This window comes from Papaver somniferum, chromosome 9 (assembly GCF_003573695.1).
Source record: "Papaver somniferum cultivar HN1 chromosome 9, ASM357369v1, whole genome shotgun sequence".
Classification (NCBI taxonomy): domain Eukaryota; kingdom Viridiplantae; phylum Streptophyta; class Magnoliopsida; order Ranunculales; family Papaveraceae; genus Papaver; species Papaver somniferum.
Window position 1 is genome coordinate 15228179 of NC_039366.1, and position 72089 is coordinate 15300267.

A 72089-nucleotide genomic window follows, 5' to 3' on the forward strand; every position below is an offset into this window, starting at 1 on the left:
ACTGTCAAGGAATTAGATGATTTTGTGAACAGATTTCGTCCAGCTTGTGTTCTGCTACAGGATGAAGATTGTTATGATTTGAGACGCGGGTCGGATGTCTGTGCTCTAATTGTACAAGGTGATGAAGAACATAAGTTCTACAATGGCGTAATTGAATCGGTGAGTTGACTCATTTACCGATACATTGTAAGGGTTCGAGGTTTTTGTTTTTTTTCAGAGCTGTTCCTGAAATTTTTTTGCCCTGAACCAAAAAAAAATTTATGCCCCAAAAAAAAATTTCTCACACAAATCTAATAATATTAGATTGTTAAATAGATTTTAAACATAAATCTTACAAAGCTCGTTGAAATGCTTTCACTCTTCGCGTTTTCTTAGACGCAAACACTCTAATGATAGACTTATAATCCATTTTTTCAGCTATGGCTATTTCAATAGCTATCATAGCCAACCCATTCAATCTTTCTTGCAACATTGAGGACCGAAGATAAGATTTAATTAGTTTCAGTTTGGAGAAACTTCTTTCTGCGCTAGCCACGGTAACAGGGACGGTAAGCAAAATTCTATAAGAAACCCAAGCATTGGGATAACAAGCTTCCAAGTTTTGCAAATAATGTAATACCTCAATTGGTTTCTTTACATCGTCCGGCAGCGTCCTTTTCATGATCTTTAACTCAGTGTAGAGGTCTCTCCCGTCAATGTCAGAAAGTGTACCACAACTTAGAAAATCTTCAAGTTTAGTACATGATGCCAACAAACTATCATCACTCATGGATTTTAATTTCTCCAAATCGAATAAGAAACCATATATGTTCTCGAACTCCTTAAATTGCTGAAATCTATTTTTAAATGAACGCAGAGCGCAATCCACTATGTATAGAAAATATTTTTTTCTAAAAGATTCCTCACCTGACGATTGAATTGTCTCCTTGTTAGAATCCTCATCGAAATGCTTCTTCCGCTTTCTAACACGTGGTTCCTGAAATTTAGGACTAATTTCCATGTCAACAGCAATTCTTTTAGCTTCAACTAGTGCATCTTGGAAGCCGTTGTCTCTGTAATTTTTGAAATACGAAACAAGCATTTCTATATGTTTGATAGCATCTCCCATATGCATATCTTTTCCTTGTAGTGCTTTGCTAACAGAGTTGACGACCGATAAAAGATCATACCAAATAACCATGCCAAGAAAAAATTCAAAATTCTTCATGTGATTCTTGAGTATACCTTGAGCAATAGACTTTTCTTCATTATTTTTGGATGTCTTTATCAACTGATTCAAAGCTTTTCGTATTTTCGGTGCTTGGAATTTTATTGCTTTAACACTTTCCACACGACATTCCCACCTAGTGTCAGATAATGGTTTGAGAGTTAGACCTTTAGGTCCCACCTTCTTCTTAAAATCCTGCCATCGCTTTGTAGAAGCAGCAAACAGTTTATAGATACATTGTATGGTCCCAAAAAAAGAATCTGCCTTCTCATAAGATTTAACCATATCGTAAAGCATGCGATTAAAACTATGACAACCACATGGTGTGTAAAAACCCCTAGGATTAATCTCGAGTAACCTGTTTTGGACACCTTTTTCTTTTCCTTTCATGTTTGAACCATTATCATAGTCTTGCCCTCTTATATCATCAATGTTAAGATTGAGTTTTTCCAATGCATCTTCAAGTTCGGAGAAAAGACCCTCACCTATTGAATCATCCAATTTTAAAAATCCAAGAAAAAATTCTTCAACTTTTGCTGGAATCTGGGAAACGTCAACACATCTTACCACAATAGACATTTGGTCCTGATGAGTTATATCTGGAGTACAATAAAGAATAATAGAATAATACTTAGCTCTGTGAATCTTCTTGACAATCGAACTCTTAATTTTATCAGCAACCATGGATATCAGCTCATTTTGAATCTTATGACTAAGATAATGATAATGAGTTTCCTTCTTAACAATACGTTGTAGATGCATATTTAACACCGGGTCATGTTTCACAATCACCTCCATCAAACTCAGAAAATTACCATTTTTCTTGTGAAGATCTTATCACTCTCGCCACGAAATGCTAAACAATTTTTTGCAAGATACATCACAACATCCATTACACTATCCATTATTTCTATAAAACGTTGTTTCTCTTTGTTGATTTGTTCTTCCACCTGTTTGTCAATGGTTTCATTCTTTTTCAGTCTTAATTCTAGATGAATCCACTTTCTCATACACTCTTCATGTTCAGAACAAGTTTCATGTTTCTTAAGTCTTCCACTAAGATTATTCCAATCATCAAATCCAATGTCAGCAAATTGTATTGAATCATCTCTTTTGAACAACTTGCAGCAGAAGCAAAATACTTTGTTTAAAGAAGTTGAATATACAAGCCATATCCTGTCTTGCCTCTCCCAGTTTGTCATTTTACGGGTATAATGCTTTCTAGAAAAACGTTTACGAAATTTATCATAAGGAAAGACATAATCTTCAACCCTTCTTGGACCGTTCTCAATTAAGAAATCAATCATTTTTTGATCAATTTTACCGCAATTTTTTGGATCAAACATATCTTGATTGGGTTCTTCCATGTTAAACTCAGTTGTATTATGACCATCCATGTCATTTACCTGTTCATTAATATTCACATTATTATGATTCTCATTTGCTTCGTGTACATCTCCCCCATCTGCCAGGCCCACGGTATCCACATTTTCGGCAACATTTTCGGCAAGTGTATGGTTAACATTTTCCACTGTATCTGTAATTACAACATTCACATTATCCACCACCGCGGCTGCACTTGTTTTAACAACATATTTTTCAAGAGATCCAGCAAGAGATTTTTTGAACTCTTCTATCTTCTTAGACCTTTTTCTATTTTGACATCCTGATAATTGCTTTCGTTTGAGAGGAGGCATACCTGCAATACACAAGAACCAACAAATTTTCTTATAAATGAAATAATACAACTTGGTTGTTCTTTCAATTTGAATACAACAACAGGTGATGGATACTGAATACGGTGCAACAACCATGAGAAAAAATGTAAATTGACAGTAAAAATATTAAATCAATCCTAGAAAAAGGGAAATTCTAATTGCTTTAACACTTTCTGAAAATGTAAAAATATCTTCTCACAACTGACAACAACAAACAAAGGCATAGTTTCTTAGCCTAATCCAAATGTTCAGTAAATTGAACACCCCAAAATATGTTAAAATACTTAAAAGAATCTAGCCTAATCATGGTGCAGACTCTAATTCGAACAACCCAAAGTTAATCAATCATCAAATTAAATTACAATTATACCAAAAACCCCAAAACCTTAAGACCCTAAATTCTAATAAAAAAAATAAAAAAAAAATCAACGAATTGAACACACTTAATAGGCTAAGCCCTAAACAATTATTGAATTAATTATGCGAACATAATTAGATTGATCAAAAAGACCCAGCATCTTCTAACCAAAATATAAACCCTAACTACTAAGTGAAATATTTAGAAATAGAAAAAGGGGACATGAAATGAAATCATATTATTGAGGTCATATGATTCAATATCAATGATTAAGACTCATATAAAGTAAGAAGACATAGATTCGCCTTTCTCCTATCGTTTTACTTTTAGGCTTCAAAAGAAAAGGGAAAAGGGAAAAGTACTCGCCTGTTAAAAACTCCAAAACAATTTGACGAGTTTAAAGTTTAAGCAAGAGTTATGAGTCCCCAAATAATTATGCTAATTGAAACGTCTGCCCGAAAAATTTATATTGTTTCTTCAATAAGTCCCTAATTATTTTCTTTTTTTATGAATAGCCCCAGTGTCAAACTAGCTTTTGCTGCCCCTGGGCCTTGCTGCCCTAAACTGGGCCTTTCCCTGATTCCCCTATGGGCCCGGCCCTGCCTTGTCTCTCCCGTAAAGAAGTAAAAAAAAAGAAAAAAATCAAAAATCACATCTTCTCACACTTAATCAACAGCTCCAAAATCTATTATTAAAAGAAATAACACAAGTTGTAGTAGTACTTACAGCCATTTTGCTTAGATAAACCCAAGTTATTCTGTAAATCAGAAAGAAATTTAATTTTAGTTATGTTTAAATGGAAAATAGAAGAAGACAGAGATGGAGAAGATGAAGAAGAAGTTAATAATCTCTGAGAAAATAGATGAAGAAGAACACACCTTCTGTTAATCTATGCATCTGAAGATTGAGAAAAACTGCTGTATCTATCTAATGGAGAAGTTTAGAAAGGAAAATGGAGGAAAGATGCTCCTGCTTTGCTCAGAACCAGTGCTAGTGCATTTGTTGGATTTTAATGAAGGCATCTTGTTTTCAAATTCAGGGTTTCTTCTTCTGTTAACACTTTTCTGAAAAACCACATTCATTCTAACTTGTTGTCACTTTAACTTTTCGTTTTACTCAGAATTCATATTACTTTCCCGTCACATTTATGAAATCTAATGCGCAATATTTCTATTTTGGTACAAGGTTTGGCTTATTGTGGCAAGCAACGGCGAACCCAGAGCAATAATCTTATGGATAGAAATGTAATAGGGAAAAATAGAAATGGAAATGTAATAGAGCAATAATCTTAGCATTTTCTTCTTGAAGACCATAAATAGACATGTAATAGTGAAAAATCCCAGAAATGGATAGAAGAGTAGATTAAATTTTTCAAAGTTCATACATACCAAAGTACCCTACAATACATTGTCAAACAAAATAAAAGTCCAAATGATACTTGCTGAAATTGAATAAAAGTAAAGAATGAAGATCCTGGTGAAGATGAACCAAGAGTTTTTGTTACAACAAACAAACTTAAAAAAGATGACGAAATCTAAAAAATAATCATGGTCTTTTTCTGTTAAAAGGGATTGAAAATATGCTACAAACCCTTGATTACAGGCAGGTGTTTGTTAGAAAAAGATGAATGAATTTAAGATTAGAACATTCGGTAAAGGAAAGGATCGCCAACAAAGCTAGAATAGCTCAGCTGGTTAGAGTGTTTGGCCCTTAACCACAAGGTCACAGGTTCAATCCCTTGTTTCTAGGGATTTCTTTTTCCAAAAATAAACTAATTTTTTCTCAAAATTCGTTTATTCTTTTGCAAGCCCAACTGTTTTTCTCAATATTTCTAGCTATTCTCTTTTACTTAATTTGGTTAGTGATTTAATAGAATTGCTGTTAAATTCATCATGAATTCTTCAGTTATGATTAAAGGTAATGTTTAGATTTGAATGCGACTGCATTAAAAACAGAACTAAGTTGTATTAAAATTTTAAAGCTTCTTAAAATATCGAATGCCAAGAAAGAAGGAGAAAAAAAACTATGGAGATGCAGGGTATCGAACCCCGTACCTCTCGCATGCAAAGCGAGCGCTCTACCATGTGAGCTACATCCCCTTTGTGATGAAGGCAGCAAAGTGACTGATATCTACTAACAAGATTTGCATCGAAACCCAAACACGTACTACGCGGCCTTCCGGTTTAACACAACGACATTATTCCAAATCTAGCGATTTTTATTGTGAAGTTATACCTTTTTAGTCATTTAAAATCTTGATAATATATATGTATGGGTTGTCTAGTTTTGGATACAATGTAGGTGAGTAAATGAGTGACATAGCATAGAAGGAAGCTCGTTCATTTGATTTTTACTTCTTTTTATGCAATGTCATTTGGGTTTCTTGTTATGCCATGGATGATCATGCTTGGCACCTTGGGTTTGAACTGGTTTAGCTAGAATCAGCTTGAGGTATTGTGTTGGTCTTATAACTTCTTTAGATAACTCAAAAATTGTTGGAAAGCCTTTGCAGAATCTTTGTATTAAGTGTCTAGTTCTGAGTACAATTTGGATGAGTAACTGAGTAAGATGGTATAAAAGGAACCAAGTTCATTAATTTGTCGAGTAGGTGGATAAACGACTCGTGTAGCATAAAAGGGAGCTAGTGCATTTGTTAAGCACCTCAAACGGGTAGTGGAACTCTGGGCTGAGATTATAAGTATGTAGATGTGTGGGGCAATTAGGTCCCGCAGTTCACGGACCACGGTTAGGGTATGTTGTTGTACGTATTCTGGTCCTATTTAGAGTCCTTGTATCATTTTTCCAGTTCTTTTTATGAGAGGAGTTGATATTGGCTCATATTTATGTAGGTTCTTTTACTGCAAATCCTTTTATCTCCTAGAATGTGTTTAAATTCAGGGTTTAAGGTTTTGGTGGTTGTCTCCTGGTTTGTGATGACATAGAAAACATTTTCTACATTGTACCTAGGAAATGCTATATGTCGATTTTATTAAATGTTATTTGATTTTGTCGTTTGCTATTTGATTTTGTTGACTTGATATTAAATGGTTGTTATTAACAGATAGACCGTGAGCCTCACACACAAAAAGGAGGAGAAGAGAGTTGTTGTTGTGCATTTGTGGTTGGTTGGCTAGAAGGTCCAAATGCAAATGGTACTGAACACATGGGAATTGAAAGTATGTGTAAGCTTCAACCAGGATCACCATTATTTGATCAAGCTCTGGTATGTTTCGTGAAGATGTCACGAACACACAGCTTGATTTGGATTCAAATGATATTCAATTGCCAGCCAAAAAGGTAAAGGTAAATTTGCCGTATTTTGAATTTGCTAGTAGTGCCGATTGTGAAAGACATATGAGTGCATTGTTTGGACTATTTTATTTTAACATGGTCTTATCATAGTACCCAATGAAAATATTAATGGGTGTGAAATTTGTTTACTAATTCTTAGAACTAAATGAAATTATTGTGTGAGGTGAAGTATTTTCGCACTTCCCTAGCTGGATAATCACTACGATTATCTCTTGTTTCCCGTATGTTTTCAGCAGGGGCTCTCTCAGGTTCAGAGACGAAGCCGCAGTTTGTCTTTTATATCATCCATCGCAAAGTCTGATTCTACTTCGGAAAACTCTATTAGACAAAGCTGCAGGGTTCTTAGAAACAGCAAAGAAGCTACTTCAGTAAAATTTCAGGTAAAATATGAAACATGGGGTGTTCATCTGTCTATTACATTAATTGCTCTTTTGTTGAAGGTTTTGTTTACTGATTCTTATAATTTAATAAAGTTATTGGGTAAAGTATTTTCGTACTTTCATAGCTGGATAATCATAACAATTTTCTTTCATTTACTGTATGATTCCAGGAGGTGCTCTCTTGAGATCAGAGACGAAGATTAATAGGCTGCAGTTTTCCTGTTAAATCATCCGTTGCAAAGTCTGATTCTACTCCGGAAAAATCTTATGGGCGAAGCTGCGGGGTTCATACAAACAGCAAAGAACCTACTATGGTAGAAAAGATGTTTCAGGTAAGATATGAAGCTTGTGGTGTTCATCAGTATATTACATTGCTCTTCTATGGACACTTTTGATTTGCTTATGTATGTTTTGTTTGAAACAGGGAATCAGTGTAATGGATACAGAAGTTGCTGGGAAGGATACAGGCTTAGGAGGGATGTCATCCTGAGGTTCTTAACAAAGTAGACGGTCCCTATCACATATTGATCGAGAATCTGGAAAAAGATTTAGAACCTCTGATGATTATGACCTTCTTATTTAACTATGCCTGTATCAATTGCCGAGCATTTGTTTTCCCAAGCTTGTCATCTGATCCAAGTACAAGGGGAATCATTGTTGCAGACACGAAAGAGAAGATTAATGAGTTATTGAGCTATCTGCATAATCCTGATCATTTAATTGTCTCCTCCAGAGGAAGGTAAATATGATTTCTTCACATTTACAGATGTTTAGCCGTAATTTAGGAAGTAAGAGCTTGGTCTGATTATTCATGATTGTTTATATATGTATTTAGTCCGTTTTATTGCATTGTTATCACTATTGATTCTTTGATCTATGATATGTGCATTTAGGACCAGATTGTGCAGTATATTTTGATTAGTGTGCTCATTACGTTGGCCATGGCAAAAGTTATATATACTAGTTCACTTTGCGTTTTGATTATATTAGTTGCATAGGATTCGTCCCTACCCGTTACTTCGTGAAGTATAGCAGGCAAAACTCAATGGAAAAGTGACATATTTTGAAAAGAACAAAAATATTCTCATTACATATTTAGCATACGCTTATTCTTGACAGGCCATGGGTAACTTCTGATGCCGAACCAAGGGAGGGAGCCTTTGGGAATTTATGGGCGGGGGATGAGGTAAGATTTATAGAATTCTTTATCTTTGATTTATGCTTATGCTATTATTGCGTCAATACTATTTAGCCCAACTATCTTTCTGACCCACTTATAGGTTGTACGAGGTCCTGAGCTAAGAGCTGTGAGGAGGGGAACAGATGAATTCACAATGGCGAAGCAATTAGTGGAGATATTTAAAAACTCTGCCAAACGTCTACAATGTGTTCACGAAAGTGTAGCTTCAGAGATGGAAAAGGTATTACTTCAGTACAGCACAAGGAGTAGAAAGAAGCTAAAAGCGGCCTCCGAACACAAGTGAATGAATTCCTAGTAAGAATTGTACTTCAAAGAGTTGTTTTTGTGTAGAGGAATAGTTAGGGTAAACTTTGAAAGGTTTGACTATCGCCTAGGTCAAATTCACTAGAACATAGTTGTGAATTAAGAGATTAGTTTTCTGTTTCGAGGGACGTGACTGATTTATGTACAAAGTAATTTTGGAAGTCCCCCCTTTTGTAAAGATGAATTACACCCATCTTTAGGGTACAGAGAAATCTTACCCATGTTTAGGGTCTGTGAAGAAGGTTCATAACTTATTTTGTAAAGGTTGAAAGAACCTGGTATGTACTCATGATCAATAGGTTAGAATGTTGAATACAAAATCTTGAAGAATCTAACTTTTTTGAACTTCGATAACTCTTGTGCATTTACTACTGATTGCTGTTGATGATGTTCAGTTTAAACCTACCCCCATGAATGCCCAACAATTTGAGTCACAGAGAGATTTGGGGTTATAATGCTGATATGTTATGGGATACAGGTTTTTGTTACTAACAAATTTGGTGTAGAAATCAGATTGTCATACAGTGGCAAACTTTGGGGCATATTCATATTACAATAGCAAATTTTGAGTCACCCAGGGTGGATGTAGGAGGAGGGAGTTTTTGCATCACACGGCATAATTTCGGGCCATATGAATTATCTTGGATCTACTTTTGGGCGTCGTGATGGATTTAATGGTACAGTAGCATATTTAGATTTAAAGGCACATAGGGTAGATTGATTAAACTGATTCTCAAAAATTGGAGGATCATTTGTTGTTACAAGGTTGTTACAAGATTAATACAGTTTGTGATATAAAGATACTGCAAAATAGCGAACGAATCATCATTGAGGATCATTTGCTGTTACAGGATTAATACAGTTTCTGATATAAAGATTATGCAAAATAGCGAATGAACCATCATTTTTCCAAGTGTTTCTGATGAGAATCCTATTACAAAAGAATGCGCAATTGGATATGATAATACGATAAAATAGGGATTTAAATAGTAAACCAGAGCTACCCTACCCATATATTTTAACTAAATTCTAATCTACCCCTTACTAATCATGTTTGGTGTTTATTCATAATTAGCTAAGTTAATAGATTAGTTTGATAATGATTAGTATAAATCATAATCACTTCACTTGGTTGAGATTAGAATCAAAAAATTTTAGGTAATAGGAATTTGGTTAAAATGATTGTTGATAGTGAACAAAGAGATGTCTTTAAGTCTTCTGAACAAGGGTTGTACGTTGAATCTTCAGCTGATCTTGCATTCACCATTGTCACACCTGAAAAACAGAGTGCCAACGTAGATGAAGTTTGAATACTATGCTGGTAACCTTCTTATCGGCAGGGTCTTCATAGTTTTAGCCATGCCGACAAATGTTACAAAATGTACAGAAAATGGGTACTCCTAACTTACCGTCCCGACACTGTAAGTTATTTATCGAGCACGTCGGTAACATTTTCCGGTACTGAATACTTGTCAACTAATTATGACGGCACAATTTTCCGGGATGGTCTTCATTACTTCTGGCATGGTTTTCATCACTAATACAATGTCGGCGATGTAAAAAAAAATACCAAAAAATACTCTCACTTTCCGCATGGTCTTTATCACTAATACAATATCGTCGATGTAAAAATAAATTGTTTTCAAAGTGAAGAGCCGGCAGAAAAGGGGAAGAGAATTTGAAAGGGAGTGGTGAATATTTATATTTGATTTAGTTTTTATTTGTTTCAAAGGGTTTTTAGCATTTCTGCCCTTAAAAAACACCCCTTAGCATAAACTATTGGCTTGGGATATTAATTCGTATCCCCCAATTAATTTTCATATCCCAATTGCGCGTTCATACAAAAGGCTACCATGTTTGCTGCTTTTACGATATTAAATCTAGAAGTTAAGATTAACCTAGTAGCTTTGAAAGGTAATAATATCAATTTCGTTTCCGTAGTCCACACTTACAGTGTATCTATATTCTCGTGTTGTTGCATATCCGCATCAACAATTGCAGAGCCCGGCTAGAGTCACTTTGGAAAATGACGTTATGACCACTCCATTCAGTTGCCCATTGGCAGGTCACATTTGCTTCTTCCTCTACTTTTTCTCTTCCAGTACAATCCGCATGTGATTCCCACGCTTTAGTTGTTCTTCATGTATAGTGAATTAAAGTTAGGACAATTCCAAAGTTATTAATAAGATTGTTCATTGATAACACAATATATATTCTCAAGCTTGATTATGTAAGATGAAATGTCTCCCTGGTTCTCTTTTAATAATGTTTTAGAGATCTATCCAGCATTAGATAATAATATAGAGTTTGCATAATGCTATATTCTTGGCCACTTAGTAGTTTTTCAGTCATGAAGTACACTTTCGAGTAGAATGGGTAAATTTAAGGTTACAATTATGTTTTTTTCTTCTTCTATAGGGTTATGTAAAAGATTTTGATTGCGGGGAAAAGAAAGATATTGTAAATTTATAAAGTTTTTACTAGAATGATGAATTTAAAAGGCTTTGTTTTATTGAAAAAATTAAGAAAATAAAAATTAATTAAACTTATTTTTTTATTGTCTGATAAAAAGAAAAATATATGAAAGAAATAAAGATACAAGTGGAACATTATAAAAAGATACAAAAATGACCCCCAACCAAAGAAACAAACAGAAACCTTACAAGAAAATAGGAAGCCTGCCAAATGCTAAACTGACATTTGTAATGAAGTGATATTTCCGGAAATAAAAATACATTAACGAATTATCTGACTTGTATCCTAAAAACAAATACAAATACTTAGAATGAAGATGAGTTATTAGAACTGGTATAATCATTTGCCGTTTGTGGTCTATCCTTTAACTACAACTACCCTTCTACCTACTTCATAATAGTTTATATCCCATTAAACCCCCTCTCAAGTGTTCGAATCCACTTTCAGTTTAAATATCTACCATGTCTTAAAACTTTTTTTTTCCCCGTAAAATTGAACATTCCAACATTTAATTATTCGTCTTCCACTAGCGTATAGATATACTCTAAGTAGGGAAAAGGGGAGAAAAAATAAAAGTTGTAAACACCATCAATTGTGTGTCTTATACTCATCATATATTATGAAACTTCACGAGGATTTCATCAATATTAATGACTAATGTAAATATGATTCAAATGAACTCGGTTTATCAGGGCTAATTTGAAAGTAGGTTACAGTTTTAACTAACGTTAAAAGGAAGAAGAAAGAAACCTGGATTGTTGACCACACTTATTGTTCTGTGTCATCCAAACATAATTTTTTTAAAGATTTTTTTTGATGAATAAATAGAAATTTTAATCAGCTTGGAAGTGAACTTGGCACTATGCATATGGAATAACTACCCCTCAAGCAGACAATAAAGATGCCTTAATAATGTTTGACCTGCAAGTTCTGACCGCCCCAGTTGATTCTTGTAACCCAATAACTAGCTTGACCATTCAGACCCAAATCTATTGGTTGACGTCAACTTAATGCGACATATCGTAAACATATAGGGCACGTATTTTATTATGATGCGCCACTAACCAGAGTGATGCGTCATTAGAACTTGGTGGTGCAAAAATATCATGCATTCTTGATGCATCACTAGAAGGAATACATTTTAGCCACCCAATGTTTCTTACCTGTGGATGCATTATGATGCGAACACATCATATGCTATGTTGCATGCTCAAGGATGCATCATTTAGACTTTCTAATGCTTACTTGGGGGTTGTTTGTTTTATTTTCCTTAACTCAACCGAGTCGTCGTTTGGATGGATGGATTTGACTCATTAATTTGAATCTGACTTATAATTTGACTCTTTATATCTGATTTAAAAATTTACGAATTTTTGATTCAAGTCAAGTATGTGTCCACCGAGTCAGATACATAATTATATTTGACTCACATAACTCTAGTTCAGATGAATGATCCAAGTCAGACTCAGATCGCAAGTCAGATACAAACATACATGGTATTGGTCTAATGTTGCATTTAAAGAAGGTGGGAGGTAGTGAGTCTCAACTCCCCCCGAAGATGCATTATCATGCTATGTCGCAAACTCAAATATCCTTCATCAGAGCCTTGTGAAACATAATTACTTGGTATGATGTTGCATTTAAAAAAAGTGGGGAGTGTCAAAATCCTCCTGGATTTACATTTGTAGACATGTTAGTAAGAATTACACAAAGACAAATTGTTGGACAAAAGTGCATCATGGAAGAAGTGCATCATTCTTTCTACATTGCTAATGTGAGTGCATCATTTCTTCGTGTTGCTTACCCGAATATACATCACGGTGCGTATGTATGCTTATCGGTGGCTACCTAGAACTCTCTTAAGGCATATTCCTATGCACAAGGTTAAAAAAAACCTGTTTGACATACCATGTGGCATGACAAATAATGAGTTGCGCCATTATGGAAAAACAACTAAGCGATAGAGTTAGTACCGAAAGTTATTAACTATAACGCTCGCGATAATATGAATATCGTTTGCGTCACTGTCTCCATCACTCGATCCATGCTATATCATTCAACGACTATTTTGTAACGACCATTTCCACCCTGCTTAGTTCATATATATGCGCCCATGTACTTCTTCAAATTACTCATACCTACTTCTACATATATTTTACCAATTTCTTTATATGTATTCTCAATTTTCAATTTCATAATCATCAATGCGAGATCCAATGAAGAGGGGAATGTTATTAATAATCGGTTTAGATTACAACAAGAAATGCAAAGGTTGTAACAACTTGATGATGAGGAAGATGAAGATAAACAACCAATCTACAGTATGACGCTCGTACATTTGGGCCAAATATCTAGAGTTCCAGATCCAAAAGAAGTATTTCCAAGAAGATATACGTATCGAGGGATGGAATTTTACCACCACAAGCTGATGCATGATTATATTCTTCCCAATTGTGTCTACTCTGATCAAGATTTCCAACATCAATTCAGCATGCCTCAGCACCTGGTAGAAAAGATTATTGATGAGTTTTATCGAGTAGAACCTCAATTAAATTATCAGTTTGATGCACAAAATATCAGAGGTCATAGTCCTAAACAAAAAGTTACTTCGTCTCTAAGGATTCTAGGTTATGGCAAACCAGCGGATGCGACTTCATTCACTTATCTTTCATTGTTTTGGGAGTCATTACCCGAAACCAAATGTTATCCTTGAAGCCGCTGTTTCTTATGATTGTTGGATCTGACACGCTTTTTTTGGTCTTCCGGGTTCACAAAATGATATTAATGTTTTGCACAAGTCGCCTCTGTTTGAAAAATTATAGTATAGAGTTTGTACCGAAGTTCATTTCATAATCAATGGCAATCAGTACACTCATGGGTATTATCTTATAGATGATATCTATCCAAAATGGTCAACCTTGATCTTATGTTACCATCACCCCCTGCCGGCGCATTGGGTAATTCATATCGGAGTTTTAACGAACGCTAAATGGCGGGGGTGCACTTGAGCCCCTGCCTAGCTGGCTCCAAAGCTTATTTTATGTTCAGTTAGACAATTTTTTTATATATATAAAACAAGGTTGAATTGGGGGCCCTGGAAAATTAATTGGGGACCCCTAGCTACAGAACAAAAAAGGTCATGAAATAGTAGTTGGGAGTTATCCCTTATTCCTAATTTTATTAAATGGCTAAACTGCCCCCAAATCATTAGTGGTAATTAGTAATTAAGTTAAGTTAATTAATTGGTAATTAATTTAGTTAGATTGAAATCAGATTTAAGGATTAAATTTTGATAATAGAAAAATTGTGTTTTTGTATTGGAGAGAGGAAGAAAGTGAGTTTCGGGGGAAAATTTAGGGTTATTTGATGAAGACATGTTAATACAGGAAGCCTTGAATAATGGTGGAAATGAAGATACTTTTGCTCAAAATGAAGGAACCAATACTCAAAATGAAGAAAAAAGTGATCGATTCATGGTCGATATGGAACTACTCAGAGTGAGGGTCGTTAGGTCGGGAGTCTAATAAACTAACGACCCTTGAGAGTCGTCACTGAATTGGTACAAAAATAAACGACTCCAATCTTTAGTTATGAAAAATCGTCAGTCAAGCTTAAAAACATTGACGACTCCAATCTGCAGTTATGAAAAATCGTTAATCAAGCTTGAAAACATTGACGACTCCATCTTTTAGGTCATCTAGAGTAATGCAAAGACAAGAGTGACGACTCTAAATATTTTTTTGGCTTCTACTAACGACTATTTAAATTCCATCGACGACTCTTAATTTTTGAAGCTTTTTATTGACGACTCTTTGGTTTCCTATATGTATAATATAAATTAATTGGTTTAATAAATTGGTCGTTAGTTTGAAATTGTTAATGGTTATCATGTTACTTAACGATTCTTGGAATTTACCAAGCAGAGAGGTGGTTTTGCAAACGGAAGAGTCGTTGATGAATATAAATGGTCGTTGAGAGAATCGGTAAGGGTTGTTATTTTAGAAATACACCCTTAACGACTCTAACATTCATTTTTAAAGAATGAAGTGTGCGACTCTCACTTCACATTAACATATTTTCCAGCAGGAATCGTTTTCTCCGCCACCCTAATGGTTGACGATTTCTCCAAAGTCCAACATGCATATGAGAAATCGTTAACCAAACATGAAAAATCGTTAAGCAAAGATAAAGAATCGTTAGAAACCAAGCTTAGTGATTAACGACTAAAATTCCGATAATCCAATTTCCTCCAATTCACACCCTAATTTTCAGTAGAACATCAAATTAAACTGAAACCCAAGTTAGTGTTGGGGGTTATAATGGGCATACCTTCTAATTAGAGCCATTTCTTTCTCCGGCGGTTTTGATTTCTTCCTTGATTTCTTCCACGGTCGTTAATGGAGGATGAGGAACTGATAAAAGAAAGGTTTTGTGTTAGATTGAAATGGGGGCCTGGCTTAAGTCTTAATAGGACTTTAGGGTTATTTTTCCGAGAAGGGTAAAATGGTACTTTCACCATCATTTTGGAAGCCCCTTATATTTTCTGGTGTGGGTATAAATTTGATGAGGCCCCCAATTATTTTCCGGGGCCTCCAATTCAGCGCTGATATATAAGCCTATTTTTATTTTTTGCACCCTTAATTTATTTTTGCACCCAATAACAAATTTTGCACCCCACCTCATAATTCTTGGCTCCTCCCATGGAGATGATGAAGGATGTTGAACGGGGTTTTGGAATTTTGAAGAAGAAGTTCGCTATCATTTGTGAACCATATCATGGTTTAAGTGTTCGTGAAATGAACACGACTATGCTCACTTGCATATATAATTCTACATAACATGGTAATTCAGGTAATTTGTCGTTATAAGGAGTGAACTAACTATAAAGATGAATGTTTGAGGGATGCGATTCAACCAGAAAAGATCTGAGAGTGAATCTTTGGGAAGAGTATGAAAGAGCCGGTGGACGTGACTATTAAGTTTTGTTTTATGTATCAGTTTAAACATTTAATTTGTTAATTTGATTGTGGTTTGTGAAAATGTGGGGGTACCCGTACAAAGATACACCACCAAATTTTTCTTAGTCAACGTGTATGGACTAAACTCGAATATAATTCCGAGAGTTCAACTTAATGAATCTCAATAAAGGAATTATGTGAAGAGATTATATCTCTTTCTCCCATAATTATAAAGTTTGCAAAACCAAATATGTGAACCTGATTATGTGTGAGAGTACTTGGACGATCTCAAAAATCAATATCCAAGAATCAGTCAAGACGTATCCAACAAACAAGGATGGATGTATCTACTTTGATTGTTTTACGTACAATATTATATATGACATTTTAATTATAAAGATAAATAATATAATGCGAAAATAGAAATTACACATACACCAGAAATTTTGTTAACGACGAAACCACAAATGTAGAAAAACCATAGGACGTAGTCCAGACTTGAACACCAAACTGTATTAAACTGTTATACACACTAGCCTACTACCAATTAACTTCAGACTGGAATGTAGTTGACCAAATTAAACCGTCACGAAAATTCAGTTACAGTCGCGCTCCTTACTCCTCTTGAATCCCCGTAGGGCTCTGCGCAAATGATTCTCTTGGCTAACGTCCTTTACATACTTAGAGTTTCTTCAACTCAATTGAAGACTTTAAACCAATCTTCCTCCCACATATAAGACTATATGTGATTTCCTTCCTGATCGATAGATCAAGGTGAAACTGGAAATCGATATTAATATATAGACAAAGTATAGAAAATCAAAATCCAGAATTATGCTTCATGAAGAGCAGCCTAGATTATCATTCATGTCAAAAGTATTAAAACTGTGGAATCACAAAGTCTGAGACGAAGAGAAATTTGTGATTTCAATCTATCTTGTTTGAGTGAGAAGCTCAACAATCAAACAAGATCAGGATACGCTCAAACTATCAAGATAAAAGATAGTTGAACCTGGCTTCACGAATCCCTAGTTGAAGTATTTACAGTCACTAAAACTTAGAAGGGTTTGAGGGAGAGGATGACTCTAGTTTACAACTAGGACACACACAAAATAGTGTCAGGGATTCAAAAATCCATGTTACTTGAGGTTCTCCCTTATAAAGACTTTCAAAGTATAGGTTGCTTTAGATTTAAGATAATATAAATAATATCCACCGTTAGATGAATCTTTAAAATGAGATTAACATAACAAGATATACACTCTGGTTAGGATGAACCATAACCGAATCGTGTATAAAAACATTATTCATGGAAGGTTAGCTAAGACTAGCCGATTGAACCATAAGCTTAATCATTTTCATATAACACTTAAGACTTTAAGCTTGAGTCACAACCATATAAAGGTTATAATGTGATCAATCATGTCTATATAGTATTTTTAAAGATTTATTCAAATGTCAATTATCTCACAGAAATAACTTTTGTGCATATGAAAATATTCAACAGGGAAAATACGTGTACTCTACCTTGTTCGTGACTATTTTTTGTCATGGTACATGTATCGGGTATGTGTAACTTTATGAAAAAACGAGTTCAGAATTTGCGTACCGGGTATGGATACCATACCGGTTTCAAAACCAACAGTTCCTTTACGGTATGCATACTTGGTATGCGTACCATTTCTTGTTCACGAGCAACAAACTTTTTATGGTATGAATACTGGGTATGCGTACCAAAAAGTTGTTATCAACATATAGCTACGCCGATACGTATACTGGATACATGTATGCGGATCCGGACCTATAAAATTTTTCTCCATTATGTGCACTGGTATGCATACTGTCATATATCCATATTTACAGTAGTTCTATATTTCTCTCTAAATCAATTTGAAACATTCCTAAATAAAATCAATGACACATATCACTGTTTCAGGATATTTTCTAATGACAATATTGAATCCCGATTTAGACTATGAACAATAAATTGTTCTTAACTGAAATTCATCAAGTATGAGCTTAGTCATATATATTTCGAGAACTAATTACCAAGATAAACTAGACTCGAAATTCTTGATATGCTTGCAATAGTCTAATTAGTCATGCGACAACGTCTCATAGATAGAAGGATGGATATAACTTGAGAAATAGGTGGTTCAGTCTTCACTTACCTTTTGTTGAAGAAATTCTCCAAAAGCTTCGGTTGATCTTCGTCTTCAACCGGTAGAACACAGTGATGTATGATTCTCAACTACATTCTTCTATCCTAATCTTTTGTAGACTAGAAATCAAGACATAGTTTTGATCAACTAAATTTGACAACAAGCTTGATATAACAACACTTGTGAGTTCGACCGAGCGATGCTCAAACAGTTTGTTTATTCAATATTAAGTTAATGAGTTAAACTTATAATTCAGTAGATTGCAACAACATTTCAAATTAAGCAATTTTTTATTTCAAATTAATATTAATATTAAGTAGAATGCAACAACATTTCAAGTTAAAACTCAACATTTCAAATTAATACTAAAATTAATACATCAATTTTCTAGAGGTACTGCTGCATCGAACTCATCATCACCAGCTTGGTTGTTATTAAATCCAGTTTGTTGTTCAATCTGTGCTTGTATCTTGTCAAATTCGATTTACCACACATGTTTTTGCTGGGGGTTCATAATTGAAGTGTCGGTTTGAAGAATGTCATGCTCGTTATAGTTATTGACAATTTTTTCTTGAAAAAGCCGACTTTTTTTATCTCTCTGTTTTGAAATTTCTTGTCAACCGCTCTTTGCTTCTTGATGATCTTCTGATGTTCCATAAACTCTGTCATGTTAAAACCGTTAGAGCTTCCCCCTTCTTGAGATATTTTTCTAGCCAGTCTTGCTCAGTTTCTTCCTAGAAGTGATTAATTAGCATCATAAGTTGACATTTGGTTTTCTTGGGGTATCTGGTGAAGTGTTTGATGAACATTGTGAAATTGGTGAAGAATTTGGTATTGGGTTAGAAGAATTGTATGGTGAACTTTCAGGAATTTGTTGATTAGATGCTAACACGTCTGAATTATATTTGTTCAACACCTTCAAAATATGATAACAACTTTTTAATTGAATTTTTTTTCCTGTTTTGCACTGCCATTCTGTACGAACCTGTCTTTCAACATCACCACCACTCTCCTGGCATCTCTTGGCTTGCATTATCGCAACAACATAAGAGACGGCTTCCTTATTGATTACAATGAAGCTTTGTGACAGCCCACTTGCATCACGATCATTGATGTTCATGGTTTTCTCTTGATATATATATCTCAGAAAATATGTTATCCCACATGGTGTTACCATGCTTGTGTCCACCATCGATACAATCCTGGGTGAAATAAACATAATTACGACAAATGCATTCATCTTCTGTGATGTTAAATTTTGCACCCCGAACTTTGATCTTTTTGCCTCTGCCTTTGCCTTGAATTTGAGATTATGAATCTATATTACAAGGAATTAGGAAGTGTAGAGAATGTGTGATTGGTTAATCTTGTTTTAGATCAGAAGAATATTATGAAATAGAAAAATTCTAGAGAGATTTAGAAATTCTGGTGTGAGTTGAATTTGAACATGGGTTATAAAGGGGGAAATTATAGCCGTTGGATGAGAAACTGCTGAACGATGATCTAATTTACGAGCGATAGCAAGACTATCGCTGGCGCTATCCAGACCATCGAGCGATGTTATGATCATATATCGATGTATTTTCTATCTCTCGCTGGAAACTCCATCGTATATGCCTAAGTGGTATATTTGACAATTTAACGCATACATATTCCACTTTGTTATACCCATAATGGGTGCTAAATTGACAAAATTGGTTATTTGACATACTCATAGGAATAGGCCTAAGTGAGTCGAAAACTAATACTTAGATGATCCTTTTACCTCTGCCTTTGCCTTGAATTTGAGACTGTAAATACATATTGCAAGGAATTAACAAGTGTAGAGAATGTGTAATTGGTTAATTTTGTTTTATATCAGAAGAATATTGAGAGAGATAGAAAAATTCTAGAGATATCTAGAAATTCTGATGTGAGTTGAAATGAATTTGAACATGGGTTATAGAGGGGGAAATTGTAGCCGCTGGATGAGAAACTGCTGAGCGATGATCTAATCTACGAGCGATATCAAGACTATTGCTAGCGCTATCCAGACCATCGAGCGATGTTATGATCATATATCGATGTACTTTCTATCTCTCGCTGTAAACTCCATCGTATATGCCTAAGTGGTATATTTGACAATTTAACGCATACATATTCCACTTTGTTATACCCATAATGGGTGCTAAATTGACAAAATATGTTATTTGACATACCCATAGGAATAGGCCTAAGTGAGCCAAAAACTAATATTTAGATGATCTTTTTACCTCTGTCTTTGCCTTGAACTTGAGATTGTGAATCTATATCACAAGGAATTAAGAAGTGTAGAGAATGTGTGATTGGTTAATCTTGTGTTAGATCAGGAGAATATTGAGAGATAGAAAAATTCTAGAGAGATTTAGAAATTCTGACGTGAGTTGAAATGAATTTGAGCATGGGTTATAGAGAGGGAAATTGTAGCCGTTGGAAGAGAAACTGCTGAGCGATCATCTAATCTACGAGCGATAGCAAAACTACCGCTGGTGCTATGCAGACCATCGAGCGATGTTATGATCATATAGCGATATACTTTCTATCTCTCGCTGGAAACTCCATCGCATATGCCTAAATGGTATATTTGACAATTTAGCACATACATTTTATATCCATAATGGATGCTAAGTCGACAAAATAGGTTATTTGAGTACCCATAGGAATAGGCCTAAGTGAGTCAAAAAAAAACTAATATTTAGACTGAATCTATGTGCCAGTTGCAAAAACTAATATAAAACTGAATTTATGCGACCATTGGGGCCTTATAAGTGAGAATGCAATGTTTGCTCAAACTTTGACGCGATCAGTGAACCCGTAACTATGTGAGAATCCAATTTAGACTAATAAGTGAGAATCCAATTTAGACCGAATTTATGTGCCAGTTGGGGCCTAATAAGTTAGAATACAATGTTTGCTCAAACTTTGACACGATCAGCGTGGTAATTGAATACCTAACCTATAGGTAGGGACTACAACCTCTGGCCAACTTGGCTAATGCCAGTTGGTTAATGCTATGCTGCTCGCTATTATTCATCAAATCCAAGGCTTCCGCGATCTAGGCATACCGAACCGACACGTGCGCATCAACCCGTACAAAACGTGTAAGCTTTCCCTCCAGCCTCCAGGGTTTTGAGCCGGTTTTACAGAAACAAAAGCCAAACAATCAAACCTCCCCCTCTCTCTTTTTCCAGCCCTAAAAAAACCAAACAATCGGCTCCAACAAAAATCGATCAATCTCTTCTTCTCCTTCCACGGACAAATTACGGTATGTTTTCGTCAATCTCCTTCATCATGTAGCTCTAATTTTGTTCTTAATGTTGATATTCAGCGGATCAATCCGCTCAGTGTAGGTCTAAGTTGAGCTTAATTTGTATTCAGAAGTGAAAAATAGCTCTATTAAGCTAAATGTAGCTCTTATTGTTGTTAGATTAGGAGTATAACGAGTTCAATTGAGTCTGATTAACCTTCTGATCGGTGTTTTTGCTTGATATTGGATCATATCTTTCATTCAAAGATATAGAGATGGAGCCTACTACAGAGGTGAGTTTGTTGTTTAATCAATTCTGCAACAACAATTTTTCTCGATTTTTTTTTGTGTATGTTGTTATTAGCTTGAATTGTTACATTATAAGGTTTTCTTAAGTTTTTTTGTTTTTGTTATTTTTTGTGTTGTAGGGAGCAACAGAATCAGTTGAATCAGTAAGTTTTGGGTTTTATACTGCTGAAGAGGTTAGAAAGCAAAGTGTGAAGAGGATTACAAAAGCAGGGTGCATTGATCTTTTAGGTAAAGTTATACCTAATGGATTGTATGATCCTGCTATGGGTCCGTTAGAGGGCGGCGCCGGAATGTAAGTTCTCTCTATCTTTGTATAAAAGTTGTTAAACTATATTGCTTGTCATGAATGATAAACAGTTGAATAGTATATTTGGTAGATTGATAATATCGTAATCTCGCTTATTTTGGTAATTATTCTTTGTCTATTGGTTGGTATTTTGGGAACATTTCACTTGGTTTCTTAGTATCAGTTTTTGGCCTTTCTAAAATCGTATGCAATTGAAAAACGATACTGTACTAATTAGGTGCTCACCAGTGAGGGAATTGATAGAAAATTATTTTCATTGTATATTATTTATTCTTGTGACGTGATAATGTAGTTGATTGTTAATAAACAGCTTATTTTGTTTTCCTTGCAGTTGCCCATCATGTGGCGAGCGTTCACTTCTATGCCCTGGTCATTTGGTCATATCGAACTTCCATTATTCAAGTTTCTTTTTCAATTCCTAAAGGGGACTTGCATCTTCTGCCACCATTTTTTGGTAGAACAAGCAAAGGTATATTTTCTACGATGGACTTGTTTCTCTGTGTAAACGTTGCTAACTTAAATCCTTTTTAAGGAAACAAAGGTCATAAACACTGATGAAGACGATCTGACAAGTGAAACTTCTTATGGGTTATGTTTCTCGAACTTCTAATCTATTCACTCTTTTAACTTTAATTTATTCTCTTTTTTAGGTTCAAATGTGTGTTGACAAGCTGGAACTCATCAAAAAAGGTGATATTGCAGGGGCGAAAGCTCTAGGATTGGAAGAATGTTCATATGATGAGGAAAGTGATGTCGAGAGTATGGGAGGCACCACCAAGCTTCCCGAGGAGAAATTTTTGAATTTAGAGCTACCCAACTGGACGTGTCTGCAATATAAAGAGGCTATATCTGCATTGGATGTTTTATTTAAGGCTAAGACAAGCAGAAAATGCTCTAGGTGCGAAAAGAAAAACCCCAAAATCACCTGTCCCAATTTTGGTTGGTTTCGCTTGGTATGTTTGTTATTATCGTTCCATTATCTTAGAAATAGTCAGAAACCTGTCTTACTAAGAACTCTTTTATGCATATCGCCAATGTTGCTCTATAAAGTTGACCAATACATAGAACGTTGCATCGAGTTATTTTTGCATTTTGTCCCTTGGGTGATACTTATGTATTACTTTGTTATAAGTACTTTTGAGCTCTTTAGTATACCATACACCAGTTAGAAGATAATCAGATCTCACCTTTCATCTTGAGATATTTAAGTAAATGGCAGATCATTCCATTCGAGCAAATGTTATCATAGGAATTGAGCTGGACGCACCGTCCGATGATGAAGCATCACCTGAAGCTATGCATAATGGACCATCGAGTTCGGCTAAGGAATCAATTAGAAAGAAAAAGGGATCTGCAACTCCTGCTGAATATACTAAGCAAAAGAATCTCTGTAACAGAGACCTTTCACCAAAAAAGCTAGACCTTACCTAGTATTACGTTCTGGCCAGTAGGAATAGGCTGCTGATCTAGTAAATCCTCAACTTTGTAATCTACAAAATGCTATTCTTTCTGTTGCAATTTTTTTTGTATTGCATGTTAATGTTTCCTTGTGACATCATATGCTAACAGGTGAAGGATCATATGAAGAAAGTATGGAAAAATGAGAGTCGAATCTGCTCCCTAATTTGTGACATTCAGCAACAGGGATTATGTACGCCTGAGAAGAAAAATAGCTACTCGATGTTCTTCATAGATGCCCTTTTAGTTGCCCCGACCAAGTTTCGTCCTCCTGTTTGGGGGGGTAAAGTGAGTTGCCAATTGCTAAAGTGTACACCAACACTTTTTTTCTTCTTCTCATAATATACATCTTTTGGCTCTCTGTGCCCCCTTATTGTTTTTCCATTTACGTTAGGGATCTCAAATGCATATGTCAATGGTAGATAATATTGCTGCAGCAAACTTTGAACCTAGAGATGTTTTGTTGTCGTAGCCTTGGGACACCTTTATAGAGTTCTTAGCAGTATATGTACTCTATCTGTGAGTCACAAATCCATAAGTGGTTGGCTCAGTAATTTACATACGTATATGTAAGTACCATATAATAATATAGGTTTAAAAATATAATTGGATAATTTAGAAGCGTGGTTTTGATATGACACGCAAGACCGATCAACTGAATTTGCCTTTGAAAGCAGAATATTAGCTTTGCCAAAATTGGTAAACCAATCTTTGAACTCATACTGCTGTATTCATTTGCTTTCTTCTTTTTGACAAAGCAGATAAAGAAACTGAATAGCAAGAGAAAAAAAATACAAGACAGATAGCTAACCAGAAAAGGAGCTAGCAAGCAAACCCAAATATACCTTACATATTTTATTGCGTATTTACATTCTCCCAACTTTATAACACCTCCATGAAAGAAACAACCTGTAGTGCGTTTTCAGTTTCAGAACAGGGTCTCTTCGACCCTATCCACTACAATATTGCTGATATGTTTGTTTAGGGCTTACCTTCCTCTCTTGTTTTTTGAGTCCTATTTTCTCCCCCTTTTTGTGTATGTAATTCTAGTAGTTTATAATGTAGAGTAGATTCGTGCTCTATTGCATCGTTCTTAAAGAACATATTCTGCTGCATGTATTTGACACGTCATTAGTCAGTGATGCAGCTCGTCTAGCTACCTTTGTATATTCTCCGTCATTATGTCTACTCGAGTTGGTTGAATGCTATGTTTTTATTTTTAAACTTAATTGATGGCCAGTTGTTTATTCCTTATATCTTTTGTGGATTGATGTGGGGTATTACTTGCAAGCTGCAACTACATTGTCCGGCTTTAAATCTTTTAAATGCTTATGCTTTCATTACAGTGTAATGTGTTTACACATCTTGCTATGATTTCTTTCTTAGGGGTTGAACGAGCATCCTCAAACTGAATTATTAGCTCAAGTCATAGAATCCAGTAAACTTTTAAAAGCTAGTATAGATGAGGACAGTGGAGATGCTGCAGGAACCAACAAAAAACTACACAAAGAATTAGTTACAAAGCATTGGAAGGAACTTCAGAATCGTGTAAATGTCTTATTTGATAGCAAGACAGTCAAAGGTAAAGTTTCTTCTCTTGTACTCATCTTTGGTTTCTTTATACCTTGGCATCCCTTTTTCTTTGTATATTTTCAAGTATGATATTGTTTTTTGTCATTGCCCATTTGATAAATTCCCATTTCGCCGCGCACTAGGTTAACAGCAGCTTTTCAGACGAAATCATATCTTATTCTGGACTTCATTATCGTTCTGGTAATAAAATCTGAGGCAGTAGTGGTTTTCTGATTTACCGTCTATGTGAACTATTGGTGAACTACATATCATAGAGTTAAATGGTCGTAGATGTACTTTGTTATTTAATTCTTTGTATGTTATCCTTGTCAGATGAAACCATGCGGAAAAATTTCATCTTTTCTCGCACAGGAGAACTACGCCGATCTTGAGGGTCATAATGCTTCCTAGTGTCATTGTTTCTTGACTAGATCATTCTTGCTCTAAATTTCTTACTTTCTTAGAATTATTGTTGATATTTTCTATCTTTCCAGAGAATGTACAATGTTTTGATGGATGCATTAGAATTTGGTTCTCTTAGATTTTGTTGGTAGTCAATTGAAGCAATTAAGTCTCCCTTAGAACCCGAAATTGTCACCGACAAGGAGGTATGGTTTCTCCCATTCTCCTGAAACTGCTGTCTCGGTATCTTCTTCCTGGTCACTTACACCCTTCTCAATCGTCTGTCTCTTCATTTGACCATAGCAGAAGAGTATCTATACTTACGTGTTTCCTTTTAGCACATGGTTCTGCATCAAATGCTGTTTTACTCCCTGCTCTATTCATTGTTTACGCCAGTTGTAGATTTCTCCTCCATGCAGGTCTCATCTTGCTGGAATATCTTATATGCATTTTTTTTAAAAACATATTTGAGCATTGTGAACTTAGATTTTCCTGTTAATATAGGTTCAAAGAACAAGTCCGGTGTATGTCAGCTGCTAGAGAAGAAGGAAGGTATGGTTCGGCAACATATGATGGGAAAGAGGGTTGACTTTACATGTCGGTCAGTCATCTCTCCTGATCCTTATTTAGCAGTCAATGAAATTGGGATTCCTCGTTCCTTCGCAAAAGGGTTAACATATCCAGAGGTAAGGTTGAAGAGATTGGCCTTTCTACTTCCTTCCAATACTTATCCTAAACATCATCATTATCATCATATAATTGTATATATATATGCTTTTGTCTCAATACTGGAATTTAGATTCTCGAACATATTCTGGAATTATATATTTTGTCAGTTGACTCAATTCTCTCTTTAGCCTGTCTTTTGGCAAGAATCAATTCTCTCTTTACCCTGTCCTTTGGCAAGAAATTGGACATGATTAACTCAACTTGTGATATTACTTTTGTTATTAGGATTTCCTGCTTGAACTTGATGCATCTGTTTCTTCTTGATTTACAGAGGGTGACACCTTGGAATATGAACAAACTGAGAGATGCTATTCTTAACGGTAATGCTGCACACTACATGGAAAATGGCAAAGTTGTGAGATTGACTCCAAAAAATGTGAAAAGCCTTATTACCTGTGCGAGGAAGTTACCTTCCTCAAGAGGAATTGTTACTCAATCTGGGAGGAGTACTGACCAAGATTTTGAAGGAAAGGTGGTATATCGTCATTTGGAAGATGGAGATGTTGTGCTCGTTAATCGACAGGTACCACTAAATGCTGAAAAATCTTATCATTTGTTTCTCTTTCCTGTTCATGTGATTGATTTAATATAGTGCTTACCCTGGATAAATTAAACAAGTTTATACCCATTGTCGTCGCCGAGTTTTGGGTTCGAATTTCTAGGAGAAGAAAAAGATAAGAAAAGTCTCAACTTGTTAGATGGATTGTCTGTTGGATTCTCTTCCCATTGTTGGTTTGTGTACTTGCTTTTGGTTTTGTGCTGGAGTAGGATTCTCCTTTTTTTCTTTTGCATGCCATATTTTGTTTTGTTTTTACGGGTAGTTTATAGTATATATCAGGGTGATGCGAATGACATATGCTGCATCAGGTAACAAAATGGAGGGACGATTCAGTTTTTTATTAGAATCTATGCTTAAGTTTGTCTGTGGGAGGCTTCTTGACGAAATCCATATCTATTAACTTTTAATTCTAAGATTCTTATTTTCATCAACAGCCTTCGCTTCACAATCCAAGTATAATGGCTCATATTGTACGTGTCTTGGAAGGGGAGAAAACACTTTGAATGCATTACGCGAAATGCAGGTTTTTCTCACCTCTTTGTTCCTTATTAGTTGTGAGTTGTGACTTTGAAATTGCATTGCATAATGCCCAGTTACTAGACTAACACTGTACGTTTTTGTTTTTAGCGTTTACAATGCTGATTTTATGGGGATGAAATGAATGTTCACTTTCCACAAGACGAAATTTCACGAGCAGAAGCTTATAATATAGTGAATGCAAATAACCAATACATCGTTCCAACAGTGGTGAACCTAAAAGGGGTTTGATTCAGGTACAATAATTTCTAAAACGTTGGTTTCTTTAGTCAATTATAAATTGTTCTGCGTATTAGAGTACGAAAGCCTTTTTTTTTTTTTTTTTTAACTTTGTTGCTTGCAGGATCATATCGTAAGCGCTGTGCTTCTTATAAAGAAAGACACCTTTTAACCCGAGACGAGTTCTACTACCTTCTCTATGGTTCTGGTGTTTCTGCTGCTGTTCGAAGCTCAATTAATGGTAGACCTCGCAAGAAAATTTCGGTAATAAGCACTGAAGACGAAATACAAGATATTCCACCTGCTATTTGGAGACCAGAACCTCTATGGACAGGGAAACAGGTTAGGGCTAGATTACTAATTCAAGCCGTCTTGGACATATGTAGTGCCCTAATTTATTATTTTCTTCAGTATTATATGACACTGAAACTGTATAACTAATGATAGTTTGCAAATTTGTGCTTGTTTTGCAGGTTATAACATCAATTCTAAACCATATAACTCGAACCAGAGGACTCACTCCTCTGACTATTGAGGAGAGTAAAGAAGGAAATGGAAGTGAAAAAAGAAAGATAAGTGAAGAATTGAAGTTACGAATTCAGAAAAACGAGCTCGTGCATGGGGTGATTGACAAGAATCAGTTTGGTTCATACGGTTTGGTGCATATGGTCCAAGAGCTGTATGGTTCAGATGTAGCAGGCATTTTCCTTTCGGTTTTAAGTCGCTTATTTACTTTGTATTTGCAGGTAAGATTGGTTTATTCTTCTTCACCAATCTCCAGTTATGTTTTCACTTGTAATGAATGTTACTTTATAAGTTCTTCAGTTAATATAAATATGCTAATGCAATTTTTATGATCCAGATGCATGGCTTTACATGTGGGATTGATGACCTTCTTGTAACACCAAATGCGGACAAAGAAAGGATGGAAAAACTCGGAGAGAGTGAAACAAAGGGTGAAAAAGTACACTCTTTGTTTGTTGGTTCTGATGATGGAGATACAGGTTTGTCTTTATTTGGTGTCATAAGTAGTATCCATTCATCCTTCATAGCAGACACAGATAGCTTTTACTCACCTTCGCAGGTGTTTCACCAAAAACTTTGTTGTGAATACCCATGCTTCTTTTGTAGATCCGATGGTATTACAAGAGGAGATTGAGAAAACCATACGCACCAGTGGTGAAACTGCAACAACCCGCTTGGATAGAATGATGTCCAGTTCCCTTAACAGGATAACCTCTGAGGTGAACGACATGTTGTAAACCAATGGGTTACAGAAACCCTTTCCGAAGAATTGCCTTTCAGTGATGACTATTTCGGGAGCCAAAGGTAGTACGGTGAGTAGTTAACACACTTTCTCTTGGTCTAGATTTTTTCTTGCAGTATGATTGCCATTCTCAGAAAACTTCTTAGATATAATTCACATTTCTTTATTGTCGGCTTTATACATAATGGATGAGGTGGTGCTTTTATATGTGCTCGATGATATGCCTGATATAGAGCATATGTTGCACATAATTGGACACTTGGTTGTTCGTAAATATCAATCCTATTAAGGTGCTTTGGAGTTTGAAGAAGTATTTTGTTTTTGTCTCATGTCAAGGGCAACTCGGATTTATAGTAAGTTTGCTGAGCAACAGAGGCTGATCAAATAACATCGCATTCAAAATTAATTTTTATTTTTAGCATTTATTACTGTAGCTTTTTCATAAACACTACCCCAGCAATAGGTAAACCTTGACACGTACATGAGAAAAATAAGTTACCATTCAAAATAAATATGTTTTATTAATGCATTCACTTAAAACATAACACCTCGATCACCTACCAACACTGCTTTTGAGAAAAATTTTAGTTATTTTTAGAAATTCCAATTTATTTTTGGTCTAAGGTGTTGCATTTTTCGTTGGCTGACTTCATTTGTATTTGTCTAGGTCAACTTCTCGCAAATATCTTCTTTGTTAGGCCAGCAAGAGCTAGAAGGCAAGCGAGTTCCTAGAATGATCTCTGGGAAGACCTTACCTAGCTTTCACCCATGGGATCCTGCATCACGTGCTGGAGGCTTTATTGGCGACCGTTTTCTGACTGGTTTTCGCCCTCAGGAATATTACTTTCATTGTATGGCTGGTCATGAAGGGTAAATATAGCTCCTTTCAACCATCTGAATAAATAATTCTTTTTTTTTTATTTCGGAAGATAAAACTTCACTCACACGGAGCATAGTTTTGTATCTCTTTGGATTCTGCTGATTTCAAGAAAACACCCACATAATGAAATGTCATGTTTTTATTATATTCAGGGCTGTGTATACTGACAAACTTAAATTCTGGTGCCAGGTTGGTTGATACAGCAGTCAAAACATCTCGTAGTGGATACCTGCAGAGATGCCTTATAAAAAGTCTGGAGTCCCTGAAAGTCTGCTATGATCTCACCGTACGTGATGCAGATGGATCTGTTGTCCAATTTTGCTACGGTGAAGATGGTGTTGATACCCACAAGACTAGCTTCATTTCTGAATTTAACATAATTGCCGAAGTATTTTCTTTCCTTATTCTTATTCCTATGCTTTTTGTCTATGTTTTCTGATTATTTTTTTTCTGGGTTTTCTGTCTATTTAGAATCAGAAGGCTGTATTGGAAAACATTGGCGGTGAGTTTGAAGATTCACAACTAATGGAATGCGGTGACTATGTGAAGGACATGCCGATGGCACTTGAAGGGAAAACAAATGATTTTATATCTGATTTCAATAAAAGACAGCAGCGGGATTCTTCACAGCTTATGAAAAGAAAACAGTTTTTGAAGTTAATGAAGCTCAAATACCTCTCAAGTCTTGCTCAGCCCGGAGAACCTGTTGGTATCATTGCTGCTCAGTCTATTGGAGAGCCGTCAACCCAAATGACGTGAGTTACTTTTCTTTTCTTTTCTCATTTAATTAGAATTTTTTAGTCTTCACAGCTCTAGGAATAATACCAAGAGTACTAGTTATGTAGTATATTAGTATTCACGTGTGGACTTATACTGTGTAACTAACTAGCTTGCCAAATTGCAAGAGACAACTGGAATGAAAAACACAGTAAATGTGTAAAGTGGTTATGAAACTTGGTCAGTGATGGAAGAATCTAGGAAAGATGACCTATATTGTTCTAGGATGTCTCCATCTCTAGAGATTACCCATTTAGATGGAGGCCCTTCACCGCTCAGTACATACTTGTTCCAGTTGGCATCCATCCAATTACTGGTTGATTTGCCAGATGTATGGGAAACTTTTGTGGTGTGACTTGAAAGCTAACACTCTTCAAGGAATAAAAAATTACTTGAGAATCGAAGAAAAAAAGTTGTATTGTGTTGACTACTATGTCAATGGGTACTCATTTCAACGTTTTCCTTTTTCAGTCTTAATACTTTCCATCATGCTGGGCGAGGTGACATGAATGTCACACTAGGTGTCCCTCGGTTGCAAGAAATTTTGATGAGGGCTTCAGCGAAAATCTTGTCACCGGCTATGATCTGCCCCTTCCAAAAGGAAAAGACAGAGTAAGTTCACATTCTGTACTCTGTACTTCCATGGTGTATTATGGAGCCTGGGGTGGTGCTTTAAGAGTATGATTTCCTGGGGAGAAACTATAATGTTTTATGCTTATAGAATGTTTGAAACATGTTTCAGAAATATTACTCACCGGCTGGCAGCAGCGTCAAATGAGATTCCCTCTGTCGGGAACATTATAAACAGTGTGGAGGTCCAGAGCCTGGCTGCGAAGTTCAAAAAGGTTACCGTGGCGGATATAATAGCGAGCATGGAGGTCCACCTTCTTCCATGTTTTACTCACAATGGTCAAGTTTCAACTCTTTATAAGCTGAAGATTAAGGTCCATCAACCTGAAGATTTTCCTCCTTACATGGATATAAAGCTAGAAGACTGCATGCAGACCTTAGATGTTCTGTTTGTTAGAGAGTTGGAAGACATGATACAAAGTCATCTGAAGCTGTTATCCAGAATTAATGGCATTCATGAGATAGATGGCGGTGAATCTGGATTTGTTTCTGAAACACAGTTAAAGGAAGATGAGGATGAGTCAGGTAAGAAATCACAGCAAGTAGGGGAAGATAGCGATGACAATGGAGAGGATGATGATGATAATGAAGCAGAAGATCTCGATGGTGATGCACAGAAAAGAAAACAGCAAGCTACAGATGAGATTGATTATGATGAGGATGGCATGGAACCAGAGGCTTCAGTTGTTGAAAATCTAGACACTGATAGCGACAAAGGAGATGACCATATTTCCGATGGTGAAGCTCAGGCATCTGGTGCCGAAGATGAACAAAAGTCCATACCAATGCCGAAGAAGTCAAAAACAGAAGATGCCGAAGGTGAACGAAAGTCTATACCAATACCGAAGAAGTCAAAAACAGAAGAAAAAAAGACAGGACCAGATGGCAACCCCAAAAAGGTGACCAAAGCAAGGGGGGTACGAAAAGAATTTGATAGAAACATTTTCACCGAAACAATGGGATTGGATTTTGAGGTTCATTTGAAATTTTCTCCAAAATATCCTCATATTCTACTGTCTGAGGTAATATTCTTGATCTATCATGTTCTTGACTGGCATGTGATGTGTTTTTAGATGCGAATTGCATCTTACTGTGTTATTACTATTTATTATTGTTAACTTCCACGGATAAAAAGGAATCTTCACTTAACTGTTGCACTGAATGTTTGTACAGATTGCCAAGAAGGCAGCTAAGAATGTCTACATCAGGAGACCTGGAACCATACAGAAATGTTCTGCGTTTGAATACAAGGATCCTATCTATGCAAATGAAAAAGACTATCAAGGAGAACCTGCACTACAAACAGTTGGTGTGGATTTCAGTGCTTTCTGGAATTTAGTAGACAATCTTGATGTCAATCGCACTGTTTCAAAATGATATACAGGCAGTTCTTCGAACATATGGGGTGGAGGCCGCTAGGGCTACCCTCCTAAATGAAGTGAAAGGTGTATTTAAGGCGTACAGTATTGGTGTTGACATTCGACACCTATCTCTGATTGCTGATTACATGACTCACGAGGGGAGCATACGACCTTTTAGCAGGTATGGACTCGCAGGATCTATATCCCTATTTAGCAAAATGACTTTTGAGACTGCAGCGAAGTTCATAGTCGATGCCGCGTATCATGGTGAGGTGGATAGTTTAGAGTCGGCGTCAGCAAGGATATGCCTTGGTTTGCCTGTAAAAGAAGAAATGGGAACTGGCAGTTTTGATGTGTTGCAGCAAATATAATTTTGAATAACCAATATATTTATTTTTTCTCAAGCATATGATATCTGCAAATATCATGCTGAAGTTGTCGTTGAACGTTTCTAGTGTTTGGCAATAAAAACAATAAAAAGCTGTTCCTACTTGACTAATTCCTTAGTCTTATCTGCCCTGTTCATCACTGTCAAGATCCTAACTGATTCTCAACTTAGAGATAACAACTTCAAAAAAATAAATAATATAGTGGGATCTTTGTAATGTCATACGAAGTTAGATTAACTGTAGAAGTTTCTAAAAAGCTAAGAGATTCTTGGCCACTGAAACAGTGACATGAAATATGGTTGGGGCCGTGGGTGACATCAACAAATTTTTGTCAAAAAATACTTACACCTTGGATACACTTTCAAAACTAATTTCTCGACTTTTATGAATCGGTACCCGCCTACATAAGTAAAAAAAGTTTATTCTTATGAAACATTTGTTTTCTTCATTTTTTTTCTAATTTCCGACTTGTGAACTTGATTTTTGGTTATTGTCGTATCCAAATACCCTCTAAACAAACATTGATATTACCAACAATCAACTTTAAAAGTTAATTCTTATGAAACATCTGTTTCCTTTAAGGGTGCACAGGAACCGAGCCGGACCGACGGACCGTCCCGGTACCGGTGGAACCGTACCTGGTTTTGTACCGAACCGAGGAACGGGGTACAGGTACCGGTCCTAAAAATAGGAACCGAGGCTAGGGAGGTACAGGTACACGGTCCTGGCCTAGTCCCGTACCGTCCGGACCGAAAGTACCGACGATTTCTAACCATTAGATTTAGGGGTACTGAACTAATAATAGCCGTTAGATTAGGGGTGGTATATATAGAACCTAACGCTAGGGTTTTTCATTTTCGTTTTTTCCGTCTTCTCTCTGAGAAAGAGAACTGAGAAGAACTCTGTCTCTGATTCTCTGAACTCCATAGATTAGTCTCAATTCTCCATTAAATCATTAATCTCCAACAACGAACAACACCAGTTACTCCACCTCTCGATCCAGAAGAAGAATGAGAAAAGTCAGTGATTTGTGTAAGTTTTTTAATTTTTTTTGCTTTTTTTTTTCTCCAATTTTTAATCAATTTCTATTAGTTATTGTGTTTAAATCGTTTGATTTGGACTATGGGTTCCTTGATTTTTTAAATTTGAGCTTTATTTGACTTTTGATTAATTTAATTTAGGGTTTCAAACTTTTAATTTCACAGGGTAAGTTATCACTCACGCCAGGGAGAAGACGAAGGGAAAGGATTCAAGGAAGAAGGAACCATCCAACTTTAACCAAGGAAACCCATTAAGGTACTTTTTATTTCTTCCTTTTTATAATTTTTTCAATTAATACTGTTTGAGACCGAGTGTTCTTTAAGATCTTTTGAGCTAACCAATTTTTTTGTTTTGAGTTTTTAATTTTTGAGTTTTTAATTAAATAGTTTTTAATTAATACTGTTTGAGTTGTCATTTGCCAATAATTTCCACACTTAGTAACCTATACTTCTCAAATTGGCATAGAGAACCTAGCTATAGGCTCTTAACAGCAAGAACTATCTAATTTCTTTTTTGTTTAAAACAATTCTATACAAGTATGAAGAAGCTCATGCATTTGTTTCTGTACCCATCTTCCATCTCATCCTCACATGGCTTTAGTCTTAAGAGCTGGGAAATGTGTGTGTATTTGTACTATGTATACTTTTATTCTTTTTTGTAATTTTTTTCACAGTAGTTTAGTTGTATAGAGCATGTCCTTCCCTGGTTCAATTTCATTAAACTAATCTTCCTCATTGTCTTTTAATGGGTTTTGCCGTGCAGTGATGACTGTACTCTATAAGCTATATTTAAAGTTGCTTATTGTTGTTTCATTGATGGAACATGACAGCCGGTAGTTATTGTAAGCAGTTAAGCGGGTAGCTTCATTCCATAGGCTAAAATGTAGCAAACAAGCAGAGTATTTTTAGGGTTAGTGGAGGATCATGTCTTTCCTAATCCAGGGGATAAATGACACTTTAGTGAAAACAACACATATTTTATGCTACTAAGAGTTATACATGATATTCATTTTTCAAGTAATGTCGTGTTTGTTGTCTGTCTTTAACGCTGTAGCTATCTTTTTTTGTTTATTTGTTTTCTTAGGAACAACTTTAGTCTCATGCCTCTAGCTGAGGACGTTCTAGCTTGTATTATGTACTTACGTTTATGTTTATTTGTGATTTGTCTGTGATCAGTCATGGATGCATCAAGTCTAGCTTGTGGAACAGCTACTCCTATACCTATTTCAGCTGCTACACCTACGCCTGCTACATATACATTTGTTGGATCCTCTATCCAACCAACTTACTATCGTATTGTAGACTTGTAGTATTGTTTGTGTTGGTCAGTGTCAGTGTGTGTGTTTGTGTGCTACTCTACTGCTTCTTGTTAGTTGTTATTTTTTCAGATTTTCAAGACTTTGGTTGTTTGGCACTTTGGATAGCTAGTATTATTGCCACTTGTTAGTTGTTACTTTGTTCTTTGATTGAGATTTGCTTAATATATTGAAAAACAGGTAAAACTAAAAGGAAAATTTGTCTGAGAAACAAAAAAAAAAAATTTATCTGAAAAGTCACAGGAACCGACCGGTACCGGTCCCCGACCGGAACTGTACATGTACCGAATGGTACCGGAATCGAGGTACACGGTACCGGTACCGGTCCAAAATATGGGAACCGACCCCTGGGAGGTACAAGTACTCGGCCTCGGCAAGAACCGAGCCGAACCGTACCGTGTGCACCCCTAATTTCCTTCATTTTTTTTTTTATTTCTGACTTTTGAAATTGATTTTTGTTTATTGCGGTATCCAAACACCCTAAACATTAATATCATCAACAATCAATTCTGAGGTTGAATTGCTTTAGGCATGAGCTGTAATCAACAACAGATATTATCATGTACGACAAATGACTTTTTTCTTGTTTTTTTTACTTTTTTTATTGGACAGATGTGCAGTAGGCGACCTTATTAGGCAAAAATGTAACAATCAAAGGCATTACCATAGACTTTTTTCCTGGCTAAAATGTTAAACTTCGTAAGAGAGAAAAGCCAAATATAAATGTTAGTACCTGCTCCCACGTTAGAAATGTTGATTTGTAGCAAAGATGATCGTGCTAACATATCACAATTTCTATACACAATCCCACATTAGTAGTGGCCTTCCAAATCAAAATCCATCTACCAAAAAAAACATTAAATACTAGGTTGACTACTAAAAAGTACACAAAATTGAATCAACAATTCCTGGGTGAAATGGACAGTTAGATTTTGATACTGTTTAAATGGCCAAAAATATAAAAATAGGCAGGATATAACCAATTTCATCGTGTCTATTTTCAAATATTTTTTTTCTTATTTTTAATTTAAACAGGATGTATCCAGTTTCATACTAAATTTTTTTTTGGCCATTTCACCCAAACTATTTTTTACCCGTCCATTTGAACCGTGATTTAAAAATATTTGGACAAATGACCCATTTTCCATAAAAAGTATCGGTATAACGTCGATGAAATCAAGGAAATCGTTCAAACTTGGAAAGTAATAATTTCCTGGATTTGTGAACGATTTCAATTAATTACTATTCAGTAATTAAGATTCAAATATTTTCAAATTCATTTTTTTTCCATATATGCACTCTACAAAGATTATATAAGGCAGGCTAATAACCTGACTTACCACACCAATACCTGAGCTGTTAGCATTTGCGTTACAACCTATTTGTCAGAAAAAATTCTCAAATTCCTTCTGTCTTCTACTCCTTTCCTCTCTTTAAAAACACCAGTCAGCCTCTTGTTCTTCTCATTCTAAGTTTGTTTGTAGATCTTGTAATCACATAAGAATTTTAGTAGTCATGGGTTTAGTTGAGAGAGTTATATTCTTCATGGCTTTGGCTGTTCTCTGTGTTGCTTCTTCAACGGCTGAAGTTTACAAGGTTGGTGATGATAAGGGATGGACTACTCTTAGCCCCATTCCTGATTACCAAAAATGGTCTTCTACCAAAGACTTCAAAGTTGGTGATTCCATTGGTACGTTTTTCATTTTTTACGATCTTTTAGTTTTATGCTAATCGATAATATATCGCCGTCTTGTTGTTGTACCTGACATGATCGAGTTGTGCACGTTTAAACTCGACCAATGTTTTCGCAATATAAGATCCGTATTAATGATGGTTTTAAAGATTCATATTAATTCATCATCTTTGATGATTTTGTTCTTTCATGATTCTTAATATGAATTGCTTTAATTAATTTCTAGTTTTTGTTTGTTGTTGGTTTGGATAGTTTTCGAGTACTCACCAGAGATGCACAACGTGGTCCAAGTGAACTACACAGACTACAAGAACTGTAACGCTGCATCACCAATCAGAACCTTCACTTCCGGAAAGGACACAATTCCAATCAAGAGAAAGGGACACTTTTGGTACATTTGTGGAATTCCCGGTCACTGTGCAATGGGACAGAAAGTTGATATCAGGGTTGTTCCTCATGTAACTCAAACTCCACCTTCAACAACTTCTTCTCCTTCCGCTCCTACACCTTCATCAGGTCCTTCACCGTCTGCCAGTACTGCACCAGCTCCTTCACCAAAGAAAAGCAGTGCTGTGACTATTTCTAAGGGTCTTTTCGGAAAGTTTGGTTTCCTTGTTCTTGCAGTCGTAGCTGCTGTTGCTTACTAGGGTTTATTTTTATGATGAGGGACCTTAATTTGCTGCTTCGAATTTTTGTTTTTGTGGAACTATTGATTGATATGGATTTTGTTTTTACGGTTCAACTTTCTGTGTCTAGTATCTTCACATTGTTATGGCCTTAAACTGTGACAATTGTGTTTTCTTATTTTATTACTGTATCTGAATATCCTATATTTGTGGTTGGAATAAAAATCCATTTTATTACTGAGTTCTTGTTGTTGGAAATAAAAATCCATCTATATAAATGAAAAATAAAAGCAAAATCCGCAGCAGATAAATCAATGTTTACATTTGATAAAGCTAAATACATAGATTCACTCGATCAAATCTAACGCTTAGGGGTCCTTATAACGAAGGAACTTCTGTTTCATCCCTCTCATGGTACAATAAGCATGATGGCTCACAAAACCAAAAGCCAAGAGAATCGAAAAACCTCCAAATGATGTTTCTTTTGATTTAAAGGATTCTATACAAGACTGAATCACAGAGGAGGTCATACAGAACTGGATAAAAAATGTTCACTCTACTTCCATGTCTTCACAAACATTTAAATTTTTTCATTATGTTTACAGAGCCGGACAAGACGTAGATACCACAATTTTCCAACTCATAGGCCTATTACAACATGCTTGCACATTTTTCCAATTTTGACAACTCAAGGGGGATTTGTGCTTGGTGGCAGCCAACCCTATATTATGACAGCTGATGCTTCAAAAGAAATGTAAAAAGTAAGTAGGAGTCATTTGTGATTATATGTGTAAAAAATGCTTTTGGATTAAATATAATATTTAGTCTTCCTCACACGGAGAAGGTCCCCAGTTCGAACCTGGGCGAAGCCATATTTTTTTCATTTTTTTGAAAAAAGAAACTTTGCGGCTGTTGGGTCCCGAGTCGAAAAATAGTTATGTGTCTGCCGGGAGTCGAACCGGGTCTATTGCTTGGAGTCGAAAAATAGTTATGCGTCTGCCGGGAGTCAAACCCGGGTCTATTGCTTGGAAGGCAATTATCCTAACCGTTGGACTACAAACGCTGGTTGAGTGATGGGTAGGGGTTTTATAGTGAAAGTGTACCCAGTGTAAATTCTTATGCACTTGGGCCAGCCAACCAGTTTAAGATACTGGTCCAAACTACCAGCCAACCAGTGCAGTCGGTGGGTCACCAATCTTGGTTGTTACTTCATGTCGAACTTCTCTCACAAACCTTATGGAAGATTCGAGAAAGTATAAGACTCAATCTTCTCATAGGTTGGATAAGTAATACGAGCGGAAATGTCTCAAAAGAGACTTATCTAAAGATTCGGAAAAATCTTAAATAAGGTATGCGATCAAATCCTAGAAAAATCACCTGCAAATACTTGAGACTAACTTGAGTATCAGAGTATTTGTTTTGCAGGTACGCCCTCTGTGTGCTTGGAGAAGATAGCTTCGGAGATCATCAACTTCAATCGAGATTGTTTGAGGTGAAGATCAATTTTTTCCCAAACATCTTTGGCGCCGACTAAGGGGACCATTTTCCGATTTATCTCCGATACTTTATTAAGAACCGTTTTCTGGGTACCACCTATTTTACACGGGGGATCATGATGTTATTTTTGGGTGGTTATTAAGAAGTAATCTTAAGTCACACCTTATCTAAGTAGATATGTTTATATCAAACTTAGCCTTCTTAAGTTAATTAGTTAGAGACTAGTATTGATTTATTAAAAAGAGAGTTTTGTTAGAAAAAGAATTATCGTGAGAGAGAAGAAGAAGAAGAAAAGATGAAAAATAAGGTTGAACCCAAAAAAAAAAGATATTTTCATATGAGTACACATGAAAAGAATGATTCAGTGATGCTAACTCCTCCTCTGAATCAGAACCAACTTTACCTAATGGAGTATTTGTATAATATTCATAACGATCCGGATATGAGTTATTTGTTAGATGATGAATGCATTCTTCCTCAAACTCAAACTCAAGATCTAAATGATGGATTTTACCAGCCACAACCAGAGGATGAAGTTATGGGTACTCAGGTATGGCTCAAATTTGGTTAATGTAGATTGAATTGGCAAAAAAATTGGCTAGGTCAAAGTAGTTCGGTTACCAAACCTGGAGAACAAGTAGCCGAGCTTTTCAGTAAGTGCAGTTCAGTTCCTTGTTTCAGTAGACACAAGTAACCAAATCTCTTTTAGCTCTTTTTTTCCAGAAGACGTAGCCGAACTATTTTTGTAGAGTATACAGATAGAAGTTCGGTTTAGTCGACTGTACTACTTTGGTTAACAAACTTTTAGTATAAAATCGAAAGAACAAGTTCAGCAAGATCGCAATTTTTCCTTAGAAATCATATTTCCGAACTCTCTGTCCGTCTAGATCGACAAACTCGCTTTGAAATGTTCTGTGAGAATTAGTGATCCAGAGAAAAGCGACAAAAGGAAGAACAATAGGAAGAACAAAACTTTCTCAAAGAAAACTCTATGCCCATACAAGCTAGTATTTAATAATAACAAAAAAATTGGACGAATGGGTTCTGTACAAGGTTACGGAAGGTATCCAAACTACCCTAGATGTATGGTCAGAGTACAGTTCGGCAACCTGTCAAAAGTTACCAAGTAACCGAACCTGCAGATCGGCTTTTTGTTTTAAAGTGACAGGTTGCCGAACTTTTGGGTGGTACCCCAAACATTGATTACTGCGAATTTTTAACTTGACCCAATAATTATTAATCACTCAACCATTATTATTTAAATAAAAAAAAGTATCCTCTGGGACTATAATTTCTATAAAAGGAAAATGTCCCTTTCAAATTCTCCATCTCATTCATCTATCCCTTTCAAGTTATTCACCATCTCATTATTATCATTCATCCATCAGTTTCAAACTACAAAAATAGCTCCTCTATCCAATAACGATGAAGATATTACTATTGTTAGATCATGGAGTACGATTATGAAACAAGACTATGATAGAGAGTACTATAACTTTATTGACCACGATAATATCCAAGACATGTATCTTAACATGAACCAAACATCCGATGCTTGGTGGAACCGTATATATACGATTTTTGAGGCATTAGACGAAAATATCCATAGGAGGACGCAACGACTCGTGAAGAGTGAAAAAGAGGGGGTCTAACAACCATACCCAATATTTCGTTTAGGCAATTTGTATGGATTAACTCCAATATAATTCAAAGAGAACCAACTAGACAGTCAATAACAATCAAGGAAAATATATTCAAGAGTTATATCTATGTTTCTCAATGTAATCAACAAATCAAACAGATAGAAATCGGTGAGCCTGATTATTATGAGAAACAACTTGAACGGTACCAAATATCAATGTTCAAGTGTCAATCAATTTCAATAAACAACCAAAGGTTGGATTTGCCAATTGATTGAACTACGCACAATCTGTGATATTCCAATTATATAAACAAATATAATGCGGAAAACAAATGACACAGACACCAGAAGTTTTGTTAACGAATAAACCGCAAATGCAGAAAATTCCCCGGACCTAGTCCATATTTGAACACCACACCGTATTAAGCCGCTACAGACTCTATCCTACTACAAGTTAATTAAATTGTAGTTGAGACCTAATGTTAGAGCATTTCTCGGTCGAACTCGCATGTGTTGCTATCTCAAGCATGTTTGTCAATATTAGTGATCAAAATTATAAGGCTTGATTTCTAGCCTATATAGCTAAAGGTCTCGGACTAGGATAGAAAGTGTAGTTGAGCTCAAGACTCCATGGAAATCATCATACAAGACGAAGAACTACTCAAGGAACTGGTGGATCTTCATCGACTAAAAGGTATGTGGAGACTTGAACTTATCAATCACTCAAAAGTCTATTTACTCTATCTCCTATTCTTGAGACAAAAGTCGTTTTGGTATAGACTTTCATTAAGCACATTTGCTATTTTGAGCGAGTTTATCTCGTATATCTATTTCTCGAAATGTGTATTGGTAAGCTTTCGCTTCATCCAAATTCATCATTGCCTAGTGACGAAAGTCATGTAATGTTTCAATCACTTTGGAAATTGCTCTGACGAAAAATGGTCTGTGAAGAACGGCTATATAACGTTCTCTGAGAATGTTTCAAATGATTGAAATGAGTGTTTAGATTACATAACCATTGGTAGGATATAAGCATTGTTGTGGAAACACATATATGTATAAGTCCTTATTCCTTGAACCAAAGTGTGCGAACTTTGTTGATCAAGAGAAATGGAAGTGGCGTGAGCCAAGTCCGCGAACTGGCGGAAGTTCTCGACCCGAGAATTTCTGCTGGAGTTTGTGTACTCCTTCCATGAGCTTAAGTCCGCGAACCCACTCCGCGAACTTGAGTGGTTATATCTAAAACCGGTTGTTCTAGAACTCATGTTTAAATAAACTAATGAATGCTTATGCAAACCGTGGCTATAAAGTTCATGAACCGATTCGAGTGAATCAAACCGTTTTTGCTTCGATTGTGTCTTGTGTAGTTACATAAGATTTCCTTGCAATTGAACAACTCTCTAACTAGTTCATTTGAGTCATTTGAACTAGTTATAGTGAATAAGAATATGGTTGATATGAAAGTGATCATATGGCTAACCATTGGTTAACTATTGTTGAACCAACAAATGTTATTGTTTGGGTACGGTTCATAAACCCAAAATTGCACATTTCATTTGTGTGCAACAAGCTAAGTTTTCGATCCAACGGTTGAGAAATATTATCTTGAATCTAATCAGGTTTTCATCTAACAGTGAATATTGAATGCTTTGTTACCAAGCTAACATTGATTGTGAACCCTGATTTGAAAGATTATATAAGGGAGAACTCTAGCAACTGGGAAACCTAATCCCCGCACCTTACGTGTGATACTAGTTGCATAAGCTATAGTCGATTCTCCTATAACCTTTGGTTTCTTTTTCTACACCAGGTTAACGACTTAAAGACTTCATTGATATTGTGAAGCCAGACCGATACTACTTTTATCGTAGTTGTGCGATCTGATCTTGTTGTTTCTATCGTTACGAGTACAATTGAAATAATTGGCTTGAGATTTATATCTCCGATATGAAAGATAGAAAAGAAGTCATAAACATCTTCGTCTCATCGTTTGTGATTCCGAAATGTCTTTTTTCACTGCGTCGATTAAGATTATTGTGAGGTGATCAATTATACTAGGTTGTTCTTCGGGAAATAAGTCCAGGTTATTGATTGGTTCATGTTCACCTTAATTTATCAAAAGACAGAACGAAACTCGTAGGTATATTCGTGGGAGACAGATTTATCTATTAATGTAGACTTTTCTGTGTGATACAAATTTGTTTACTAAAGTCTTCGACTTTGGGTCGTAGCAACTCTTTGTTGTGGTTGAGATCATCTAAGGGAATCAAGTACGTAGTATCCTGCTGGGATCAGAGGCGTAGGAGCATACCTGTACCTTAGATCAGTGTGATATTGATTGGGGTTCAACTACAGTCCAGACCGAAGTTAGTTTCGAGTAGGCTAGAGTCTGTAGCGGCTTAATACATTGTGTGTTCAATCTGGACTAGGTCCCGGGGTTTTTCTACATTTGCGGTTTCCTCGTTAACAAAATTCTGGTGTCTGTGTTATTTCTATTATGCATTATATTTGTTTATATAATTGAAATATCACAGGTTGTGCGTTGTTCAATCAATTAGAATATCTGATCTTTTGGTTGTTGACTTAAATTGATTGACACTTGGATATTGGTATTTGGTACTACCCAAGTTATTTCTCTTTGATAAAGACTTGCACATTTCTATTTGCTTGAGTAAAGATCAAATCGAGAGATTGAGATATAAACTCTTTGATATACTTTTCTCTAGATTGAGTGTGAATGTCTAGTTGATTCTCTAGAAAGTATATTGGAGTTTGTCCATACAGATTGCTAATCGAATTGTTGGGTGTGGTTGTTGTACCCCCGCTTTTTCAATAGAGCAGGCAAACACGTTCAAGACCTTATAAGTTCGTGTTTATAGCGATCTGACTCTATGGACAAAGGTGCTATCTCTATTAATGTACCACCAGTCTTCGATGGCTCTAATTACTTATGGCGGAAAATTGTTATGCGAGCTTTTCTTCAAGTACGTGATTTCAATCATGGGTATATGTTGTTAATGGCTATGATCCTCCCGTTGTGGCAGTCGGTAATGTAAATGTCCACAAGAATATTGGTGAATACACCCCTGCTGAGATACTTGCTGCAAATAAAAACTCCGAAGGTTTGAATGCGATCATACATGCCATTACCCCAAATCTTTAGCACCATGTGACAAATTGCACTAAGTCGCAAGAAGCTTGGGATATATTAGAAACCGTTTTTTGAAGGTAATACCAGTGAAAAGGAAGCTAGTCTTCAAAACCTTAATTCCGTTTGGGAAATTACCTTCGTATGGCAGATAAAGAAACATTTGATGAGTTTAATCACAAAGTGTCTGAAATTGTTAATGCATCTTTTGCATTGGGTAAGACTATTCCTGAAAAGGACATTGTGATGAAAATTCTCAGATCGCTGCCACCAAGATACTATTCTAAGAAGCATGCCATCGTTGAGGGAAATAACTTTGATAATTTCTTCAGAAATACGCTGGTTGGAAAGCTTAAGATCTTTGATCATGAAAATTCATCCAAATCTAAGGATGTTGCGTTCAAAGCACTAAAGGATACTAAATTACTTGGTAAGAGTAAAAAAGTGTATATCTCTGAAGATGATCACTCTGAGATAGATTCATCAGATGAAGATCTTGAAAAATCAGTCTTGATGATCACAAGATAGTTTAGGGATCTTCTGCTGAAGAGAAGTAAACGTTTTCCAGAGATAAGCCTAAGGCATCAGTCAAACCTCATAATCGTGTTCCTCCTAAAAATAGGGATACTGATGAAACTGATGATGAGGATATGCCTCAGTGCTTTAAGTTTAAAGGATTTGGTCATTTTGCAAACGAGTGCCCAAATCGTAGAAAATACACTGGGAACAAAGGTCTTGCTGCAACTCTTGATGAAATGTCTGACAACTATGAATCTAATGAAGACGAGAAATCAAGTGTTGCACTTCTTGGTGAAAATATTAATTTTGATAATTGCAGCAATACATATATCAATCTTGATATTCTTTCAGAAAATAATTCAACTAATCTGGAAATAAAGTTGATCCATTCTTTGGAAACTCTGTTAATGTTTCAGGTTCCATTATGTGCCTAGATACGTGCACATCTCAAAAGCCTGACTTCTATCCTCGATTGACGTGTTCGTACTGTTTTCAAAGGGGTCATGAACTTTCAAGGTGTTACAAGTACAAATACTAACTGAGGCACGTCAACAAACTTCAACGAAGAGCAAATCATTTAGCAAGGAAGCTTAAACTTTCTCAGAAGACCGCTGAGGTATGTAGGATCTTATCTTCTAAGTTAGTTTCCATGGATAAACCAAGACCATTAGAGAAGAAAGTATGGTCAAGTCGGTTTGATAGACAAAAGTCTGAGGATTCCTCTCAAGAGGAAAATAGTGGACAAATTGTTGTTCACCGCGACGCAATTTAATTTTATTAATTAAAATCTTGTCTCATGTGCCTGATCAAAAGATACAATGATTTTGTACCTCACGGGCTTTAGGAAAAGTTTTTTTTTTCTCTTCTTTTTATTTTTTTTTCTATCAAACAAAAAGAGAGGATTAGATCGTCAATTCTACTCTTTATAGGGTTGAGAGTTGGACGTGTACGAACCTGTTAAAGGTTTCGAAACCCTACATTCCTTTTCCTTCCTTGAAACTCCTTTTTATCTCAAGACTACTTGTTGAGATTGCGATTTCCTCTCACAAACCCATACAACTACGGAAGCTCCAAGTGCCCTGTCTTCTGATCGAAAGGATGTTAATATGATTGTTAAGCCATCAATCATGAAGGAAATAGAAAAATCTCCGTTAGCTCCATCATTGAAAAGAAAAAGAAGGAATGTGAGGAAGCCAAGAGCCGTTCCTTCAAACTCTCAGAAGTTTTCTGATGTTCTTGAGGTGTTGAAAGTGATGCGAAAGGAGATTCAAAAAATAAAGGCTTTTGTGTATAAGACTCATGAGATTCAGAAGGCTCTGGTTCGACATCATTAGCTAAGAAAGTTTATTGGTATAAACTCCTACCTTAATGAACCTTATGTCCCAATGGTTGTTGACGACAAGGAGTTCGGGGACGATAAAAAATTCTTCAAAAGTCTTAATATCTAGTAAATCTTATATTATTCTTGTTTTTGTTAGAAGAATAACTTGAGTTTGGAATAGCCATTATTGTGATTACACATAACTATGTCCAACGTTTTCATCTTCATGTTTTAGATTTATTGGTTTAAATTCTAAACTTGTTTGGAAGATGATTCTTGAAGTATTAATCTTTATGGTTTTATATATTGCAATTGTTTATGGGATATGTGTGTTTTTGTCCGTGAACTATGATTGTCTCATATCTTGTCAAAAGTAAAGTCTTTCGTAAGTCGATATTCTCATATTGATAAAGGAATGAATGGACTTTTGACAAATACAAAAGTTAAGCCTATATTGTCAATTATTGATGGAAGATAGGTTAAAATCTTTTATTCCCAAGGATCATGTATATTGTTTGTCATTGTGAAAATTGTGATGGAAAATAGAATGAATCCTTGTGTATTCCGTAGTAATTGATCTTCCATGATCCATATTTTATGTATTACTGTGAGACTCCGTAATGTGTCTTATGTTGAGCATTATAACAACCAAGTTGATTATTTTTGTGATTAGCTTTGTTGTTCCGTAGGGTACTTTATGTCGAGTATTTTTGAACTAAATTAATCATCTTGTTTGGTTATTTAGTTATTACTCCATAAGTTTTCTTATGTTTGAGCGTTCTTGACTGGGTTGATTATTTCATAATTAACTTAGTCATTGCTCGATAGATTCTCTTTTGCGAGTATGACCAATTAAATTGATTACTTTTTGTGATTAGTTTGGTTGTGTATTTCGATTGAATTAATCATGGGTTCTCTTGTGGTTGATTGAATATTTTGGATTCAAATTCATACTTGTATGTGATTTGTTATGTCCAAAGAAATCCTTCTTTTCTTTCGAAATTAAGGTTGTTCTTGTTGTTCTTTCGGAAATGACATATTATAGGGGAGAGTTCTTTTTGAACTTGTGCTTAATTGCCATATCTTTGTGGGGAGTGCGGCTGTGGAATATTATAGAGGTTATCTTGTATCTTTAAACTCCTTGATGAATGCATTTAGCTTTGCCTTTATGATTGCATCTAAATAAGATGATGTGTGTTTCTTTCTTTTGATCATGAAATGTCTCTTTCGGAAATTTCATTAGGATCCCGTTCTTGTACCTTTGCCAATTTTATTGACAAAAAGGGGGAGAATTAATATGTAGTTCACACTACAAATACATATGATTTTCGGATCATTATGTAAGGGGGAGTGGTTTCCATGTGAGATGGAGTATTGACTAAGGGGGAGTGATACATATCACCATAGTATGACACTGTATAACAATGATTGAGAACTATTGTTTTCTTGTTATTATAGCTAAGGATTTTCAACAACGATGATGCTAAACTTACAACCTTTGGGATCATTGGAGTACTTGGAAGTGACGAAGATTTCGATTAATGTTGAAGATTAGGCATGTGGAATAGGAGATACAAAAGTTAATTTATTTATTTTTTGTATTCCATATGTATTAATAGTTTTGTCACTAAAATTGAAAAAGGGGGAGATTGTTAGAGCATTGCTCGGTCGAACTCGCATGCGTTGCTATCTCAAACATGTTTGTCAATATTAGTGATCAAAACTATAATTCTTGATTTATAGCTTATATAACTAAAGGTCTCAGACTAGGATAGAAAGTGTAGTTGAGCTCAAGACTCCATGGCAATCATCATACAAGATGAATGACTACTTAAGGAACTGGTGGATCTTCATCGAGTAAAAGGTATGTGGAGACTTGAACTTGTCTATCACTCAAAAGTCTATTTACTCTATCTCCTATTCTTGAGACAAAAGTCGTTTTGGTATAGACTTTCATTATGCACATTTGCTATTTCGAGCCAAGTGTATCTCGTATATCTATTTCTCGAAATGTGTGTTGGTATGCTTCAGCCAAAATCATCTTTGTCTAGTGACGAAAGTCATGTAATGTTTCAATCACTTTGGAAATTGCTCTGACGAAAAATGGTCTGTGAGTAACAGCTATATAACGTTATCTGAGAATGTTTCAAATGATTCAAATGAGAGTTTAGATTATATAACCATTGGTAGGATATAAGCATTGTTGTGGAAACACATATATGTATAAGTCCTTATTCCTTGAACCAAAGTTTGTGAACTTTGTAGATCAAGAGAAATGGAAGTGGCGTGAGCCGATTTCGCAAACTCAGTCTACGAACGGGCGGAAGTTCTCAACCCAAGAATTTCTGCTGGAGTTTGTGTACTCCTTCCATGAGCTTAAGTCCGGGAACCCAGACTGCGAAATTGAGTGGTTATATCTAAAATCGGTTGTTCTTGAACTCATGTTTAAATAAACTAAGGAACGTTTTGCAAACCGTGGCTATAAAGTTTATGAACCGATTCGAGTGAATCAAACCGTTTTTGCTTCGATTGTGTCTTGTGTAGTTACGTAAGATTTCCTTACAATTGAACAACTCTCTAACTAGTTCATTTGAGTCATTTGAACTAGTTATGGTGAAGAAGAATATGGTTGATATGAAAGTTATCATATGGCTAACCATTGGTTAACTATTGTTGAACCAACAAATGTTAATGGTTGGGTACGGTTCATAAACCCAAAATTGGACATTTCATTTGTGTGTAACAAGATAAGTTTTCGATCCAACGGTTGAGAAATATTAACTTGAATCTAAAGGTTTTCATCTAACGGTGAATATTGAATGCTTTGTTACCAAGCTAACATTGATCGCGAACCCTGATTTGAAAGACTATATAAGGAAGAACTCTATCAACTGGGAAACTTAATTCCCACACCTTGCGTGTGATACTAGTTGTGTAAGCTAGAGTAGATTCTCCTTTGACCTTTGGTTTCTTCTTCTAAACCAGGTTAACGACTTAAAGACTTTATTGGGATTGTGAAACCAGACCGATACTGTGACGGACTAGAAAATTTCCCTTCTAATGGGTTGGATTTCAACCCGAATAGCATGGCAAAATTCCCAGTAAGTCACTCAGAAAAAAAACTAAATAAATTTATACATTCATTTCCATAATCCATTAATAATAAGTATCAAGGGCCGACAAGAAAAATAAATAAGTAAATTTAAATGTAAGTAGCTACGACTAAAGAGAATCAAAGTGGTTAATATACTTTTTTTTAAAGCAGCATTTTATAAAGAAATAACTGAACAAGAACAAGGTCTTGAGACGTACGTTAAAATTTTGACGAAACCATTTAATCCAATAATGGCTAAAGTTCATATAGTTGAAAATGAGCGAAAGATAAGAAGAGCTAATAAAATCAATCTCACCGGGCTAGTGGGAAGGATAAAAGAAGTTTTCAAGCACTTGTCAAAAGCAAAGACACCACCAGCATATTTAAAATTTGATCAACATATATAATGCCTTTGTGAACAGTTGAGAACTAAAACATACGATAGTTAAATCTAAACAGACTAATAAATGTACATAAGAAGATTTTCTATACAATAGAGGAAAATATACATGTGCTTGTACTGTATTCAAGATGACAGTGAAGGAATTTCCTAAACAGTGCACATATCCAAAATATGAAATACATCTTGGAAAAATGAGTTTGTTGACAGTCTTGTACACAACAAAATATAATCAAGAGCATTGGTCAAGCAAAAAAATTAAACCACCCAGACAACCCCGTGATATACACATTCGACAAACAAAATTACCAACTTTCGCTTAAGCTCCTAGCCGTAAGCTCTTCCTATGTAACTGCCTTAACCACTCTTCAAACAAGTACTTTTTGTAATCGACTCTATTGCTTCTTCAATAAAAGCTGGTTCTTCGATTAAGTTTTGAATGACTTTCTAGTCAGATCCTTCCTGCGTTTCCAGTAGGGGATAGCAAAGTACGTAATGTCGGTAAAGTATAAACGCAAGGACAAGAGCAGCAATTATCACCATTTAGAAAATGTAAATCCTTAAACAAATCAATTGTTAACCAAGATTTGGAGCTGTAAACGAAGAATAAATCACTCTACTATTCCTTTGGCAAATGCCATTGTCAGGGTAGTCCGATACCAGCCACCGTTATCAAACAAACGGTCTTCCGGGTTGCCATCCGTAGATGGGGTGCCAATTAAGGCCTGGCGGTCCTATAGTAGAGTCCACTAGTTTCCAAATCATATCAATATTCGCCAAGGAAACATCCACAATACCAAGTTACGAAAACCTTAAAAAAATCCATAACTAAAAGCTTGCAGAAATATAAGCAATATCAATGAAATATACATTCACAAGTACATTCCGGAATAGAAAGAAAGCTGCGGAAACCAAAAGCTTACCCTGAACTCATATCTCATTTATGCAGGCTATAAGCAGCAACGGAAATCGAACATGAAATTCATGCATATTACTAATAAGAAATGAATTCTAGGAAAGACAAGGATATGCAACAAATATATTTCCCAACAGCACCAGAGAAAAAAAACAAGTAAGCTAATGATAGCAAAATAAGTGAACTACGCGAATAACTAATTGAAACACAACAACTTCATGAAGTAACCAGTAAACTAACATTGGAATTAATCCAACAAGTTGATTTCTACAACATGGTAGTTCAAAGTAAATTATTTTAAGACCACAAGCACGATGACAAATAATGACAACCAAGTATAAAAAATGGGGACTTTTCATTTGTAAAACAAAGTTTATTGGCCTTTTCAAATCAAATATAAAATTTTGTATTCATTTGGCAAAAGAGATTATGAACAGACCAAAGAATGTATCACTGGGTTTAAAGGAAATTTGGTTAAGATGGGAAATCAGGTGGCATTGCATGTTTTTAAAGACATAGCTCATTAAGTCATTTTCTCAAACAGGTGTTGGGCATCTTTGAAACTCAATCAAAACAGGCAATTGAATGGATGTAAAATCATTCTTATTTTTATTTATTTTCATATAAAATCATTCACGAACTCTGGAAATTGAATGCAGTTCAATACACAAAGATTTTCAAACAAAAACACTAGGAAAAAGTAAGCTTTTAAACCAAGTGTGTTGCATGTGTAACATCATCAAAGGCATGGACAGTTTGAAATAAATTCATGAATAAAACAGGTTAATTCAAATTTTAACACACATTACAAATACCCAATTTTTTTTTTTTTTTTTTGATTTACCTAAACCATTACAATCATGGAAACCGAGCGGGTGATGGTAGAAGAACAATAGCCGAAAAGAAATCCAATTCAAATGATAATTGAACCTTAATAGGAAACATACAAAATTGATAATTCTTCATTCAAATACATGGGTTTATGATCGAAATGGAATATTAAAAACGCACTGCAATAACAATAGAAATATCACAAACCAATCGAATCATTAAAAGATTAATGCGACTGAAAACCCATAGTTCAAACGGAAGAAAAACCATGAAGTGAAAGGAATCGGAAGAAAACCCCTACCTGTCCGCAATGCAATCTCTCGCCAAATCTAGAACGTGGGTTGAGCTCGAGTTTGCACTTAAAACCAAAAAACCCTTCTCTTGCTCGGGATTGTCTTGAAAATCAGTAAAATGAGGGCAAGAAAATAGAGGATTAACAAGGTAAAAGAAGAAATAGACTTGTTTTCAGGAGTTCGTTTTGAGAAGAAAATATAAGACAAACATTTCCCTTGCCTGCTGCTCATGTCCAATACGTGGCATTCATGCGTCAATTTCATAACACCTACTAATTGGGCACATAAGTTTTCACTAAGGGATAACCATTTGTTAAAAAAACTAAACTTGGTTTAGGGCACTCTCCACTGTTATAAGCATCTGATGCTAGGCTCTCACATGTTCACTACACAGTTCTAGCTAAATGGGTTAGGCCCGACTCAAAGCCTAAGATAAATTTTAGCGTCGTTACAGATATTACTTTTATCGTAGTTGTGTGATCTGATCTTGTCGTTTCTATCTTTACGAGTACAATTGAAATAATTGGCTTGAGATTTATATCTTCGATAGGCAAGATAGAAAAGAAGTCACAAACATCTTTGTCTCATCGTTTGTGATTTTGCAATATCTTTTTTCGCTGCGTCGATTAAGATTATTTTGAGGTGATCAATAATACTAGGCTGTTCTTCGGGAATACAAGTTCGGGTTATTGATTGGTTCATGTTCACCTTGATTTATCAAAAGATGGAACAAAACTCGTAGGTATATTCGTGGGAGGCGGATTTATCTATTATTGTAGACTTTTCTGTGTGATACAGATTTGTTTATTAAAGTCTTCGACTGTAGCAACTCTTAGTTGTGGGTGAGATCAGCTAAGGGAATCAAGTACGTAGCATCGTGCTGGGATCAGAGGCGTAGGCGCATAAATATACCTTGGATCAGTGTGATTGGGGTTCAACTATAGTCCAGACCGAAGTTAGTTTGGAGTAGGCTAGCGTCTGTAGCGGCTTAATACAGTGTGTGTTCAATCTGGACTAGGTCCCGGGGTTTTTCTGCATTTGCGGTTTCCTTGTTAACAAAATTCTGGTGTCTGTGTTATTTCTATTCTGCATTATATTTGTTTATATAATTGAAATATCACAGGTTGTGCGTTGTTCAATCAATTAGAATATCCGATCTTTTGGTTGTTGATTTAAATTGAATGGTACTTGGATATTGGTATTTGGTACCATCCAAGTTATCTCTCTTTGATAAAGACTCGCAGATTTCTATTTGCTTGAGTAAAGATCAAATCGAGAGATTGAGATATAAACTCTTTGATATAATTTTCTCTAGATTGAGTCTGACTGTCTAGTTGATTCTCTAGAAAGTATATTGGAGTTTGTCCATACAGATTGCTAATCGAATTGTTGTATATGGTTGTTGTACCCCCGCTTTTTCACCTAACCAATCTCTAACTGATTAAGGTACAGTCTTGTTCCTTAGAGCAAGTCTTATGGTGGAATCCATCCATCTTCCATCTTCCACGCCACCTCAGCACTTGGAACTGTGGATGGAAGCGCAAGTGTAATGGTGGAATAGTAGAAATGTTATTCTTAATAGCGCTAAAAAAACGCTATTCTTAATGGAGCTTAGCTCCATTAAGAATAACGTTTTTTCTCAGCCGTTAGATTCTCAATAACTGATAAAAAAACGTTATTCTTAATGGAGCTAAGCTCTGTTCTTATTAGCGTTTTTTGCCTTTTAGCGCGCTATTCTTAATAGCGTTTTACGCTATTCTTATTAGCGTTTTCCATGGATTCCACGGATTCCACCAAATCATGGAACCCTGCTTGGATATTCTGTGGAAGACCCCAACTTGGAAGCCATTAGACTTGACATTTCATGGATTTTCCACACTTGGAATAGGTTGGATTCCACCATAAGACTTGCTCTTACGCCTCTGAGTCCCAGCAGGACTATACGCACTTGATTCCCTTAGTTGGTCTCACCCACAACTAAGAGTTGCTACGACCAAAATTCAAAGACTTGATAAACAGATCGGTCTCCCACAAAAAAAATTATTTGAATATATAAATCTGTCTCCCACAGAAATACCTACGAAGTTTTGTTCCGTATTTTGATAAATCAAGGTGAACATGAACCAATTGATAATCCAGTCTTATATTCCCGAAGAAAAGCATAGAAATATCAATCACCTCTCAAGAACTTAACTATATGGTAGTAGAGAAAGTTATTGTGGAGTCACAAAGAATGATACGAAGAGCTTTGTGATTACTTTTTATATCTTACCCATTGGAGATAAATCTCGAGCAAATCTTAGAGAAGATAGTACTCTATACGATAGAAAAAAGTATGATCAGAACACGCAACTACAGAGAAAATAGTTGAGCCTGGCTTCAGAATCCCAATGAAGTCTTTAAGTCGTTAATCTATAATGGTTTTAGGAAAAACCTAAGTTAAAGGAGAATCGACTCTAGTCGCAACTAGTATCATACAAGAGGTGTGGGGATTAGGTTTCCCAGTTGCTAGAGTTCTCCCTTATATAGTCTTCAAATCAGGGTTTGATAAATTTGGAACAAAGCAATAAATATTTACCGTTAGATGAAACCTGATTCAAGATTCAAGCTAATATCTTTCAACCGTTAGATGGTCTTAGCTTGTTACAGAAAAAATTAAATATACCTTCATTTAGATATGGGTAACCATACCTAAACGTGTATCTTGAGTTGTCTCAATAATAGTTACCGAAGTTATCCATATGAATACTTTTGTATTAACCATGTTCATCTTAACACTTCTAAATCAATTGATAATCAAATGAATTTAATTGTGTTACTCATAGAGTTGTTCAATTTTTTATATTCTCATAGAAGTATACAAGACACAAATAAAACAAAATAGGATTGATTCAAAAGAATCAGTTTATGAGCATTTTAGCCACGGTTTGCAAAGATTGCATTCCTAGTATATAAATGTATTTGGCCATGAATATGAAATCATACTTAACCGATTTTAGAACTTGCATCAATTAAGTTTGCAAACGGGTACGCAAACTTAAGTTCCAGACATTGGTCACAAGCCGACAGTTTGCAAACAGGTACGAAAATGTTAGCTCTGGACTGAAATCAGTTGAAACTGTTTGCGAACGAGTATGCAAACTTGGTTCCCGGACTTCAACAGTCAAAACAGTTCATACACTAAGTGCACAAACCGTAATGTATCAAGACGTGGGTTTTAGCTCTTAAATCTCATTTCAATTATTGAAATATTCTTAGAAGACGACAATAGCTGTCTCACACAAACTATTAGTTTTTAAGCAATTTTCAAGTGATCGAATGATCAATACGATCGCACAAATCATGTAAGATGTTACCAGGTGATTTTCACATGATCATCTTTTTACTTTCGTCAACAACAATGATGAACGTAGTTAAAGCAAAAAGCTTTCCAACACATATTTCGAAAAAGATATAAGCGAGTTAAACCCAGCTCGAAATATGAAATGTGTATCATATAAATTCTATATAGCTAGACGACTTTGTCTCAATAGGAGATAGAATAAAATATACTTTTGTCTCAATGAAATGTGTATCATATAAATTCTATATAGCTCGAAATATGAAATGTGTATCACATACCTTTTGTTGATGAAGTTCCACAAGATCCCTTTAGTAGTTCTTCGCCTTCAATCGATGAGCGCCGTGAAGTCTAAAGATGAACTGCACATTCTATCCTAATCCTTGACATAGCTATAAGTAGACTAGAAATCAAGACTTATAGTTTTGACAACTAAACTTGACAAAAAACCTTGAGATAGCAATGGTTGTGAGTTCGACCGAGCAGTGCTCTAACAAAGAGTAAATTCGAGGAGGTATTTATAAGAATGCGTATCCGTGAAAGATGAAATTAAAGCTATAGTTGATCGTTATCCCGGTGCAAGGGGTCCCAAAAGAGTATGTATGTCAATCAATAGTTTTTTTTTTTTTTTGAATGTTGCTAACTTTTAATTGATTCATTTTTCTAGCGTTATGCGACTCTCGACGAATATGAAACAAATTATGGAAAAACGTTTTTGCATTCCGATCCCTATCGCATCTTGGAAGAAAGCACCTTTCCATCTAAATTATATGAATAAGTGTTTCTAAGGAAATTTGAATGTAGTAAGCTTTGTTATTTTAATTCCTTCAATGTTACTATATTCGATGTATGCTTCTTTTGGATTTAATGAAATGCAATTTTATCTTATATTTTGAGTAATCTTTGGATATTTGTAACGTAGAAATTTTAGTTTACAAATAGAAGTTAGGTGACGAACGACAATTACATGACCTTTCCGAACTACGTAGAACCAAACTAAAACTACTAGTCAGAACTTACAAAGTTACTAAAACTCAATTAAAAGATTAAAATACATGGTTTAAAAAGGTCACAACATCTTTAATATCTGAAACGTGCTACGAAAAAGTCTTTAAGGATACATAAATGATCTTCATATTTGAAATTCTTTCTTTTCCATCTTCGCCATTTATTTTTGGATGTTGAAATGATATCCTCGAAGGTTTCACCCCTAAGTCGATAAATCCTTAGAATCCGAACTAAAGCCGTAAATTCCTTAACTCTATCTCTAATCTTTCCAAATCGAAGGAAAAAATCTATATTGTCACGGTTATGAGGATTTGTTGTGTCGGAGCAGAATTTCTCATGAATTTCCCCCCAATAACTCTGACTCATAATACCATTCATTCTCCGCTCTTCACCCCTCTTTGGATAGTATACTACGTAGTTTCTGCAAAGAGAAACATCTTCCTCGAGAGTAAATTCAGGACTACCAAATTCCATTTCTAGGAGATTTTATAACATAATGTTAAATGAGATATATATATATCATGGAGGTGTATAACAACTATATTTTGAAAAGAAATAGTCGTTCCTCGATATTTGTGTCAGGTATATAACATTATGATTTAAAATATCAAAGTTCGGTTACCTGGAAAATATTGTGATCCCACTGAACCACTAGTTCGGTTATCAGCTAAATATTGCGAGCTCATCGAACCACTAGTTTGGTTATCAGGTAAATATTACGATCTCACTGAACTTGTTATTTGGTTATCTATTAAATATTTACTGGTAAGCGAAGTTATATTTGTATCCTCAAATTTAAAGAGGTGTTGGACTTGAGTTGGATCCATAATAAACATAAAATGACATACAAATCAATCTAAAACAAACATAACAATGTAGTTATTTTAATTCGGCTTAAATAGGATGAGCTTTTGAACTTGTACAAACTAGAAATCATCAGGATACAAAGAATATTTCGGCTAGTTAATTTTGTTGATCACCGAACTCTAAGTTCGGTTACCTGTTGATTTTTATTAGGTAACCGAAATTTCATCTGTATCCTCGAATTTAAGGAGGTGTTGGACTTGAGTTGGATCCAAAATAAACATACAAAAATCCTTCTAAAACAAATGTACCACTGTATATTTTTTTAATTTTGCTTAAAGATGATGAGTTTTTGGACTTGTACATACCACAAATCATAAGGATACAGATAAAATTTCGGTTAGCTGAATTTTATTTGTTGATCATCGAACTTTAATTTCGGTTACCTATTGATTTTTTTCAGGCCATCGAACTAAAGTTCGGTAATCTGAGTGATTCGGCAAGTAGCCGAACTGTATCTTCGGTTATCTGTCAAATTTCTGCAGGTCACCGAATAAAAGTTCGGTTTCCTGTGTCATTTGATAGGTTGCCGAACTAGATATTCGGTTCTCAGTATAAGACTTGCAGGTAGCCAAAATATACTCTGTATCTTCTTAATTGAAGAGTTTTCGGACTCAACTTCCAAAACAAACATAAAATTGAAACACAAACCCAATAAAAACAAATATACAAGTGTAGTACAAACCAAACAACACAATTCGTTAACTAATTAATAAAAGGTGTTGCACTTTGGCATTGCCACTTGCACCCGATATGCAACCTACGGCCAAGGCATTCCACACATGACATTGGCACATGTCGTGCTACCCTTGCACTTTGTCATGCCACGCCTACATCAAATTCCACGATTCCTCTTAAGATACAAAATCTCGACCGTCGAAGGTCACCACTGAGCCGACACGTCTCTCAAGCTCAACTTATCAAACACCAACGACATGCTACATGTTTTCCACGAAAACACTCGAGACATCAAAAACGTATGTCACAAACTGGGGGATGCTCATTAGGGTATTGGTTGGCGGTCTACAGCGTGCGATATACACAAATGCCCGTTTCAAGATAGTGTCATAAGAATAAAACGGTTAGTCAATGCAGGAAGTAATGGTAAAACGCTCCTACATTATGGAACATCAATTCCATCAAATCCATCAATACCAGGTGTTACCACCTCTTCCCATTTAACTCATCCGTTTTTTTTTTCTTACGAGGCCAGTGTACGTTTCACTTAGACTTGTATAAATAGGTCTTACCTATCTCTACCAAGACACAAGTTTTTGGTCAGGGAGAAATACAATACTCAGAAAGGAAACTTTGCTAGATTTCTAAAAGCTTTCACCTTCTGATACAAGTCAAGTACTACTCTTCCAGAACTGCTCTGGTCTCAACACTCTCTTTGCTTCCCTCCCTAAACCAGCCCTTCTCCTCCTCTTTGTGACCGAAGCAAATCTGGAACGACCATTTCTTGGTTTAAGCCAGATTTGTATAGATTAATATCTCGAATCTAAAGTACTCCTGTGCAGTACATTTGTTTAGGGTTTAAATCTATTTCTCACTCACCCACCGAAATTATCAAAATCAGCAGAACGTTTTTCACCCATAAACAATTGGCGACCACAGTGGGACATTGATCTTTCGGTTACAATGTCAGTTTTCAATCCTCGATCTCATACTTCGATCCAGACATCAGGACGGCAGAAGCGAGCGATCTGTTCTGGGATCCACAACTCGACTACCAGACAACCTAGTTACCAGTCACAAACTGCAAGAGACGGCTGGGGACTTCACGGAAACCGAAAGCAAACGATCCAGTCATCAAGTGACTCGAAACTACTGGGGACTTTCCACAATCGCGGAGGTGCTTCCCCCAAAACTCGATCTTACACACGGAGGATCCCTTTTTCATCAGGAGATCCCGGAAACCGAGTAAGTATTGCCTAGACAGAATATATGGTTCACAATTTCAAGTTTTCACGGGAATGAAAAAACCGATAGCCATGTTATGTTTCATCCCATCTCATCTACCAACACGCAACGTTCACGATTCCATATCCCGAATAATAACCCAAAACCCCCATAAGTAACTCTTGTCTATCAACCCAGAAATCCAGAAAATCAAAACCATAAGCCAGGTGTTTCATTTTACTTTCAAAAAAAAAAAAAACAGAAGAATTTCAGAAGACAGAATTGCATCCAAAGGAAGCCATTCAACGGTGGTTTGCCCTTCTCGAAGAAAACGTCCTTCGTCATTTGGAGGACCGCCTGTTTCAGATCCAACTCTTTGTACATCCTTCCAACCTCCGCCTCTTGTTGTTTGACCACGTCTGCAGAAGGACCTTCGGTTACCTTGGCATGCAACCTTGTATCTCAGAGAAACCCTAACGCCCAGTCTTCGTAGAATGAGTTGCATGCCCATGTGTACCTGATGTGGTTTTTATGTTGTTGTAGAAAGTGGTAGTAAATTTGTCGTTCACTCAGACTTGTGGAGACTTGTTTTATACTTAAATTAAAATAAAAACTCAAGATAAAGTTGTTATCAAGATTATAAAAAGCACCGAGACTCAGGATTCCACCATTGACCAATCAAGTGATTTAATCTAATCAATATTCATGCAATTCTTTGCGTTTAAAGTGATTCTAATATATTTCCTTTAGTAGATTTTTGAAGTAACAATTGTATACATCAAGCATGAAACATCAAAAGTCTTCAACTAAGCATGCTCCATCAAAACGGATCACAATCATTCAATAAAAATCAATTTTCCAATATTAGTTCCATGCAAATAATCATAAAAGAAATTGCAAGAATTAATTAAAATAGAAATATACCACTTTTCATGGAACAATGGCTTCCTCCGTCGCCTAAGCTAAGGGGTTTAGCTCTTTATGGTGAAAACACGCTCAAAATAATAATTCATAGCTCGAAAAGGTGTTTTATTGAAGAAGAGGCTAGGTATAAAGCAGTGTGTTTGTAACAGTTATAATTGTTACAGAACCCACTGTTACAGAGAACTGTTTCAATAGGTGCTGTTACAGGAAACGATAAAAAATAGATGTTGTTGAATAAAAGACTGCTCTGAAGGGTCTAATGTTCTTCGTGTTCTTCAGCAGCAGCAGCAGAACTCGACTTCATGCAACTTCGATTTCTCGACTCTGTGGTGTTCTAAACTTCCCCTAACTTCTCCTAAACTTGCATCCCCTTATTTGGGACTCGAGCACGCCTTTTATACACCTCCAAACCCTCTAGAACCCGATTAATTCTCTGTTTTCCTTCCGTGCAAGTGACGACAATAATTTCTTCCCATAATTGTTTGACGCGTTTCTGAGCTTTCCAACAAATCCCAAACTCTTCCTTAAATATAAGCGTATCTTAGGAAAGAATATCTTGCCTTTAGTCTCCCCGAAATTCCAAAAATAAATCATACAGAGACCCGTGCAAACTCACTCCCCTGTTTTGCTTGACCCACGAATTAAACCCAGATTTGCCGAATCTGAAGTGATTACCAACCCTGTTTGGGCCTAGCAAGACATATCCAATCCATGGCATCCATTGAATCCGGAAACAAATTCACCAACTCTCGCCTGAAATACCCGTGAAAAGTTCACACCTCTGTTTCCTTCTAACTCGATTTCTAGCCACTTTCAATCGACGAAATCACTCCTACTATCCCTGTTTTGCTCTAACAGATGCTTGCCATAAATTTCAGCCATTGAATCTCCTCAAAACGTGATTAAAACCTCAACCCTAAATCTGCATGTATGATAGTTAACTTTCCCGCCAAAAACCAGAATTCAAATAATGAAGATGGTTGCCCCTAATACAGAGTAGGGGTGCCTTTATCATCTGACTTGGGTGCTATGGACAAAAGTGGGTGCTGCGGACAAGTTTGGGTTATACATAGACTGGGTGCTCCTTAGGCAAATATGGGGTCCGTTTAGCAACTGTCCTCCGGGGTGCCCCACGCAACTTTTCGAGCCGATTTTTCCAAAAATGTTTATTGGCCAAAAATACCTACACACACATAAAACACCATAATAAGTACAAAAATGAGAATTATCAATATATAGAATCGAGACAAATCAGACACAAAAATGTGTCTATCAATACCCCCAAACTTATTATTTGCTAGTCCTCGAGCAAATTAAATTTAGAAAATAAAATCCTAACTCACCGTCGCAGGCATCGTCGATTGCATTTAGCATATGCAATAAGCCTTTAAACCCCTAGGTGGCCCTAGTGGCCGAGTTATAGTCTCGGGAGGGCTTACCAGAGATATACCCACAAAACCTTTACTCCATACCCTAGCTATCTACGCAGAACCTTGGAAGGCACTAAAGAATCTCCTTGGTTGGCATAATTATTGACTACAAGAGGAAGTACCCTGATACGAAATTCCAATTGCTGTACACGAGTTTGCACTCAAGCATACTAAAATTCATATATAAGTGACAGAGCTCTACTCATATAGTCGCACTATGGACATCAATATCCGGAGTCAAAACTAATCACATGGATAGATTAAGAAGATGGATATAGAGAAAAACATAGATGGTTTTGATGTTTACTAAGTGAACAGCGTTTCCCATATCTGTCTGAAGGCCTCCGCCAAAATGAACCTATCCTAATGGATTGAGATACTAGTCTGACTAATATCAACACACTGGCATATACAAGGGAACCAGTGGTCGACAACCTAACTCTAGGTCAACACAACTGGCATATACAAGGGTACCAGTGGTCGACTTTATTAAATTTATTTCGTTTGGTCTGATGGTCTGGTCTTAATTCTTTCCTTTTTTTTCTCTTCTTTTTTTCAACTTTTTTTTTTTTTGGTATCTCAATCACTCTATTTCGCCCTAGCACTGGTAACAACTTGAATCGTGAGCCCCACCAAATCACTTAGAAACATATTTAAAAAGAAAAATAAAAATAGAAGTGAAAAGGACTCAACGAGATATGGCGAAACTACCATGTTATTTCTAACACCTGAGCTCTGTGCTTTTATGAATAGACTCTTTAGATGTTTCCATCTAATCAGATTGGTTCCTCAACTCCTACAACCAAAATGCTCCCATCCACTTAGATTGGTTAGTGCAATCCTTAATAGGCATAAATTTCTAGGCTCTGGAGTTTATTTATTGCAACTAAAAAGTTCCCCCATACCCCCAAACTTAAATCTAACATTGTCCTCAATGTTCTAAAGATAAAATTAAAAGCATGAACAAGGAGAAACTATTACCATTTGAAGCAAAAGAGATAAGGAAAGATATTACCGTGTTGCATGAGATTGGGTTACCTCCCAAGAAGTGCTAAGTTTAACGTCTTCAGCCAGACATCAAGTTTCATAAAATGGCTAGTTACCTTTGAAATCATATATCAGTAGTCGAAATAACTGTGGGTCATCAAAACCAAATAAAACTTCCACTAATATGAAACAACTGCACAAGATCAGAAAAAATAACATAAGGAGCACAACCTCATTGACAGTTTCTTGCAAGAAAACTGGATTTATTTGGGGCACCCATTTGGGTTTCATATGAGTGTCTTGAAAAATAGATTCATCCGAAAAATGGGACTTTAATAGCTGGATTTCCTCCTGGACAGTATCAGGAGGATCGGGTTGAGGAGTTTGAATAGACTCAAGTGATACCTCATATGCAATAGGCTCGAGTCCCAAGTTAGGGACTTCTACTGGGGATAATTGACGATCACTACCCCCAAACTTAGAATTTTGGGTGTCTTTAAATAGACTAGTCACAGTATTCCTAATTTCTAGACCATCAGGTTCCTGAAAAAGGTCAATTGCTTTCTCTGAATTATAATGGGGTGGTTCATCCTCTAAATTCTTTTGAGGTATACTAGTTGTAGGACTTATATGTTTCATATCCTGTATGGTCAACCCTAGAGTTTCCTTATTGTCTTGAAGCACGATTTCTGGCCTGCTGTCCTGATCGGATGCTATAATCACATGCAAAGTCTTAGATGGTACTAAGAATGCAGATTTAGGGTCCAACTTAGGAGGCTCTTCTAAACAAGGGATTAAGGTAGACTCAAAAGCTAGTAATAGTTCGAACCTAGCTTTCCATTTATCAGTATATAATATAGGAATAGAATCCAACATAGCATTCACTTGTTCAATGTTTCTATCTTCGTCGAAATCCATGTTAAAGTGGGCTAGACAACTCTCTAATGGATCTTCCGATATGAGGTTTGGTAATGACTCCTGAATTAAGGTTCCTATCATGTTCACCTCTTTAATGCACGTGTCATCTAGCTCAGAATGTAGCTTATTGACATTAAAAATATTCAACTCAATAGTCATATTACCAAAAGATAGTTCATAATACCATTTCGACAATTTATGATCGCATTAGACGTAGCTAAAAATGGGCGACCTAAAATCACAGGTATTTGGTTATCTGGGTCAGGGACAGGTTGGGTATCTAAGACCACAAACTCCACTGGATAAATAAACTTGTCGACCTCAATAAGAACATCTTATATCACACCACGAGGAATCTTTACAGACCTATCAGCTAACTGCAATGTTATCTTGGTATGTTTCAATTCACCGAGCCCTAGCTTTAAGTACACATGGTATGGGAGTAAGTTCACACTGGCTCCTAAGTAAAGTAAAGCTTTTTGTACCCTGTGTTTTCCTATCGTACAAGCAATGGTAGGAGCAACTGGATCTTTATATTTAGGATTTGTGGGGTTCTCAATGATTGAACTTACATGAATAGCTAAAAAGGCTTTTTTAGGGACACTAAGCTTTCGCTTTCGCGTACACATATCCTTAAGAAACTTGGCATAAGCTGGAAGCTTCCTAATTACTTCTAGTAACGGAAGGTTTATGGTAACTTTCCTAAAAACCTCCATTATGTCATTAAAGTTGGATTCACTCTTTGTTGGTACTAATAGCTGTGAAAATGGGCTCTAGGCATAAAATAGGGCCTCTCAGGAACCGAATTGACATCATTAAAAACTTTATCAGTCTCCTCAGTTATGGTTGGTCCTGAGGGGTGAACTACAGTATGCTCACTATCGGGCATGGTTACTTGATTGTCTACTACTCTACCACTCCTAAGGGTTCTAACAACATTCAATTGATGTGATGATTTTGTACCTACTTCATGAACTCCTCTAGGATTTGGATTAGTCTGACTAGGGAACCTTCCGTTATCTCTCTCACTTAAGGTCTTAGCTATTTGACCGACTTGAAGTTCTAACTTAGCAAGAGTTTGAGCATTAGTTTGAAAGTTCTGCTTGGTTTCCTGTTGAAAACTAACTTGGCTCTTTACTAACATGTCCTGGCTCTGTGCTAACATATCCTGGCTCTATCTTAATATATACTAAGAGATTCCTCTAAGCTCGTCATTCTATTCTCTAAAGAGTTCTGAAACTGACCTGGAGAGTTCTTATCTGAACCAAAACCTGGGGGAGTATTAGAATTACTAAACTGACCTTGACTCTGGCCTTTAGACCATGAAAGGTTCGGATGGTTTCTCCAACCAGGATTATAGGTTTCTGAATATGGGTCAAACTTCTGATGGTTATCGAATCTAGTGTTATTATAGAGAGCATTAGCTTGCTCTTCATTATTCTGGCCTTCCAAAAAGGCTCTAATCTACCACTAGTGTGACCCACTTCTAAAGCTTCTAACCTTTTCGCTATAGCAACAATTTTGGCATCTGATTCAAAGTTTCCTTCTACCCTATTAATGTTTCCTCTGCCTAGAAGAATTGTTTTCTTGCGTCCCCTATTACTTTCCCATTGTTGGGTCTTTTCGGCGATTTCATGCAAATATGTCATCGCATCATCAACTGTTTGGTTTTCAAACCCACCTGTACACATAGATTCTACTGTGGTTGTAGTGGGATAATCTAAACCCTCATAAAGGATCTGAACTAACCTAACCTTTTCTAAACCATGATGAGGACATTGAGCTAATAGATTATTGAACCTTTCCAAATATGATGAGTGCCAAATAATGTATATATTTATCCCTTTTTGTTGGCATTTTAACTCATCTTTTGTGCATTAATTCTACATTTTATCCCATATTCTGTATTTTCATTGTTTTCAAGAATAAATATTTTTCTTACTTAATTTTGCATTTTTAGGTAATAAATAAAGTCTGGATGAATTGCGGAGCGGAATAGAGCAGAAAAGTAGTGAAAAGCCGGGAGGAATTACGCAAGGAAGCCGCAAAGAATGGAGCGCACGTCCAAAAAGCTGGAAGTGGGCTCAAGAAGAAGAAAGTTGTTCTTAAAGAAGAAGTGGGCTCAAGGTTTTCCAAGCCCAAACTCATTTCCCAAACCCATATTCTATACCCAAAAGCCTAAAACCCAAATCCATACCCGCTTGCGTCTTCAGCCGTCAGATCAGTTCTCAGAAGCATCCGACGGTCGCTCCCTTGCTGTGCATCGAAGTTTGATATCTCCGCCTTACACTACAGTACCTAACTCCATCAAGTACCGTTCGTTTCGTTGTATCTCTTCATCCGACGGTCGCTCATCGCCTGCCTCCGCATCGCCGTCAGATCCACCTACCATCTTCCCATCCATAGGTCCAGCTTCGCGAAACATCAAAATCCTCTACACCTGCTCAACACCCTAGTACCCGAACCCTACACCCATTAGCCAAACACACCCTTCTCCCAAATCCATCGAATCCATCTTCTTGCCCTCTCCTGCAACAGTGACCCTTCCCCCAAATCACTCCACCATCTTCTCCCCCAAATCACTCCACCATCCTTTCCCCAAATCATTCAACCATCACCATAACCTCCACCATCACCCGACAGAACAAACCCCCAAACAATCCCCCTAAACCTAGCTGTTTTATCCTCTCTCACCAACTGTCCTAGGTGAGGTTGATAAAACATCTCGATTTAGGGAAATTAATGGTAGCAGAAGATTCAGGAGGGAGCATAAGGACGATTCAAAGCATGGGTGCTCGATTTCAAGGCTCAATTTTCAACAAATCAGGTAACCCTAATTTCTGATTTTTGGGAAAAGGGGGAAGAACCCTAATTTTAATCTGTGGGTATAAATATGTACTGTTGGGTTGTGTTATAGACTATCTCTGGGCTAGCCAGTGAACAATTTATTGAATCAATTCTCAATTTCCCAATTTCTGTTTAGCAACAGTTGAATGTGTGTTTCTTGTATGTATGTTGCATTTGAATTTAGTCTGTTGGATGAATGCTTTGGTTATACTCATGTCTAGCATGAGCTAATTCACTGCAACTAGGGCTCTGATGAAGCCTAGTGCACTGTTGGATGATGCATGGTTAGGATAGTATTCTTATTGCCTGTTTGCTTGAGCAATGAGAAGTACTCAGTGCTCTGGCATGCCTGTGATTGATTGTGCTGTCAAAAGACAATCAATTCTAGGGGCATATCAGTGAGCAAGCTGATTTTCATCTCATTCTAGATGTATGCATAGGAACTCCAACTAAACCTAGATTGCATTGCTTGATTAGGGCACAAGGTGGATTCAATTGCCTTAGTTACTTCACACAATTCTGCATTTTGCTCTTTGTCAGTCACTATTACTCAATACCCTTGCCTTAGGCTGCTGCCTTTGTTTCACTTCTACTCTAGAAACTTGTCACTGTCACTATAGTCACTGCCATTAGCTCACTGTGAACTTAGCTAGGAAGACTTCTTGTATGCTCCTCTCCCTGTGGACAAACCCCCACTCATCACTATATTATAAATCTTGACCTTGTATACTTGCAAGTGTTTTGTGTGCTCCCCATTTTCACACCAAGTTTTTGGCGCCGCTGCCGGGGAGCTGGCTGCCATATTTTTGAAGTTTTCATAGCTGTTGTGGCCTTGTTGTGCTTGCATAGTTGTGTGTGTTCATTGCTATCTTGTTCACTTGCTAACTGCTGCTGGAGCTGTGCATTATTTGTTGTTGCTGCCAAGCCAAAGTCTGCTGCTGCTGTTGCTGTTGCTGCTGCTGGTGAACCAAAGCAACTGCTGCTGCCAAGTGAAGCTGCTGGGCTGCCAACTGAAGTGAAGCTGCTGGGCTCTGCCCTCTTCTAGTGGGCTTGTACTTTTCTGAATTGGGCTTCACCAAGTGCTGCTGGGCTCTGCCTCCTTTTGTTGCTGGGCTCGTGGTCTTCTGTGAGCTGGGCTTCGTTGCCGCTGCTGCTGGGCTCTGCTCCACCTGTTGCTGCTGGGCTTGAACATGAGCTGCTTAGGACGATCATAAAGCCCAACTGGGCTTTGCAACTAAAAGGGGACTAAAAGCCTATTTTTGGGCTTCCCTCCAAAAAAACAAGTAAGCCTAACCCATGAGTTAACCCACTTGGGCCTCATTTAAATTCAAATTCGGGCTTGTAATAATTAATTTAATTTTTATTTGGGATTGTAATAATTTTTATTTATTTTCTTTTTCTTTTTCTTTTTTTTTTTATTTGGATTGTAATTATTTTTTTTTGTTGTTGTTTTCTTTATTTTTCTTTTATTTTTCTTTTATGGGCTTGTCTAATTATCATTATTTTTTATTTTCTTTTATGAGTTGTGCTAATTTATGCTAGGTTTAGTTCAATTTTTTTTTTCAAAGCCCAAATTTTTAAACCACAAACAAAATCCCTTCTTAAAACCAAAACCCATTCAAAACCAAAATCTTCATAACCCTTGTGGGCCAAAACTGTTTCCGATTGCTCTGACTAAAATGTTAGGTACCTACTAGGACATGATTGTGACCTACAGAGACCAGACAAACAGACTTGTTAGAATTAACCCAGACGAACCTATCGAAATTCTAAGTTCTGAGGGAGACAGTCCAGATCAACCAGAAACAATGGGAGAACCCCGTACCCTCAAGGATTATAGTACCCAACTAGAGCCAGTCAACCTTCTTGTATTGTGCTACCCGAGGCTAATGGCCATTATGAGCTGAAATCAAGCACAATACAGATGCTTCCTATTTTAGAGGTGTTGAGAATGAAACCCGTACCACCACGTGAGAGAATTCGAGGAAATTTGTGGAACTCTGCGTTCACTCAAATGACCGACGAAACCCTGAAGTTAAGGCTTTTTCCTTCTCCCTGAAAGATAAGGCAAAGGCCTGGCTTTATGCTTTACACAGCCTCACATCATGACATGGGATGACCTCATAAGGAGTTTTTCAAAAAGTTTTTCCCGAACCACAAGACTGCGACAATTCGTCAAAGTCTGAATAGCTTTGTGCAATTAGAGGGAGACCTTAGCTAGATACCTGGAGAGATTCAATGAATTATTGCTCCAATGTCCCCATCATGGTTTTGAAAAATGGAGACTTGTGCAAATTTTGTATGAAGGTCTAGATGTTCCACCCGAACAACGGTTGAGTCGATGTGTAATGGTCTATTCGTAGATAAAACAGCTGACGCGTCTTGGGACTTCTTGATTGAAGTAGCTGAAAAGACGCAACAGTGGGAATCCATCCGTGAAACCAGAAAGACTACATCCGAAGCAAAGGCTTTTAGGATTGAAGCGGATTTTGAGGGTAGAGCAAACATGGCATCAATAGTTAGGAGATTAGAAGAGTTAGAACTACATAAAATTCAAAACCTTCCACCACTACTCTCCGAGAAATGTCGCTTCGTCTGTTTGTGCTGCTTGTAACGACCCCAACCATCAATTCAAAAATTGTCCAGATTTGCTTGCAGTCCAGGAGTCTAGGCTTGAACAGGCACATGCCATGTTTCAAAAACCAGAGCATAACCCTTATTCACAGACCTACAATCCAGGATGGAGAAACCACCCTAACTTTTCATGGTCAAAAGGACCCACTCAAGGAGGACCATCTCAACCCAATCAGAGCTATCAAAACAATCAGGGATATCAGAACAATCAAGGTTATCAACACCCGAGAAACCCTCAACAACAATCAAACTCTCAACAACAATCATATCCTCAACACAATACCGACAAGAGATTATCCACCCTAGAGGAAATGTTCCAGAGTTTGATGCAAAGTCAGAAAAATCTAGATCAAAAGATGGATCAAATGTGTGAGAGAGAAAAGGGTAAACTTCCGAGCCAACCCCAACAAAATCCAAAGAGGATATTTCAAACAGGCACAACATCCTGCACTGAAACCTCACCTGATCAAATCCATGCCATTACCACCCTCCGAAGTGGTAAAGTCATCGAGAACAACGTGGGCGAACCTAATGAATCTGATACAAATTCCACGCTGTCTCCACAACCCCAGAAAACCAAAGAATCTGAGCAAGTTGGAAAATCTGACAATTCTACTGCTGTGAATGTCCCTTTGCCAACTCATCTTGTTGCCCCATTTCCTCAAAGATTGATCTATCAACAGAAAAGTACCCATTACAATGAGATGTTAGATCTGTTCAAGAGAGTCAACATCAACATTCCTTTTCTTGAAGCAATCAAGCAAATCCCTGCTTATGCCAAATTCCTCAAAGACTTGTGTACTCAAAAGCGCAAGCTCAATGTGCAAAAACGTGCTTTCTTAGCTGAGCAGGTGAGTTCCATCATTCTGAACAAAACTCCACCCAAGTTTAGGGATCCAGGATGTCCAACAATTTCTTGCACTATAGGAGAACACACGGTCAATAAAGCGTTATTAGACCTAGGTGCAAGTGTTAACCTACTGCCATATTCTGTTTATGAGCAGTTAGGTCTTGGGGAGTTGAAACCAACATCTATCACTCTACAACTGGCAGACCGATCTGTCAAGATTCCTCGTGGAGTGGTCGAAGATGTTTTGATCAAGGTTGACAAATTCTATTTTCCCGTAGACTTCATTGTCTTAGACACTCAACCTGTACAAAACCCAGACTGTCACATTCCTGTCATCTTAGGACGTCCTTTCTTGGCTACGTCCAACGCGATCATCAATGTCGGAATGGAGTGTTAAAACTGTCTTTTGGTAACATGACGGTAGAATTGAATGTGTTCGATATTAGTCAACAACCTGTGAATCTTGATGATGATGATGTGCATGAAGTTAATATGATTGAAGGATTAATGCAAGATTCGTTGACTAACATTCTATCCGTCGACCCCTTTCAAGCATGTATGGAGAACTTTAACCCTGATTCCTATGATGATGCATACTGTAGTGACGTCCTATCTCTGCTCGAATCTGTACCTCAAATGGACGTCACTGAAAGGAAATATGAAGTGGAACCACCCCTACTCTCTGATTCCAAGCTTATTCCATCCATTGTTGAGCCACCCAAGCTTGAATTGAAAACATTGCCTAGTACGTTGAAGTACGCATTCCTAGGTTCTTCTGATACTTTACCTGTCAATTTCATCATGTTTAGACACGGAACAGGAAAGTAAGCTTTTAGAAGTACTTAAGGAACACAAAGAGGCCTTAGGATGGACCATCTCAGATCTCAAAGGAATTAGTCCCACCATTTGCATGCACCACATTAACCTTGAAGAGAATGCCAAACCAGAGGGAAATGCAAAGGAGACTTAATCCTAACATGAGAGATGTAGTCAAAGGAGAGATCCTGAAACTACTTGATGCGGGTATCATATACCCAATTCCCGATAGCAAATGGGTTAGTCCCATTCAAGTTGTGCCTAAGAAGTCAGGCATTACTGTAGTTCAGAACGACAAGAATGAATTAGTCCCTACTCGTACAACCACAGGATGGCGAGTATGCATCGACTACAGGAAGTTGAACACAGTAACAAGGAAGGATCACTTCCCGCTCCCTTTCATTGACCACTAGAACGTGTGTCTGGACACAGTCACTACTGTTTTCTAGATGGCTTTTCCGGTTATAACCAAATTCACATTGCTCCGAAGATCAGGAAAAAACTACATTCACGTGTCCATTTGGGACGTTTGCTTATAGACGTATGCCCTTCGGGTTGTGTAATGCACCTGCTACTTTTCAGCGTTGCATGATGAGCATTTTTTCTGACATGATAGATAGTTTTCTCGAGATCTTTATGGATGATTTCTCTGTTTTTGGTTCCTCGTTTGACGAATGTTTGAAGCATCTTGCCCTCGTGATATCCAGATGTAAAGAAAAGAACCTTGTTCTAAATTGGGAAAAATGCCATTTTATGGTGACAGGAATAGTTCTAGGACACATCATCTCAGAAAAGGAATTGAAGTGGATAAAGCTAAAGTTGACCTCATTCAACATCTACCACAACCTTGCTCTGTGAAGGAGATCAGATCATTTCTAGGTCATGCTGGTTTTTACCGGCGATTCATCAAAGATTTCAGCAAAATCTCCAGACCTCTGTGCAGTCTTCTCTCCAAAGATGTTGCCTTCAATTTCGATGCTGCTTGTGAAGGCATGGGAGGAATTAAAAACCCTTCTCACCACCGCTCCTATAGTCCGACCACCCGATTGGAAGCTTCCGTTCGAACTTATGTGTGATGCCTCTGATTATGCTGTTGGTGCTGTTTTAGGACAGCGAGTTGATAGACTACCATATGTGATATACTATGCTAGCAAAACCCTTAATGATGCCCAACTCAATTATTCAACTACCGAGAAGGAATTGCTTGCCGTCGTTTTCGCATTAGACAAGTTTAGATCTTATCTGATAGGGTCTAAGATCATCATATACACAGACCATGCGGCTTTGAAGTATCTTCTTTCCAAGAAGGATGCTAAAGCTCGCCTTATTCGATGGATACTCTTATTACAGGAATTCGATCTCGAAATCCGTGATAAGAAAGGTTGTGAGAATGTGGTTGCTGATCATTTGTCTAGATTAACTTTAGAGTCTATTGATGAATGTGAGCTGATTAGAGAATCATTCCCAGATGAACAGCTGATGTCTATCTCAGACCTTCCTTGGTTTGCTGATATTGTTAACTACCACTACGCTACAGGTAGGATGCCCTCACGTTGGTCGAGACAAGACCGCTCTAAATTCCTGGCTGAAGTCAAACATTTCCTTTGGGATGACCCATATTTGTTTAAGTACTGTCCAGACCAAATCATTAGGAGATGTGTCCCCAACACTGAACAGAAAGATGTGATATCTTTCTGTCATGACCAAGCATGTGGAGGCCATTTCAGTGCCAAGAAAACCGCTGCAAAGATCTTGCAGTGTGGATTCTATTGGCCATCATTGTTCAAGGATTGCCATGATTATTGTGTTGCTTGTGAACGCTGTCAAAAGCTAGGAAGCATTTCGAGGAGAAACATGATGCCATTGAACCCCATTTTGATTGTGGAGATTTTTGATGTTTGGGGGATAGACTTCATGGGTCCATTTCCCATGTCTGACAGCAAGTTGTACATCCTAGTCGCAGTTGATTACGTTTCTAAGTGGGTAGAAGCCATAGCAACCAGAACAAATGACCACAAGGTGGTACTTTCATTTCTAAAGGAAAACATATTTGCACGTTTTGGTACCCCTAGAGCTATCATCAGTGACGGCGGTTCACATTTTCGTAACAAGTACTTTGAGTCTTTAGTACGCAAGTATGGCATAACTCACAAGGTTGCTACTCCGTACCACCCTCAGACTAGTGGACAAGTGGAAGTGTCTAATAGGGAAATTAAGCACATTCTGGAGAAGACGGTCAACCCGTCCAGGAAAGATTGGTCATTGAGATTGAATGATGCTTTGTGGGCCTATAGAACAGCTTATAAGACACCAATTGGCATGTCCCCCTATCGTCTAGTGTATGGAAAGCCGTGCCATCTACCTGTGGAATTAGAACATCGTGCCTACTGGGCAATCAAAGAGCTGAACTTTTCTCTGGACGAAGCTGGAATTCAAAGGAAACTTCAACTCAACGAGTTGGAAGAATTGAGAAATGAGGCTTATGACAGTGCCAAGCT

General features: G+C 36.6%; 5 protein-coding genes, 1 long non-coding RNA gene, 3 other non-coding genes and 1 pseudogene across 9 annotated transcripts in view; 6 read left to right on the plus strand and 4 right to left on the minus strand.

The window, feature by feature from the left end:
• The window catches only part of LOC113311445, a 336-nt gene extending 168 nt beyond the window's left edge, over window positions 1–168 (plus strand). The window contains exon 1 of the mRNA XM_026560283.1: window positions 1–168. This exon is cut by the window's left edge and continues 168 nt beyond it. Within this exon, the coding sequence (XP_026416068.1) occupies window positions 1–168 (168 nt within the window).
• Window positions 169–331: 163 nt separating this feature from the next.
• On the minus strand, window positions 332–1969 carry LOC113311446 (zinc finger MYM-type protein 1-like). The gene has a single exon (XM_026560284.1). It carries the CDS (start codon window positions 1967–1969, stop codon window positions 332–334), a length of 1638 nt encoding a protein of 545 aa, XP_026416069.1.
• Window positions 1970–2010: 41 nt separating this feature from the next.
• On the minus strand, window positions 2011–5367 carry LOC113311448 (zinc finger MYM-type protein 5-like). The gene is made up of 4 exons (XM_026560285.1): window positions 5338–5367; window positions 4672–4680; window positions 4010–4040; window positions 2011–2906 (listed from the first exon to the last, which is right to left on the minus strand). The coding sequence occupies exons 1-4, from the start codon at window positions 5365–5367 to the stop codon at window positions 2011–2013; spliced, it is 966 nt and encodes a 321-aa protein (XP_026416070.1).
• Window positions 4959–5033, plus strand: TRNAK-CUU. Its single transcript has one exon. It is a non-coding gene; the product is annotated as a tRNA-Lys (tRNA).
• Window positions 5310–5382, minus strand: TRNAA-UGC. The gene has a single exon. It is a non-coding gene; the product is annotated as a tRNA-Ala (tRNA).
• A 1468-nt stretch (window positions 5383–6850) lies between these two features.
• LOC113309311 lies at window positions 6851–8597 on the plus strand. The gene is made up of 5 exons (XM_026557737.1): window positions 6851–6975; window positions 7146–7307; window positions 7400–7714; window positions 8095–8161; window positions 8256–8597. Exons 3-5 carry the CDS (start codon window positions 7536–7538, stop codon window positions 8457–8459), a joined length of 450 nt encoding a protein of 149 aa, XP_026413522.1. The 5' UTR covers window positions 6851–6975; window positions 7146–7307; window positions 7400–7535; the 3' UTR covers window positions 8460–8597.
• Window positions 8598–21225: 12628 nt separating this feature from the next.
• Window positions 21226–32836, plus strand: LOC113307894 (annotated as a pseudogene).
• Window positions 32837–33582: 746 nt separating this feature from the next.
• LOC113309789 lies at window positions 33583–35289 on the plus strand. Its single transcript, XR_003340755.1, has 3 exons — window positions 33583–33767; window positions 33941–34031; window positions 34952–35289. It is a non-coding gene; the product is annotated as an uncharacterized LOC113309789 (long non-coding RNA).
• A 1139-nt stretch (window positions 35290–36428) lies between these two features.
• Window positions 36429–37651, plus strand: LOC113314395 (mavicyanin-like). The gene is made up of 2 exons (XM_026563193.1): window positions 36429–36781; window positions 37037–37651. The coding sequence occupies exons 1-2, from the start codon at window positions 36607–36609 to the stop codon at window positions 37429–37431; spliced, it is 570 nt and encodes a 189-aa protein (XP_026418978.1). The 5' UTR covers window positions 36429–36606; the 3' UTR covers window positions 37432–37651.
• Window positions 37652–38401: 750 nt separating this feature from the next.
• On the minus strand, window positions 38402–38473 carry TRNAG-UCC. The gene has a single exon. It is a non-coding gene; the product is annotated as a tRNA-Gly (tRNA).
• Between the last annotated feature and the right edge of the window lie 33616 nt (window positions 38474–72089).

Excerpts from the sequence above, each read along its gene's own strand:
- LOC113311448 (XM_026560285.1), bottom strand. The coding sequence starts at position 5,367 with ATGGTAGAGCGCTCGCTTTGCATGCGAGAG. Across the intron at positions 2,907-4,009 it reads TTTATCTAAGCAAAATGGCT|GTATGCCTCCTCTCAAACGA; the intron begins GTAAGTACTACT and ends TGTGTATTGCAG.
- LOC113309311 (XM_026557737.1), top strand. The coding sequence starts at position 7,536 with ATGATTATGACCTTCTTATTTAACTATGCCTGTATCAATTGCCGAGCA. Across the intron at positions 7,715-8,094 it reads ATTGTCTCCTCCAGAGGAAG|GCCATGGGTAACTTCTGATG; the intron begins GTAAATATGATT and ends TATTCTTGACAG. Across the intron at positions 8,162-8,255 it reads ATTTATGGGCGGGGGATGAG|GTTGTACGAGGTCCTGAGCT; the intron begins GTAAGATTTATA and ends ACCCACTTATAG.
- LOC113314395 (XM_026563193.1), top strand. The coding sequence starts at position 36,607 with ATGGGTTTAGTTGAGAGAGTTATATTCTTCATGGCTTTGGCTGTTCTC. Across the intron at positions 36,782-37,036 it reads CAAAGTTGGTGATTCCATTG|TTTTCGAGTACTCACCAGAG; the intron begins GTACGTTTTTCA and ends TGGTTTGGATAG.
- LOC113311446 (XM_026560284.1), bottom strand. The coding sequence starts at position 1,969 with ATGCATCTACAACGTATTGTTAAGAAGGAAACTCATTATCATTATCTT.